Consider the following 72,089-nt stretch of genomic DNA (forward strand, 5'->3'; position numbering starts at 1 on the left):
TAAGAGATGAATCTCTACGACCGATAACAGAGAACCTATGAAATAGACCCCGTAGAAGGAGATCACTGCATTCAAATAGGCAATACTCTCCTCACATCCCTCTGACATTCACTGCACGCTGAGAGGAAAACCGGGCTCCAACTTGCTGCGGAGCGCATAACGTAGAATCTAGCACAAACTTACTTCACCACCTCCATAGGAGGCAAAGTTTGTAAAAACTGAATTGTGGGTGTGGTGAGGGGTGTATTTATAGGCATTTTGAGGTTTGGGAAACTTTGCCCCTCCTGGTAGGAATGTATATCCCATACGTCACTAGCTCATGGACTCTTGCTAATTACATGAAAGAAAAATGATTTTTTTCCCCTCAATTTTAGTAGATTATAGGATATGATGAAATTAATGGTATATTTAGAAAGTCCATTTAATGGCGAGAAAAACGTTATATAATGTGTGTGGGTACAGTAAATGAGTAAGAGGAAAATTACAGCTAAACAAACACCGCAGAAATGTAAAAATAGCCCTGGTCCTTAAGGGAAAGAAATTGAAAAATGGCCTTGTCCTTTAGGGGTTAAGGAACAGAAGCATCTCTGCATGTTCAGCTATAAGTCTGTTTCTGCTATCAGTAAGGACGTTTGACGCTAAGCTGAACCGTCTCACTTTTCACACTACTGCATGGGTCAGAAAGATATTTTTGGGCCATTAAATCTCAGTTAACTGCCCAGTACTTCAGGGGTTTGTCTGAATGAGGTACAGTGATCTCTCCCAGACGGAGCAAACCTGCTGTGCTTCAAAATGAGAAAAAAATTGCAGTAGGCGATACAGGAATTTAAGGGTAAGAGAAGCATCTCTTTCCACCTTTGCCTTTTAGTGATCTTTAGGTTAAACCAGAACTACGACTACAACCCACAGTACATATCTCCAGTAACAAATAGGACAAAAATATTTCAGATCTATTACATTAACAAAAAGATCTTTATTTTTAATCAAACCAGCATTATCTAAACGACAAGTGGAAACAAAAACAGATCACAGCTTTTGTCAGAGTTTGCTAGAAATTAAAATGTACAAACACAGAAGCTTCAATTCAGGCAAAGAGGGTTCTGTATTTTCAGGTGTATTCTAGAAAACTTCACTGGAACAATGGAACTAAAAATGTTCAATTACCAAACAATGAAAAAAAAATATAAGTCAAGAGACATGATATTTTATGGGGGGGGGGGGGGAGACTAAAAACTATTAAAAATGGGATTAACATTGCTTTGATAACATTTTAATCATATTAAACGGTCACTGATGACCATAGGAAATATTTATGACTTTAATGGTTCAGCTGCTGCTTCTGCATCTTCAGCGCCAGTGTCCATATCAGCAGTCACATCAGTTTCCCGATTCTCAAAGGGATTTTCACCCTAAGGGAGTAAAACAAAGGGTTAATGTACTCAATATAGTGGTGTAAAGATACTCTATGACTTGAAAATAAAGCTTGCAGCTACTTCCATTGTTTAAAGGGACTCAAGTCAAAATTAAACTTCATGATTCAGATACAGCATGTTATTTTAAACAACTTTCCAATTTACTTCCATTAACAAAATGTGCAGTCTTTTAATATTTACACTTTGAGTCACCAGCTCCTACTGAGCATGTGCAAGAATTCACAGCATATATGTATATGCATTTGTGATAGGCTGATGGTTGTCACATGGTACAGGGGGAGTGGAAATAGACATAACTTTGCAATTTAGTTTTAAAAAAAAATCTACTACTCAAAGTTCAGACTAAGTGCTATTGCATTGTCTTATGCATTTGTTGATTATGCAAATATATTGTATTAACTGGTCCTTTAAGAAATCTAAAAATAGGAGTGGAAACAAAATGACTGCCCCTTTAAATAAAGGTGGACACTGAATTTATACTATGATTGTGCTTTGCAAATAGTGGGTGGAGTTCAGCTGATGGACCTTTTTTACTGCGGTTTATTTTCCTTTGTGGATACCAAAGTAGGTAGACTCAGGAATGCTCTGCAGAGACCTAGTCAGTGATTCCTCTTATCAAAGGCTCACCAAATGTGTTTAGTAAGGTCCCAGTAATGTATTGCTGCTGCCAAACCAACTTTTCAACAAAGGATACAAAGTGAAGGAAGCAAATTGGAAAGTTGCTGCATGTTTTGTTTGAATCATGAAAGTTTAACTTTAAAAAAAAAAAATATACCACATCAGGATAAAAACCCCAAGCAAGATTGATAAGACCATTAATACATTAGAATTTAACAAACAAGCAAATAAAAATGCAATAGCTTAAAGGGCCATTACACACATTTTTTGTTGCATAAATGTTTTGTAGATGATTTATAAAGCCCATAAAGTTACTTTTTTTTACAAAAACAAAATTTATGCTTACCTGATAAATTTCTCTTGTGGTGTATCCAGTCCACGGATCATCCATTACTTGTGGGATACTCTCCTTCCCAACAGGAAGCTGCAAGAGGATCACCCACAGCAGAGCTGTCTATATAGCTCCTCCTCTAACTGCCACCCCCAGTCATTCGACCGAAGACAAGCAAGAGAAAGGAGAAACTATAGGGTGCAGTGGTGACTAGTTTAAAAATAAAAAACACCTGCCTTAAAATGACAGGGCGGGCAGTGGACTGGATACACCACAAGAATAAATTTATCAGGTAAGCATAAATTGTGTTCTCTTGTAAGGTGTATCCAGTCCACGGATCATCCATTACTTGTGGGATACCAATACCAAAGCTATAGGACACAGATGAAGGGAGGGACAAGGCAGGCGCTTAAACGGAAGGCACCACTGCCTATAAGACCTTTCTCCCAAAAATAGCCTCCGAAGAAGCAAAAGTATCAAATTTGTAGAATTTAGAAAAAGTATGAAGCGAAGACCAAGTCGCCGCCTTACAAATCTGTTCAACAGAAGCCTCATTCTTAAAAGCCCATGTGGAAGCTACCGCTCTAGTAGAATGAGCTGTAATTCTTTTAGGAGGCTGCTGGCCAGCAGTCTCATAAGCTAAGTGGATTATACTTAGCCAAAAAGATAGAGAAGTTGCAGAAGCCTTTTGGCCTCTGTCCAGAGTAGACAACAATGCAGATGTTTGACGAAAATCTTTAGTAGCTTGTAAATAAAATTTTAAAGCGCGAACCACGTCAAGATTGTGTAATAGACGTTCCTTCTTTAAAGGATTAGGACATAGTGAAGGCATAACAATCTCCTGATTGATATTTTTATTAGATACCACCTTAGGCAGAAAACCAGGTTTGGTACGTAACACTACCTTATCTGCATGGAAAATGAGATAAGGGGAATCGCATTGTAAAGCAGAACTCCGAAACTCTGAGCCTTTTCAAGAACTTTCCAAGATAAGAGCTTAATATCTATGGAATGCAACAGTTCAAACGGAACCCCTTCAAGAACTAAATTTAAACTCCATGGCGGAGCAAAAGGTTTAAACACAGGATTGATTCTAACCAGAGCCTGATAGAATGCCTGAACATCTGGAACCTCAGCCAGACGTTTGTGCAAAATAGACAGAGCAGAAATCTGTCCCTTTAAGGAACTGATAAACCCTTCTCCAATCCTTCTTGGATAAAAAATATCCTAGGAATCCTGACTTTACTCCAAGTAACCATTGGATTCACACCAATGAAGATATTTATACCATATCTTATGATAGATTTTCCTGGTGACAGGCTTTCGTGCCTGTATTAAGGTATCAATGACCGACTGAGAAACCAAGCTTTGATAAAATCAAGTGTTCAATCTCCAAGCAGTCAGACGCAGAGAAATTAGATTTGGATGGTTGAAAGGACCCTGAAGTATAAGGTCCTGTCTCAGCGGCAGAGTCCATGATGGAAAGGACGACATGTCCACCACATCTGCATACCAAGTCCTGCGAGGCCACGCAGGTGCTATCAAAATCACCGAAGCTATCTCCTGTTTGATCTTGGCAATCAGACGAGGGAGCAGAGGAAACGGTGGAAACACATAAGCCAGGTTGAAGGGCCAAGGCGCTGCTAGAGCATCTATCAGCGCTGCCTTGGGATCCCTGGACCTGAACCTGTAACAAGGAGCTTGGCGTTCTGGCGAGACGCCATGAGATCCAGTTCTGGTTTGCCCCAAAGTTGAATCAACTGCAAATACCTCCGGATGGAGCTCCCACTCCCCCGGATGAAAAGTCTGTCGACTTAGAAAATACGCCTCCCAGTTCTCTACACCTGGGATATGGATAGCTGATAGGTGGCAAGAGTGAGTCTCTGCCCAGCGAATTATCTTTGAGACTTCTAACATCGCTAGGGAACTTCTTGTTCCCCCTTGATGGTTGATGTAAGCCACAGTCGTGATGTTGTCCGACTGAAATCTGATGTACCACAGAGTTGATAACTGAGGCCAAGCCTGAAGAGCATTGAATATCGCTCTTCCAGAATATTTATTGGAAGGAGTGTCTCCTCCTGAGTCCACGATCCCTGAGCCTTCAGGGAGTTCCAGACTGCACCCCAATCTCCGCCCATAGAATTATCTTTGAAACCTCCAACATTGCTAGGGAAACTCCTTGTTCCCCCTTGATGGTTGATGTAAGCTACAGTCGTGATGTTGTCCGACTGAAATCTGATGAACCTCAATGCTGCTAGCTGAGGCCAAGCCTGAAGAGCATTGAATATCGCTCTTAGTTCCAGAATGTTTATCGGAAGGAGAGGCTCCTCCTGAGTCCACGAGCCTTCAGGGATTTCCAGACTGCACCCCAGAAGGTTGGCATCTGTTACTATTGTCCAATCTGGCCTGTGGAAGGTCATACCTTTGGACAGATGGACCCGAAATAGCCACCAGAGAAGAGAATCCCTGGTCTCTTGATCCAGATTTAGTAGAGGGGACAAATCTGTAATCCACATTCCACTGACATGCAGAGTTGTAGCGGTCTGAGATGTAGGCAGGCAAACGGCACTGTCCATTGTCGCTACCATTAAGCCAATTACTTCCATACACTGAGCCACTACACAATGTAAGAATGCCTCTTTATCTGGTTTGCAGATAATTGTGAGAGGTGAAATCTTCCTTTTGGGGAAGAAGCTTTGAATTCCAGAAGGTATCCCTGAGACACAATTTCCAATGCCCAGGGATCCTGGACATCTCTTGCTCAAGCCTGGGCGAAGAGAGAAAGTCTGCCCCCTACCAGATCGGGGGCTGATCTTTCATGCTGTCTTAAGAGGCAGCAGCAGGCTTCTTGGCCTGCTTTCCTTTGTTAAAAGCCTGGTTAGGTCTCCAGACTGGCTTGGACTGGGCAAAATTTCCCTCTTGTTTGGAAGTTGATGCTGCGCCAGTCTTGAAGTTTTTAAAGGCACAAAAATTAGTCTGTTTGGTCCTTAATTTGTTGAAGAGCGTGACCTTTTCCTCCAGTAATCAGAAATGATCTCCTTCAGTCCGGGCCCGAATAGGGTCTGCCCCTTGAAGGGAATGTTGAGAAGCTTAGACTTTGAAGTAATGTCAGCAGACCAGGATTTAAGCCATGACGCCCTACGCGCTTGGATAGCAAAACCTGAGTTCTTAGCAGTTAGTTTGGTTAAATGAACAACGGCATCAGAAACAAATGAATTGGCTAGCTTAAGAGCTTTAAGCTTGTCAAGTATATCATCCAATGGGGTTTCTACCTCTTCCAGAGACTCAAACCAGAAGGCCGCAGCAGCAGCGACAGGGGCAATGCATGCAAGCAGTGAACAAGTGCTTGGCAAGCACGAAACATGTCTGCTGCATGAGGAGCGCAGCTTTCCTCCCTTTTGATTTGATGTGTATCATTTTAATGTGAGTCTTGGTCAGTTTGTGCTGTGCTTTAGCTGGACTGTACTTTGCCTTTTGATGTTTTTAAGTGCATGAATAATAAAGTTGGAACTTTTTATCTTAAACCGGCATTGGAACTCTTGTATTCTGGATTACCCATTTGTCAGGCGAATAGGACGGATACGCCGCTGTTCCCTTACTGGTTCATGTGACTCAGACATCATCCCCACTCTCCTGTGTGCCGAATACCAGACGTACTACTCTTATGCGATGAGGGCAATAAAGAGCGCACTGCTTGCGTGTTTGTGCAATGCATGCAAGAGGCTGGAGAATAAAACCCAGTTGAATAAACATTCTTATGGTAACCCTATAACTTTTTATCCATTGGATCTAGGAAAGCACAACTGTCCTCGACTGATAGTTGTACGCTTAGCTAGGGTAGAGACTGCTCCGTCCACCTTAGGGACCGTTTGCCGTAAGTCCCGTGTAGTGGCATCTATGGGAAGCATCTTTTTAAAAAAAGGAGGGGGAAGAGAACGGTACACCTGGTCTATCCCATTCCTTAGTAATTTCTGAAAACCTCTTAGGTATTCAGAATCAGCGTAAAGAGGCACTGCATAGTATTTATCCAATCTACACAATGGATAAATGGTGTCAGTGTCATTCAGAGCAGCTAAAACCTCAGAGCAACACGCGGTGTTCAAGCTTAAATTTAAATGTAGACATATCAGAATCAGGTTGAATTCTTTCCCGAGTCAGAAAAATCACCCACAGATAGAAGCTCTCCTTCCTCAGCTTCTGCATATTGTGAGGTGATATCAGACATAGCTACTAAAGCGTCAGTGCTCTGTATTTTTTCTAGCCCCAGAGCTGTCTCGCTTTCCTTGTAACCCTGGTAGTTTAGACAATACCGCTGTAAGGGTATTATTCATAACTGCTGCCTTGTCTTGTAAGGTAAACGCTATGGGCGCTCTACATGTACTTGGCGCCTCTTGAGCGGGAGTCATAGGTTATGACACGTGGGGAGAGTTCATTTGGTACACATTCTAAGAGGGGGTTCCACAATGGCTTCTAAACATAATGAACAAGGAGTTTCCTCTATATCAGACATTTAACAGACTAGTAATGAGACCAGCAATCTTTGAAAACACTTTAATGTAAAAAAGCAGAATATAAAAAAACTGTACTGTGCCTTTGAGAAAAAAAAAACAAAGAAAAACTGCAAAACAGTGTATTTGCACCCACTTGCAAATTGATGATTAACCCCACAGGCTCAAAAACAGTCAAAAAATGGCAAAACCGTCATAAGTCACAGGCAAACTGCCACAGCTCTACTGTGGCTCCTACCTTCCCATAAAACTAGGTCCAATATGTCAGGGGACTCCTTCAGGGAAGCTGGATGTCTGAGTTGAAAAGTTACTGCGCAATTAGAGTGCGAAAATAGGCCCCTCCCACCATGCACTGAGAGTCAGAGGGCCTAAAAAACTACTCCTAGGAGTCAAATAACAGCCATGTGGAAAGACTAGGCCCCAAATAAAGATTCATCACCCTTAGTAAAAAACGTTCCTTATAATACATGTAAACGTTTCACATACTAAGTTATTAGAGCAATTAACATGAAAATAACCCTTTACTGCAAGCATGATGCCAGTCATTATTAAATCACTGCAATCAGTCTTACCTCAAATATATCAGGCACTGTCAGCATTTTCTAGACTTATTATCTATGTAGAAAAAAATATACTGAACATACCTCAAGGCAGTTTATTCTGCAAGCCGTTCTCCCAGCTGAAGTTTTTCCCATACTCTTCAGTTATGTGTGAGAACAGCAGTGGATCTTAGTTACAACCTGCTAAGATCATCAAAAACCTCAGGCAAAACACTTCTAATTTCAGCCTGAGGTAAAAAAAAAACAGTACAACTCCGGTACCATTTAAAAATAAACTTTTGATTTAAGATAAACTACACTAAGTCACCACATCTCTCTATGCGACTTCCCTTGTCGAGAGCTGCAAGAGAATGACTGGAGGTGGCAGTCAGGGAGGAGCTATATAGACAGCTCTGCTGTGGGTGATACTCTTGCAGCTTTCTGTTGGGAAGGAGAATATCCCACAAGTAATGGATGATCCGTGCACTGGATACACCTTACAAGAGAAATGTATAATTTTGCTTATTTTTAAATAACATTGCTCTGATTTTCAGACTCCTAACCAAGTCCCAAAGTTTTATTTGAATACCGTCAGCTACCTTCTCCAGCTTGCTCCTGTTGTGTATGCAAAAGGGGGAGGGGGAGTGTCTTATTTACCACTTGCAGTGGGCTTTCCAACTACCTTTTCAACAGAGCTAAAATGAAAGCTTCCAAGTACGTTTTTAAACCATTTTATACTGGATTTTTATATCAGTATCTGTGCATCTTATTCTTTATAGTAGTGCCTATTACATGCAGTTATATGAAAATGAGTGTATACTGTCCCTTTAATAAAATTTTAAAATGTGAGTAATCTGCTTGTTTAAAAATCAATTTGCTGCCCCCACCTGTATTATGTGACAGCCATTAGCCAGTCAGACATGTAGGAGTTGGAACCTCAGGAAGAGTTCACGTAATGAGATTATACATCAAAATGTGTACAAATTTGAGTCTTAAAAAAGCGTGCTCTAAATAATGTAAGTTTAACCCCTAATGAGCACAATGTATACCATGTACATCACTGGCTGTTAAAGGTTTTCTAGAGGCACTATACCAACCATATATGGGAGGTGGCTTAGCCCTGCCCAATGTGGAATGGTATAATTTAGCAACGTTACTATGTTTTCCAATAGACTGGCATTTTCAGTCATTTAAACTTTGATAGATATCTAGAGGAAGAGATTTGTTACCCACATTCTATGGGGTTTATAGTACACGCACCAAACATTTTAGGTAAGACAATTGTTAACCATCCCCTTTTCAAAGACATTTTATGTGTGGAGAAAAACCATGAGGCTAATTGGCCAATCAGCTACTACTTCTAAATGGCTGCCCATTCAAGGCAACTGTTTTTTCCACTAGGCAATTCAACTAACATATTTAGCTCCCGGTCACCTTTTAAAGCTCTCTATTGCAGAGTTTTTTTTATTTTAAGGCTAAGAGTCTGTATAACTTTTTGGAATTTCAAAAAGTCTTGCCTACAGTACAGAATAAGTGCAAGTTTTATTTTTTGCAAGTAAAAAACTATGTGCACAAATTACTCCATCTATTTCCTCAGATCTGTTTAGAACATCCCTTAATGGATCATATTAAACCGGAAAAATTCATTTTAACTTCCATACTTAATCTTAGAAAACTTTTGTTTATTAATTGGATTAAACCTCAAGTCCCCTCGGTCAAGGAAGCAAAAAATGCTCTAATCGATACTGCATTAGTGGCGGCTCATGACTATAGGTTAGAGAAAAAAAAAAAAAAAGGACAACTCGTATATAAAAATCTGGAGGGACTTTGTTCTAAGCCAAGATAAAACCTTTATTAATTGTATAGAAAAATCCTTAACATTCAATTATAAAAAGGTTGCCGTGTGTGGGCGGTGTGGGAGATAGAGGTAAATATACACAATTCTAAGGGGGGGGGGGGGGGGGGGGGGGGGAAAAACTCCTTTACCTTTTTTCCCCCTCTTTCGTCGTGTTATATTCTCCTTGCCACTATCTTGTTAAATAGACTATAGAAACCTCTTTGGCTCACTTGTTATGAATAACAGTCATTGATGTAATCTTTGGATACATATGGGTATCCTATTTTGAATCTAATTTTTTTAATAAAATAAAAAAAAAGAAACGCATCACTGGCCGTTGAGGGTTTTCTTTTTTAAGGGGTTATTTTGAGCTTTAGTGTCCCTATGAAAGGCAGGTAAAACATGAATGTACAAACAGTTTCCTAAACCAAGTCTTCAGGAGCCTTACTCAAGCCAGATATTCATTATCTTAACTAGAGCACAGGTGAAACTATCAACTCACTCATCAGCTAATGTCACTTGCGCTCTAGTTAAGATATACATGAATATCTGGGCTGAGTAAGGCGTCTGAGGACTGGGTTAGGATAAAAAAATGTTTTAATGGTCACACCAACCAGCTGATTTTACCGACCTGGCTGGAATTTTAGCCAATATTAAATGGACACAACCCAAAAATGTATTTTGTGATTCAGAGAGCATGCAATTTTAAGCAACTTTCTAATTTACTCCTATTAATTTTTCATTGTTTTATTGCTCTATTTGAAAGGTATCTAAGCTAAGGTGCCAGACAATTTTTTGGTTTAGACCCTGGGCAATGCTCGTTTATTGGTGGGTAAATTTATCCACCAATCAGCAAGAACCACCCAGGCTCTTCACCAAAAATGGGCCAGCATCTAAACTTAAGATTCTTGCTTTTCAAATAGATACAGAGAAAAAAAAAAGAAAATTTGTGTTCAGTGTCCCCCCTTTAAAGGGACAGTCTACAGCAGAATTTTTATTGTTTTAAAATATAGATAATCTCTTTACTACCCATTCCCCAGTTTTGCATAACCAACAGTTATAATATACTTTTAACCTCTGTGATTATCTTGTATCTAAGCCTCTGCAAACTACCCCTTTTTTCAGTTCTTTTGACAGACTTGCAGTCTAGCCAATCAGTGCCTGCTCCCAGATTACTGCACGAGCACAGTGTTATCTATATGAAATATGAACACCCTCTAGTGGTAAAAAATGTTAAAATGCAATATGAAAGAGGTGGGCTTCAAGGTCTAAGAAATTAGCATATGAACCTCCTAGGTTAAGCTTTCAATACCAAGAGAACAAAGCCAAATTGGTGATAAAAGTAAATTGGAAAATTGTTTAAAATTACATGCTTTATCTGAATCATGAAAGTTTTTTTGGCCTAGACTGTCCCTTTAAGCTAAAATTAGCTGATATTTTTCAACTTTTATATAAAAAAAAAAAACGCAAGTCATTCATAGTCTCAATTTGTGCTGACATGGCATTAAACCTGAAAGCAAGATCTCCTTACCTTCAAGAACATTTCATATCGTGCCTTCACAACTGGATTGCTCAAGATACTAGTAGCCGTCGAAATGCTTGATCGCTTTATTTGTTCCCTGTAGGTCTGTAAAAGAAAGTTTACATTTAGATGTGTAGGTGCTTCATAGAAATGATTTTAAAAAAAAATTATGTTTATCAGGATCATAAATATAACATTTCACATTTGTTAGAATTAGATTTAAAAATAATGTGTGCTTCTAATATCAAATTATCTTTGTTTTCTTGTCCTTTGTTGAAATGCTGAAAAGGTCAGGAGTGTGCGCGTATCTGCAACAATGTTATACATTAGCAAGAGCACTAGAGATGGCAGTACCATTTCCTGTTACGTACTAATTTAGACATGTGCATGCTACCTATCTTCAACAAAACATAAGCAAATTTGATAAAATTAAATTGGAAATTTTGGGTTTCAGGTCCCTTTAATCAAATGCAAAGATAAGCACTGCTGTGATGGATATTAAAGTTCAGTTTACATACAGGTTAGGAACAGTTATATGGTCTTACCGCTTTGTTCTTTAAATGTTGAGAAGATTTCAGATGCAACTGTACAGAAATACGTAAACCAGGAACATAAATATTGCAGGCATTGCAGTGCACCATCTCAACTCTGAGCATGTGATCCTCATTCGTAATACCTAAAAAGTAAAGAATGGGGACTATGAGTTTAACCAAGGAACTTTGATGCAAATAAAGGGCAAGAGCTAATAGAGCTAGAGCTATATTACCCTGTGCTAAATATTAAAGTTTGTTCTTGCATATCAATACAAATGAGGGACTTGCCCAGCAGCCAGAGCAGCATAAAATACTGCAGTATAAATTGTGCATACACATCCATTTCAGACTCTTGCTTGCAAAAGGTTAAACTGCTGCTTTAATACACTAACTTTCTCCCATGTCCTTTCAAAACAGTATATGGTTAGTATGAGACTCGTGCATTTGAACAAAAAATCCTGCCCAGCACTAGGTTTACATACCTTCCATCACATCTTTTTCCACTTGGTTTGCAGAGTCACTCGGAGAAGAAGCTTTGCGAGCTGCTATTTTCTTGTACTTATTTACAATACTCTCCTTATAAAAAACGATAGTATGTTCTATGTTAGTCAGTTGCCTGTTAAACCATCTGATACACACCAAAGTTTGGGATAAATATAGCTATGGATTGTTTGGACAGCACACTGAAAGAAAAATCCTACTTACATGAAGAAAGTCAACAGCAGTCTGGTCAATCTTTGTTTGCTTCTGAATATGATTTAGCATTTCCTTGTGGAAATCACTATTTAAATGTTCTTCTGTGCCTTTCTCATCAAAAGATCGAAATTTGCAAAACGAACATGTGAATGCCATCCTAAAGAGATTTTGAATTACAAACATGGTCTTGCACAAAAACATTAATATGCCAGAAGTTCCTTTGGACTACTTTGGAATCTTATTGATCAGGTCATGACCAGAGCCTCTTTCTTGTTTTAGTGATCCTAGGACAATTTAGGAATTTCCTTTACATATCAAAGTATTAGTTAGAAATTCCAACAGTAAAATATAAAGGTATCTGTACAACAGATGAGTAATATATTTTACTACTTAGATAAAAAGTCTCACTAACCGATTAGTCCCAATTGAGGTTAAACAAAGCATTGCACTACAATGTTCTCAACAGAACATCTTGCCAGCTGGTGGCATTAAGTAGAAGGGTGGAAACAGTGCAATACATCGAGTTCTGTTATTTATGAAAGAAAAGCCATCCAAAGCAAGTTACATTTCTGGCAACATTTGTTTTACAAATAATTAAATCAACTTGTTAAATTGTGTAATTAGTTGATTATAGCTTAATATTTGCTTAAAGTGATGGCAGATCCTAGAGATTCAAAAAGCTAGGATTTACCATCACAAAAAAAGGCCACCTTCATATATCAGTTTAAAAATCCAGGGCCAGATTTCTTCTTGTGAAACGGCAACACTAAGATCTGGATTTGCACAACGAAGTGTGTTGCAATTAAGTAATAACCAAATGCTGCTGGCTTACATTTCTTGGCAACATTTGTTGAACATAATTATTAAATCAACTTGTTTAATCGCGTTAGTGGATTATAGCTTAATATTGGCTTAAAGTGATGGTAAATCCTAGAGATTCCAAAATCTAGGATTTACCATCACTAAAAATAAAGGCCACCTTCATTCATCAGTTTAAAAATCTGGGGCCAGATTTCTTCTTGTGAAAGTGCAACACTAAGATCTGGATTTGCACAACAAAGTGTGTTGCAATTTCACAAATAACCAAATGCTGCTGGCTGCCACCATATTCAGCATAAGTTTGCCTCTGGATACTGAATTCACATGCCTAATAAACCTACCAGTTAAGTAACAAGTACCAATAAGTAACAAATACGTTGGCAATTTGACCCACTATATTTCAATTATATAAACCTAATATAGTTCAATGTTAATATTCAAGTACACTGCAAGCAACTAGCAAAAAAACAATCCTTTTAAGTCATAAGAATAAGGCATTCTTACCAGTATCCATCTCCATATTTCTCAATTAACTTCTCCCTCCTGCGCTTCTGCTGCTCTTTCCGTGCTTCATTGCGGCGTTCTTCCTCGGCAGCATCTTTCACTAGATCATAAAAATAAGTATTGATATACTGAAGTAAAGCTCTCGTTTGAAAATAAACTGGGCTCGGCAAACCCAGGGAGCCACTGGCTCCTAGAATTTTACCTCTGCCTCCTAACTTATCCTCCACACATCTATATACAAATTCCGCTGTCTCCTAAAAGTATGCCTGGCCCCTATATTTTGCCAGCTACTTCAACAACAAAATAGACTCCAGAACTGAAATCAGCTAACATACTACCGGTCTCCCACCCCAACAAAAGCTCACAATCATCCAAAACCTACAGCCATAAATTTAGCTCTTTTGCCCCTGTTGAGGATTAAGTTTCTGCCCTTATACTATCCTCACCTCACTACCTGTCCCCTTGACCCCATTCCCTCACTACTTACCTCCCTCTCTCCATGAGTAGCCCTAACTTATCCTCCATACATATATACAAATTCCACTGTCTCCTAAAAGTATGTCTGGCCCCTACATTTTAAACAGATTTGTCGCCCACTATGTTGAAAGGACAGTTAACATCTATTTGAAGAATCCAATTCAGACTTGACAAAGCTAGCAACTCATTAGCAAAACATTAATTGTTTTGCAATTAGACAACGTGCTGTGGTCCTATTTGGAAGTACAAAAAGCAGTCACAAGCCTAATTTGTAAACCCACAATTTTCAGACACAGAAAGAGGCGAGTACATTGCAGAGGTTTTGTATAAAAAATGAAAGCAAATTTAGGTTTTCAAGCAGCTGTAGGATATTTTCATTAGAGGGCCTAAAGTATGACAGGTATTAGGTGCCTTTGCTTGATTCGTCTTAGACCAATGGGTTTCAAACCTGTCCTCATGCCTCCCTAACAGACCAGATTTGCCGGATTGCCTTAAAAAAAAAAAACTTTAGATAACCTCAAAATCAGGCCTTAGGAATGGTTTGAAAACTGGGGTCCTTGATTAGGCACTATTTGTTAGGATTCAAACTTACAGTAACAGTCTGATATTCATCAATAGTATACGTCAAGTTGCATGTATAAATAATTGCAAAATGCAAGTGTTGGCGTTTAGAGATTACTTCTGGGTATTGATGACCTAATTTGCAGGATTTTCAGTGCTAAACAAAATTTGTTTACCTGAAATTTCGACAGCGATTCCACAGATAATCATCAATTACTGTTGGGATTATAACTGCTGGCCAGCAGGAGGCGGCAAAGAGCACCACAGCAAAGCTGTTAAGTATCACTTCCCGTCCCACAAAACGAGAAAAGGAAAGACAAGGTGCAGAGAATTAGATATAAAAAATAAGTCTAAAAACAGGGAGGGCCGTGGACTTTCCGTGTCAAGAAATAAATTAGGTAAACTTTTTCTTTAAGACACGGTGAGTCCATGGATCAATTACAGTTGGGAATACCCAAGCTAGAGGACACATAAGGGAGGGACAAGACAGGTAATCTAAACAGAAGGCACTACCGCTTGAACCTTTCTCCCAAAAGAAGTCTCAGCCTAATCCATCTGCCACTATAACTCCACCCTTAGATTGGTCCTTGATAACCTGGCCCCACCTACCATAGTTCAGAAAACACTCCCTCAGCCCTGGCATACTCCTGACAGTACCTCCGCAGATGTTCCCGTACTGCTGAGCGACACTGGAGGAAATCTCGGAGTGCTGACTTTCTTCACTGTAAGTTCATCTTGAACTCTTACTATTCTGCTTTTAATCAATATAAGCAACATTACTTCTCTACTTTCTGTTCTCCACATTCAATACTCTTCTCCGCCCACTCCAAGATTTTGCCAGCTACTTCAACAGCAAAATAGATTCCAGAACTGAAATCAGCTCATACTACCGGTCTTCCACCCCCTCAAAATCTCACAATCATCCAAAACAGCCATAAATTTAGCTTTTTTGCCCCTGTTGAGGATTAAGTTTCTGCCCTTATACTATCCTCACCACCTGTCCCCTTGACCCCATCCCCTCACTACTTACCTCCCTCTCCATGAGTAGCCCTTGGATTTGCACCAAGATATTTACGCCATATCTTATGGAAAATCTTTCAAGTAACCAGCTTACATGCCTGAATCAAGGTATCAATGACTGAATCAGAGAACCCTCGCTTAGATAAAAATCAAGGGTTCAATCTCCAAGCAGTCAGTTGTAGAGAAATTCGATTGATGGAAGGGTCCCTGAATGAGAAGGTCCTGCCTCAATGGAAGCTTCCACGATGGCAGAGAGGACATGTCCACAAGAACGGCATACCAAGTCCTGCAAGGCCACGCGGGACCTTAGCGTTCTGACGAGATGCCATAAGACCCAGCTCTGGTCTGCCCCATCTGATAATCAGAGTGGCAAAGACCTACGGATAGAGTTCCCATTCCCACGGATGAAACGACTGTCTGCTCAAAAAATTTGCTTCCCAATTGTCCACTCCTGGGATGTAGATTGCTGACAGATAAGAGTGAGCCTCCGCCCACCAAATTATCATGGATACTTCTGTCATCGCTAAGTAACTCCATGTTCCTCCCCTATGATTGATGTAAGCCACAGTCGGGATTTTGTCCGAGTCGACACAACCAAAGCCTTCAGGGAATTCCAGACTGCACCACTAGTAGACTGGCGTCCGTTGTCACTATCACCCATGAGGGTCTGCGGAAGTACGTCCCTTTGGACAGATGAACCAGCAACAACCACTAAAGGAGAGTCTCATGTCTCCTGATCCAGCTCTATCAGGAGACAAATTTGCATAATCTCCATTCCACTGCCTGAGCATGCCCAGTTGTAGTGGTCTGAGATGAAAACGAGCAAACGGAATGTCCATTGCCGCCACCATCAATCCAATTACCTCCATGCACTGAGGCACTGATGGCCGAGGATTGGACTGAAGGTCTCGGCCTGTATTCAGAATCTGACTTCAGTCAAGAAAATTCTCATGATATAGAATCTATTAGAGTTCCCAGGATAGGAACCCTCGTCTGTGGAACTAATGAACTCTTTTCTAGATTCACCTTCCTCCCGTGAGTCCTTAGAAAGGACAGAACCAGGTCTGTATGAGATTGTCAGTTGATAAGACGCCTGGATCAGAATATCGTCCAGATAAGGCGCCACTGCAATGCCCCGCAGTCTGAGAACCGCCAGCAAAGCCCTTAGAACCTTTGTGAAGATCCTGGGAGCTGTGGCCAGCCCCAAAGAAAGAGCCACAAACTGAAAATGTTTTTCCAGGAAGGCAAACTTTAGAAACTGGTGATCTGTGGATAGGAATATGAAGATATGCATTCTTTAAGTCCACAGTAGTCATATTGACCCTCCTGGATCAATGGAAGAATTGTCTGAATAGTCTCCATCTTGAAGGATGGAACTCTGAGAAACTTGTTTAGACTCTTGAGATCTAAAATGGGACAGAATGTTCCCTCTAGGGCTGCAACAACTAATCGGTAAGATTGATCATAAAAATAGTTGTCAAAGAATCTCATTATCAATTAGGTGGTCAGCGATTGGTTGGTTAATTGCACAGCACCAGCTGCTTCAATCCGATGAACTCCTGCACATGGTATTGGGCAAACATTTTTATTTATTTATTTTTTTCTATCCGATTAATTGGATGATTGTCCGATTAATCGGATAGAAAAAAGATTAAAAAAATGAATTCAATTTTTTTGCACACTCTTAGTTGCAGTAGATCAGATTTAAGCAGCTGGTGCTGTGCAACTGACCAACTAATCGCTGACCACCTAATTGATAATGTTGTTAACTATTTATGATCAAACTTACGGATTAGTTGTTACCGATTAGTTGTTGCAGCCCTAGTTCCCCCCTTTTTGGGAACCATGAAAAGATTTGAATTACTTCCATAGTGGAGAGGTCTTTTACACAACGTAAGAACGCCTCTTATGTTGTCTACACAATTGTGAAAGAAACCTCCCCTAGTTTTTTTAACTCCAGTTGATACCCTTGGGACACGATTTCCAGTGTCCAGGGATCCTGAACGTCTCTTATCCAAGCCTGGATGAAGAGAAAATCTGCCCCCTACTAAAGCCGGTTCCGGATCAGGGGCCGCCCCTTCATGCTGTTTTGGGAGCAGCAGGCTTCTTGGGTTTACTCTTGTTCCAAGCCTGGTTAGGACTCCAGGTGGACTTTGCTTGTGCAAAATTCCCTTCCTGTTTAGCGGAAGAGGGGACCCCCCTTGAAATTTCAAAAGGAACGAAAATTCTGTTTACCCCTTTGTTTAGCTGCTTTATCCTGAGGTAGGAGATGACCCTTACCTCCCGTAATGTCAGAAATTATTTCTATCAAGTTAGGCCCGAACAGGGTCTTTCCTTTGAAAGGAATAGCCAAAAGCTTTGATTTAGAGGACACATCTGCAGACCAAGATTTTAACTATAAAGCTCTATGCGCTAAAATGGCAAATTCTGCATTCTTACCCGCCATCTTGGCGATCTGAAAGACGGCATCCGTAATAAATTAGCTAAGGGCCTTAATTCTATCTAGGACTTCCTCTAAAGGAGTCCGTCTTGAGAGACTAAGGCGTCAAACCAAAAGGCAGCCGCAGTTGTAACTGGTACAATACAAGCCGTCGGTTGCAATAGAAAACCCTAATGAATAAATAGCTTTTTTAGAAGACCCTCCAACTTTATCCATAGCAGGGCCTATGAATACCCAAAAACTCCCCTCGCCCACCGGGCAAGTAAATGACAAAACTTACCAGCCCGCAAGAAACTTTAGTCGCCTGTGCGTATCTGCATGTAGTGTATATATATATATATATATATATATATATATATATATATATATATATCTTATGTAAAATGGCAATGTAAATAGTGTTATTGTAATCCCACAAAGCATTGCAGACAGAGGTCCTAATTTGAATGCCCTGCAAGCTGTTTAATATTTGTGACTTAAAAGGCTTTAACTTTAGAAAATATTTTTCTATCACTAGGTAGAAAAAAAACAGATATCTTTGTAATACTGTATGTACGTCTTGACTTTCCCCCCTAAGGGGGGGTTATGATTGACTAAGTATATTTAATGCTGCCACCCTTCACCCTATAGCGCTGTGAGCAGTACTGGGTTTAGCTGGACAATGAACAGTGACATAACGAGCATTTTAAAAATACTTTATTTCCCCCCCTTTCTGCCCAGCTGCCTTTTAACTACTAGCGTGACTGTCAGTGCTGTGCTAGCAGATTTGACTGGGTGCATGGAGAATGGTATGTTCTCTACTAATTGGTAGTCAGTTTTTGGAGCATTAATAGCATCCAGAAACATTGTGCACTGCTCTGTATTGTTATGGTAGGCAGCTTGCTCGTGTACATTGTGCTGAAGTACTGCAGAGGACCCTGGAGTACATCAGCATAATATACGTGAGCAAGCTGCCTACCATAACTATATAAATGCTTTAAGCCATACTTTCATACACAGAAAAAAAACTCACCGCTCTAGCCAGGATGTCTTCCCACGCAGACAACTTTAGGGGTGGGAAGTAGCAACTGACAAGGAAGAGACCAAGAGCCATGAAGATAAGGGGAGGTCTGAATGCATTTAACAGAACCTCCCCTTTCTACCCTCCTTTCCCGTGTGCGCTTACGTGAAAGGCAATTTGACATTTTTTATTGCTTCTTTTATCCTGATTAAAATGTCAGAAATTTAGGTCGCAATTAGCGACCGGACTATTCAAATGTCCTGCATAGGATCTTTGAAAGCACAAGATGTCCTCAATAGGAATAGTTGTATGCTTAGCCAGGGTAGATATAGCTCCCTCCACCTTAGGGACTGTTTGCCAAGAATTCCAAACAGTGTCAGCTATAGGATACATTTTCTTAAAATTAGGCGAATGTGAGAACGGGATACCTGGTCTTTCCCATTCCCACGTAACAATTACCGAAATTCACTAAGAGGTTCCTTATTCTGATGTGTTTCCGGTTCCTAAGTATCTGTCCATCTTACACAATGTCTCTAATGGTACCACAATACAGTCAGTCATCCAGAGTCGCTAAAACCTCTGGAAGTAACAGGCGGAGGTGATCAAGTTTAGATCTGAAGGACATGACGTCCAAGTCTGTCTGAGGTAACACTCCCTGAGTCAGAATGTTCCCCCTCAGACAGAAGCTCCCTACCCCCCAAATCAGAACCCTGGGAGGGCACATCGGAGATAGGCATCAAAGCATCAGAAGTCGCAGGAATCAAAGCGGCTTATGTCCTGCCGTGTTTGCCCTGTAACACTGGCAACTCTGATAAAACTACTGTTAGAGTGGATGCCATATCCTGCAGAGTAAAAGTGGACGCAGATGAACATGGTGTCGCTTGAGTGGGCGTTAAGGACTGACACTTGGGGAGAAAGTTGGCATACCCCAAGTCTCATCAGTCTGAGAAACATCCTGAGCTATATCTTTATTAAAGAATCTGCTCTCTACATTGTAATGCCCTCAGTGCATGATGGGCAAAAAGCGGGGGTTCGACATTGGCATTTAAACACATGGAACAAGTACTGGCATTTAGATCATCCATTGTGAAAGCAAAAAGTTATTATCTAATGCACTTTTTATAGAAAAAAAAATTATGTTGTCTAGTACACTGTTATAAGATTTTAATATTTGCGGCTTTGGAGACAAAAGTTTTAGAACGTATCCCAGAAGCAGTCAACTAATTTGGGGCAGTAATTTACACTTTTAAAAATAGCACCTCGCCACAGCACCTACCTGCTCCCTGTGACCCAACAAATGAGTCTAACAGTAGAGTGTCTATACCGCCTGTTCTACCCACGCGGTCCAGACAGACACCGGATTCACTTACTCCTGACTCCAAGAAAAGCACTGTGTGGCTTGTCTCGGCATGCGAACGAGTGCCCCGCCCATCGTGGGCATAACCAACGAAACTCCCGGGTGGCTCTGTATATGTAAAAAACGGAGTCACCGGGACAAATGCGATCTACCACACATTTAATAAGTGATCCGCAACACATGTATGACACTGGCAGCCAGTCCACCAATAACACCCGGTCTGATAAACGACTCTAGCCCTGAGTAAACCGGAATACACTAGTGAAAATCCCCAGTGTCAGCCCAATCCTGAAGGGGTTAATCTTGTTAAAAAAAAAAAGAAGACCCCGATGTACCCCCATAAAACGGCCCAATATTTAAGTGAGCCCTCTAGAACCGTGTAGTAAAGCACACGGACATAGTTAAGATAAGCAGTTTACGGAGGTAAATGACAGTGTTCTGAGTCACTAGGTGTCACAGAAAGTAATAGACTGCACATATCTCCATGCTGAGTAACAGCTTGACTTATCCCACAATGCTAGAGGTCCTCCAAGAATCTGTGGGAACAAAACTGGGTCTTAAATAAAATTTGCTAAGACAATATTCCACAGGGCAGCACAGTCTGGGAGTCACAGAAACGATCATATTTGAATCTGTACAGCTCCCCTTGAGTAAAATAGTACACCGGTATCATTTAAAAATAAACTCTTGAAGAATCTAAACACCTGACTTTACCTCTTCCTATCACTAACACAGGCAAAGGGAATGACTAGTGTGGGAGGGAGGAGCTATATATACACAGCTCTGCTGTGGTGCTCTTTGCCTCCTCCTGCTGACCAGGAGGCATAATCCCATAAGGATGAAATCTGTGGACTCGTCATATCTTGTAAAAGAAATAGGCACTTACCTGAAATTAGATCTGCCCAGCAGCAGGACAGCTCACTTGGTATGAGAGGGCATCCTCCCCCACATGGACCTGTGCAGAAAAAAAAAAAAGTTTGAAATACTGAATAATCCTACCCAGGCTTTCAGGATAGGGCAGCAACTGTTTGGGAGGCACAGTGAGGTTTATACCCCACAAGTTCCCAATTGCTTAAAAATCTTGAAATTTCTTTCAGACAACTAAACTTTACCACCTCATTGCAACGTAGGCAAAGAGAACGACTGGGGTTTGAGGGAAGGGAGGTGATAGAGCTTTGCTGTGGTGCTCTTTGGCTTCTGCTGGCCAGGAGTGATATTCCCAACAGTAATTGATGATTATTCGTGAACTCAACATGTCTTAAAGAAATTAGCCAGGCAGAAGATTAGCCAGGCACACTTGCAAAACTACTAAACTTTTCTTGGGTCAGTATTGTGGTTTGCTCTTAAAGTGAAGGTAGACTTTTATGAATCAGTGAAACTTTAGGCACTAAAAAGAAATTTTAAAATTAATTTGTTACATATTTTCATAATACTGCATGGTGAGGCTGTAGAATCCATATTCTTTAGACTGCCACTGCATACAGGACACTATTAGCAGACGATTCATTTTGAATCCAGATACTTTAATTTACCATGGTTTCATATATGCTGTTGTGAGAAAATGGATGCTACATTGACTGAATTGAGACATTCCAGTTAGGCAACCAGACTCAGAAAGCTCAATTATGGTCCTAAATTGGTTAACCAGATAAAGTTAAACTTAATTAAGCAATAGGTAGCAAGCATGAAATCCCAGGCTGTATGAAATGCTTGACACCATGTTCGGGAAGCCCTCTAAAATTTAGAAATTTAATATTGAGTTGTTGCTGGTTGACCGATTTCACAGCAACACACAAATATGATTTAGTCATTACTACATTTTATGCCACTATTCCAACCCCAAAACTTAGTGATGGTAAAGTTCTGTTAATTACTATCAAGAGTTGCATTAATTGATAAAAATAAAGTTTCATTTATGGTTTTTAATAAATGTGGGTTTCAATCAAGTTATAAACTTTACAGGGAGTGCAGAATTATTAGGCAAATGAGTATTTTGACCACATCATCCTCTTTATGCATGTTGTCTTACTCCAAGCTGTATAGGCTCGAAAGCCTACTACCAATTAAGCATATGTGATGTGCATCTCTGTAATGAGAAGGGGTGTGGTCTAATGACACACACCCTATATCAGGTGTGCATAATTATTAGGCAACTTCCTTTCCTTTGGCAAAATGGGTCAAAAGAAGGACTTGACAGGCTCAGAAAAGTCAAAAATAGTGAGATATCTTGCAGAGGGATGCAGCACTCTTAAAATTGCAAAGCTTCTGAAGCATGATCATCGAACAATCAAGCGTTTCATTCAAAATAGTCAACAGGGTCGCAAGAAGCGTGTGGAAAAACCAAGGCGCAAAATAACTGCCCATGAACTGAGAAAAGTCAAGCGTGCAGCTGCCAAGATGCCACTTGCCACCAGTTTGGCCATATTTCAGAGCTGCAACATCACTGGAGTGCCCAAAAGCACAAGGTGTGCAATACTCAGAGACATGGCCAAGGTAAGAAAGGCTGAAAGACGACCACCACTGAACAAGACACAAGCTGAAACGTCAAGACTGGGCCAAGAAATCTCAAGACTGATTTTTCTAAGGTTTTATGGACTGATGAAATGAGTGAGTCTTGATGGGCCAGATGGATGGGCCCGTGGCTGGATTGGTAAAGGGCAGAGAGCTCCAGTCCGACTCAGACGCCAGCAAGGTGGAGGTGGAGTACTGGTTTGGGCTGGTATCATCAAAGATGAGCTTGTGGGGCCTTTTCGGGTTGAGGATGGAGTCAAGCTCAACTCCCAGTCCTACTGCCAGTTTCTGGAAGACACCTTCTTCAAGCAGTGGTACAGGAAGAAGTCTGCATCCTTCAAGAAAAACATGATTTTCATGCAGGACAATGCTCCATCACACGCGTCCAAGTACTCCACAGCGTGGCTGGCAAGAAAGGGTATAAAAGAAGAAAATCTAATGACATGGCCTCCTTGTTCACCTGATCTGAACCCCATTGAGAACCTGTGGTCCATCATCAAATGTGAGATTTACAAGGAGGGAAAACAGTACACCTCTCTGAACAGTGTCTGGGAGGCTGTGGTTGCTGCTGCACGCAATGTTGATGGTGAAAAGATCAAAACACTGACAGAATCCATGGATGGCAGGCTTTTGAGTGTCCTTGCAAAGAAAGGTGGCTATATTGGTCACGGATTTGTTTTTGAATGTCAGAAATGTATATTTGTGAATGTTGAGATGTTATATTGGTTTCACTGGTAAAAATAAATAATTGAAATGGGTATATATTTGTTTTTTGTTAAGTTGCCTAATTATGCACAGTAATAGTCACCTGCACACACAGATATCCCCCTAAAATAGCTATAACAAAAAACTACTTCCAAAACTATTCAGCTTTGATATTAATGAGTTTGGGTTCATTGAGAACATGGTTGTTCAATAATAAAATTAATCCTCAAAAATACAACTTGCCTAATAATTCTGCACTCCCTGTATGAAGGCAATTTCTAAACCTCATATACTCAACCAGTTATATATATTTTTTTCTACCTTTTGATCAAGTTTTTGACTAAACCAACTGAAATTTAGGCTCTTAGGCGGCCGTCACTCAGCGTCATCGGCCCCATCAAGCAACTGCGCATGTGCTATTTAATCTCATTCATTTAGTCGCATGGTAAATGGTGCGCGTGCCCGTGTAACGCATACGTACTAATTATAGGTAGGAATCCCTTACGATTTCATCGGCATCTTGTAAAAGATAGACAAGCGCTTCACTTTACTTTTTATACTGGCCATTATAAGCATTGCATTATAAGTAATTGTTAAATGTATATTATTTCCACGCATGCGCAAAAACTTCTCAGGAGCGAGCAGATAGCTGTGACGTAGGAGCGGGTGGGACCACTCTGTAGTGTAAGTAGATATCGGAGCAGGGAGTGTCAGATGGGAGGAGCGAGGAGTGGTAAGGGAAAAAGTTTTAAACATTACGATTTATTATTGTCAATAATTTACAAGCTTTGAAAACAGCCACTAAGCTTACAAAGTGACAGCCAAACTAGTTTGTGTACCTAAACTGATAAAATGTACCATCACTTTAATAGGTAAATATGGGAAGGTTACATAATGAAAGTTAAATATAATTAGTAAAATTATTTTAGTTCTAAAATGTTTTACTATAAAATGCAAGAAAGTATTTCATTACCTTGAGGAGAATTTTTTTTGGTAGTTTGTTTTGGTCCAGATTTTACCACCTTTTGTTTCTTTACAGGATTTCCAGCAGGCTTGGAAGGCTGCACGTTCTTCCTCTTGGCACCTCTTGCCGCTCCAGATTTCATAGCATATCCTCCCCTTTGCTGTAATTAGAGCAAAATATGATAACGGTGATATGGCTTACTTTTATCTAATCCCTAAATAAACCAATATTTGGGAAAAGAAAAATTGTCAATATAAAACTTCAACAAATATTGCTGAACTTGTGTGAAATACTATTAAAGTCAAAGTAAATACTAGCGCTTTACAATTTTTGGCTAAGAGGTGACATTTTCACCTCTTAGCCAATAGCCATGCGGTAAACACGGCTCCCATGGGCATAAAGACTGATTTACCGCACGGCTATTGGCTAAGGTGAAAACATCACCTTTTAGTCTAAACTTTTTTAGCCGTAGGCTGCAGTAGGAGCTAAGAGCGGCGATCGATTCAAATAAAGTAGCTTTCTACATGAAGTATCTTATACTTCATGAATGAAAGTCCCCTTTGTTTCAATAGTAAATCCTAGGATTTACTTTCACTTTAAGAAATGAGATTTTAGCTTGATGCCAATATGGACCAGTAATAAAGGCACTTTGCCTTCTACAGTGACTCTAGCCTCATGCTACAGTTTAATGTACCAGGGCACCATCACATTGGTAGATTCTAAATTGCACTCACCTGTCAAGATAATGACCTTGAATTATTCCATCAGTACAGAATAAAAGCTTACAGGAGAATTTACTCTTACCTATTAAAGGATCATAGAGTGACAATACAAAAGCAAATTTCAAATGATTACTTTTCCTGCCAAATTTCAGTTAGTTAAATTATCCTTCACCTAAGTCATGTAGCAGAAATCAGCCAACCACAAAATGCATATAGACCAAATTCTCACATGCTCAGGAGCTGGTGAATCAGAAAGTATGCGTATAAAAAGTGAACCTTTTGATAATTGAAGAGAATTGGAAAGTAATTTTTAACTACATGCTCTTTTTAATTTTGAATCGAGTGTTCATTTTAGTGGGGACAATGAAAATTGTTTCTACTTAAAAAACAAAGTGTTAAAAGGAAATTTATGCTTACCTCAAATTTATTTATTTTAAGATATGACTAGTCCACGGATTTCATCCTTATGGGATTACGCCTCCTTGTCAGCAGGAAGTGGCAAAGAGCACCACAGCAGAGCTGTATATATAGCTCCTCCCTTCCCTCCCACTTCAGTCATTCGACCGAAGTTAAGAGAAAGGAAAAGCAAAGGTGCAGAGGTGACTGAAGTTTAACAAATATAAAGACCTGTCTTAGAAAATGACAGGGTGGGCCGTGGACTTGTCATATCGTAAAATAAATTTCAGGTAAGCATAAATTTCCTTTTCTATTACAAGATAAGACGAGTCCACAGATTTCATCCTTACTTATGGGATACAATACCAAAGCTATAGGACACTGATGAAAGGGAGGGACAAGACAGGAACATAAACGGAAGGCACCACTGCTTGAAGAACCTCTCCCAAAACCAGCCTCAGACGAGGCAAAAGTATCAAATTTGGAAAAAGTGTGAAGAGACTACCAAGTTGCAGCCTTGCAAATCTGTTCAACAGAAGCATCATTTTTAACTGCCCATGAGGAAGCCACAGCCCTAGTAGAATGAGCCGTAATTCTTTCAGGAGGCTGCTGTCCAGCAGTCTCATATGCAAAACGAATGATACTCTTCAGCCCAAAAAAAAAAAACAACGAAGGAACAATAATATCCTAATAAATATTTTAGTTAGAAACAACCTTAGAAAGAAAGCCAGGTTTAGTACGTAACACTACCTTATCGGAATGAAAAATAAGGTAAGGAGAATCACATTGTGAAGCCAAAAGCTCAGAAACTCTGCGAGCAGAAGAAATAGCAACTAAAAACAAAACTTTCCAAGATAACTTAATATCTATGGAATGCATAGGTTCAAACGGAAACCCTTGAAGAACATTAACTAAATTCAAACTCAGAGGAGCAATAGGTCTAAACACAGGCCTGATCCTAGTCAGAGCCTGACAAAATGATTGCACATCCGGAATAACTGCCATACGTTTGTGTAACAAAATAGATAAAGCAGAAATCTGTCCCTTTAAGGAACTTGCTGATAACCCCTTCTCCAATCCTTCTTGGAGAAAGGACAAAATCCTAATCTTACTCCATGAGTAACCTTGGATTCACACCAATAAAGATATTTATGCCATATATTATGGTAAATCTTTGTAGTAACCAGCTTACGTTCCCGAATCAAGGTATCAATGACCGAATCAGAGAACCCTCGCTTAGATAAAATCAAGGGTTCAATCTCCAATCAGTCAGTTGTAGAGAAACTAGATTCGGATGATGGAAGGGTCCCTGAATGAGAAGGTCCTGCCTCAATGGAAGCTTCCATGGTGGCAGGGATGACATGTCTACCAGATCAGGATTCCAAGTCCTGCGAGGCCATGCAGGAGCGATGAGAATCACTGAAGCCCTCTCCTGTTTGATTCGAGCAATCACCTGGGGAAGGAGAGCAAACGGTGGAAACACATAAATTAGGTTGAAAGACCAAGGCACTGCCAATGCATCCATCAGTTTGGCCTGAGGATCCCTGACCAGGATCCGTATCACAGGAGCTTGGCATTCTGACAAGATGCCATAAGATCCATCCTGCCCCATCTGAGAATCAGGGTGGCAAAGACCTCCGCCGTCTGTCCAAAAAAAAAAAATGCTTTCCAGTTGTCCACTTCTGGGATGTAGATTGTGACGGATAACTTGTTCCTCCCTGATGATTGATGTAAGCCACAGTCATGATATTGTGCTACTGAAATCTGATTTGGCCAAAGCCAAATGAGGCCAAGCCTTTAGCTCATTGAATATTGCCCTCAATTCCAGAATATTTATTGGAAGTAGACACTTTGACCGAGTCCACACACCCTGAGCCTTCAGGGAATTCCAGACTGCACCCCATCCTAGTAGACTGGCATCCGTCGTCATCACCCATGAGGGTCTGCGGAAGCACGTCCCTTTGCACAGATGATCCTGCGACAATCAAAAGGAGAGTCTCTTGTCTCCTGATCCAGATGTATCTGAGGAGACAAATTTGCATAATCTCCATTCCACTGTCTGAGCATGCTCAGCTGTAGAGGTCTCAGATGAAAACGAGCAAACGGAATGATGTCCATTGCCGCCACCATCAATCCAGTTACCTCCATGCACTGAGCCACTGATGGCCGAGGATTGGACTGAAGGGATTGGCATGCATTCAGAATCTTTAGCTTTCTGATGTCCGTCAAGATTTTCATGGATAGAGGCTATTAGAGTTCCCAGGGAAAGGAACCCTTGTCTGGAATTAACTCTTTTCTAGATTCATCTTCCACCCGTGAATCCTTAGAAAGGATAGAACCATGTCAGTATGAGACTTTGTCAGCTGATATGACGCCTGGATCAGAATATCGTCCAGATACGGTGCCACTGCAATGGCCCGCAGCCCGAGAACCGCCAGCAGAGACCCTAGAACTTTTGTGAAGATCCTGGGTGCTGAGGCAAGCCCAAAAGGGCCACGAACTGAAAAGGTTTGTCCAGAAAGGCAAACCTCAGGAACTGGTGATCTGTGGATAGGAATATGAAGATATGCATCCTTTAAGTCCACAGTAGTCATATTGACCCGCCTGGATCAATGGAAGAATTGTCCGAATAGTCTCCATCTTGAAGAATGGAACTGAGAAACTTGTTTAGACTCTTGATATCTAAAATGGGTCGGAACGTTCCTCTTTTTTGGGAGGCACAAAAAGATTGGAGTAAAACCCCTGCCCCTGTATTGGAACGGGACAAATTACTCCCATAGTGGAGAGGTCTTTTACACAACGTAAGAACGCCTCTCTTTATCTGGTCTACAGACAATCTTGAAAGAAACCTTCCCCTTCGGAGAGAATTTTTGAACTCCAGCTGATACCCTTGGGACACTATTTCTAGTGTCCAGTGATCCTGAAAGTCTTATCCAAGCCTTGATAAAGAGAAAGTCTGCCCGCTACTAGATCTGGTCCCAGATCGGGGGCTGCCCCTTCATGCTGTCTTGGAAGCAGCAGCGGGCTTCTTGGTTTGTTTAGCCTTGTTCCAAGACTGGTTGGGTCTCCAGGTGAGCTTGGTTTGAGGATAATTCCCTTCCTGTTTAGCAGAAGAGGAAGGGGGGGGGCGCCTTTGAAATTACAAAAGAAACAAAAAATTACTTTGTCGTCCCCTTAGCTTAGATGTCTTATCTTGAGGGAGGAGGTGACCCTTACCTCCCATAATCTCAGAAATTATTTCTTTCAAGTCAGGCCCGAACAGGGTCTTTCCTTGAAAGGAATAGCCAAAAGCTTGGATTTAGAGGATACATCCGCAGATCAAGATTTCAACCATAGGGCCAATTGGTGACCTGAAAGGCAGCATCCGTAATAAAAGAATTTGCCAGCTTAAGGGCCTTAATTCCATCTAGTATTTCCTCCAAGGAAGTCTCAGTCCTAGGAGACTCTTCTAGAGCTTCAAACCAAAAAGCAGCCGCAGTCATGGCTATTACAATGCAGGCCACTGGATGCAATAAAAACCCTTTATGAACAGAGTTTTAAGACCCTCCAACTTCTTATCCATGGGGTCTTTGAAAGCACAACTGTCCTCGATAGGAATAGTCATACGCTTTGCCAGGGTAGAAATAGCTCCCTCCACCTTAGGGACAGTCTGCCAAGAGTCCCGGACAGTGTCAGCTATAGGGTACATTTTCTTAAAATTAGGGGAAGGAGAGAACGGGATACCCGGTCTTCCCATTCCCTTGCAACAATTTCAGAAATTCTCTTAGGAACTGGAAAAACATCGGCATAAGGGACCTCTAAGTATTTGTCCATCTTACACAATTTCTCTGGTGGGACCACAATAGAGTCAGTCATCAAAACCTCTCACAGTAACAGACTGAGGTGTTCAAGTTTAAATCTGAAAGACATGACATCCGAATCTGTCTGGGGCATCGCACTTCCTGAGTCAGACAGTTCCCCCTCAGACAGGGTCTCCCTACCCCCCAATTCAGAGCCCTGGGAGGGTACATCAGAGATAGCTATCAAAGCATCAGAAGTCGCAGGGACCACATGGGTCTCTGACCTGATTGCCTTGTAACACTGGCAACTTAAATAAAACTTCTGTAAGAGTGGATGACATAACTGCAGCCATATCCTGCAGAGTGAATCAAGTGGACGCAGTTGAGGAACACGGCGTCGCTTGAGTGGGCGTTAAAGATTGTGACGCTTGGGGAGCACCAACATCTTCTCCATGGACCACTGGTTGACGACCGCTGCTCTATAGGAATAGTTGTATGCTTAGCCAGAGTAGAAATAGCTCCCTCCACCTTAGGGATAGTTTGCCAAGAATCCCGCACGGTGTCAGCTATAGGGTACATTTTCTTAAACATAGGGGAAGGGGAGAACAGGATAACCGGTCTCATTCCTGTGCAATAATTTCTGAAATTCTCTTAGGAACAGGAATGGAGTCGGAATAAGAAGGGACCTCTAAGTATGTCCATCTTACTCAATTTCTCTGGTGGAACCACAATAGAGTCACATTTGTTCAGAGTCAGCAAAACCTCTTGCAGTAAAAGACTGAGGTGTTCAAGCTTAAATCTAAAGGAAATTACGTCCGAATCTGTCGGGGGCAATGCACTTCCTTAGTCAGACAGGGCCTCCCCCTACCCTCCAATTCAGAGCCCTTGGAGGGTACATCGGAGATAGCCATAAATGCATCAGTCACAGGGACCACATGAGCCTTTGTCCCGCTTAGTTTGCCTTGAAAAATTGGCAACTTTGATAAAACTTCTGTAAGAGTAGATGACATAACTGCAGCCATAACCTGCAGAGTGAATGAAGTGGACGCAGTTGAGGAACACGGCGTCGTTTGGGTGGGCGTTAAAGGTTGTGACGATTGGGGAGAAAGTTGCGGCATATCCAGATTCTCATCCTTAGCCATACTTGCATTAAAGAAAATTTGTTCTTTACATTGCAAAGCCCTCAGTATGAGGGACAAAAATAGGGGGTTCCACATTGGCATCTAAACACATACTAGAGGTACGTTCCTGAAGTTCAGCCATGATAAACTAACAATATTGGTCGGTTTCTCTAAAATTCCAAATAAATTTAAAAACGCAAATACTTTGGAAAAAGTTGCTGGGAAAGAAAAAAAAAAAAAAAAAGGGTGTACCGTCTCTAAATATTAAAGCCGCCTATGCGTTTGTTGCCCCGCAGTAAGCTGCATTGATTTGAAAACACTAAGATTTATAAAAACATACTGTAAGTATTACAGATTTAAACAATTTAGGTCTAAATTAGCGCTGTGGCGCTTACCTGTCCAAAAACGAAACACTGAATAGTTGGACGGCGCTCCTAAAGTCGCTTGTGAAGTATGCAAACAGGCGACTTAGGCCACACTAGAGCCTAGATACATGCTGCTCCAAGACAGGATCCGGATAGAAATTTTGCATCTGAGCGTGCGAAATTCAAGCCCCGCCACTCGTGGGAGCAACTAAAGTTCCCGGTTACAACAAGTACCGCATGGTAAACAAACATGTCTGACCAATGTGCCCCTTCACATAAACACACACTGGTCTAGTAATGTAAAAAATAAATACTTTGCTGCGCATGCCACATTAAAATGCTCACTGCGCACTAACAGATTGACCTCAGTGTCAAGCCCATAGTAAAAACATAGCCCCTGGTTAACCCTTTATTAGGCTACTGAACATCCAAACAGCCCTGAGGAAAAAAAAAAAAAAAAAATAGTACACACTGGCACCATTTAAAAATAAACTGTTGATTGAAGAATCTAAACTAACACCTCACTTTACCTCTTCCCATCACCAACACAGGCAAAGAGAATGACTGGGGTGGGAGGGAAGGGAGGAGCTATATATACAGCTCTGGTGCTCTTTGCCTCCTGCTGACCAGGAGGCGATATGCCATTAGGATGAAATACGTGGACTCATCATATTGGAAAAGAAAAATATCTATACAGGTGAAACTTTATATCCAAACTGCTTGGAACTTGAAGTTTTGGATAACTGGAATATCTGAATCTGCAAAATGGGACGGAACCAAAATGTGAATGTATTCATTTAGGCAATATTTACGTCAATACAGTTTAGCCAAGCAACCTAAAGGCAGCTTTACATTAATACTTTTCTATACATAGTACCATTATAAAGCTAGTACAGTACTTTAATCATAAAGGTAATAGTCTTTAAAATAAGCCTATTTGCATTTAATACAAAATATCACAGGCAGAGAAGATTGTGACTTACAAGCAAGGAAAATAATTTTAACATTTAATTATAAATAAATAAGTGTATTGCAGAATTTGGGGGATTTGTATCTCTTAAACCTATCTTGTGGGGCATTCATTGCTCATACAGAGCAGTTTTTCACTACTTAATATGTCTGTCTATTGCATTTTAAGGCTAAACTTATTATAATCTCATGTTTGAGTTTATTTTTGACCTGTCTGTACCTTAAGTCTTTCCATTTTAACAAACAACTTTTCAATACACTTCCTTTGTTTAAATTTAGATAATCTTTATTTGCACAGTTTGACACCAACTCCTACTGAGCATGCGAGACCCACAGGATATACATAAGCATGTTGTGATTGGCCGACGACTGTCACATGATGAATCAGGAACGAAAACAATTTACATTTGACAAAAAAAAAATTTTTAATACTCATTTGAAACAAACTAAATTGTTTTTGCATTGTTTTGGGCATTTACTGATGCTTTTCTATCGTGTTTAGGGGTCCTTGACGTTATAGGTTTAAGCTGAAGTTCAGCTATTTTGTGAATTTGTTAGGACTGTATCCACCAATAAATTATAGTATAAAGTTTAGATGAAAGATTAACACTGAAAAAGTAAATATTTTAGCTGATTAAGTCTGAAAGGCAAATCAGAGGTAGTTTTGTAAAAAATGACTGAACTGTTTAGGAATTGGAGCATGAGGAAACTGCCACTGCTGAGGGTCAAGTAATCAAAGCTAGAATCAGTTAAATATTTTATAGATGACTGGACTTGACAGATGTTAAGTTTTGCATAGTTTAAACTTAGAACTATGATTAGCATTTTCTAAAAAAGGGAAACTTGTTCAGAATAAAAAAGGAATGTAAAATAAACCCAATAAAGGTGCAATGAATTTAAAAAAATCATACTACACTAAGTGTTAGAAAATACCAAGATCAATTTCATACAATTGACACTTATTTCCAACCCTCAACCTTTAAAAATTAGTCATCTCACACTTGCAAGGACGTGATTGTGAAGGAAAATTATATATCCTTTAGCGCAGTGTCGCCCTTCTTTCATAATAAGAATTTCCATTACGCAAACAAGTTTTTAGCTTTTTAAACCAAGGGTAAACTATGGCTTACAAAAATGTTTAAAATGGCATATTACTGTCCCTGCTGTAGTAGAAACTAATAAAGTACTGGTCTTGTAATGGACAAAGTGACTTATCAAAAGAAAATCGGAAAGATTCTGTACTTACTCCTCTGCCACGACCTCTGCCTCGTGATGGTCCTCCAAAAGCAGCAAAGCTGCCGCCAAATGCACTGCCATGAAAACCAGGCATTCCTCTCCCCAGAGAGCCTACAGCTGCAAGGCTATCCCGGTAGTTTTCATAGCGATCACCAAAACTATCTCCGAAGCTGTTGCGTTTGAGATCACTATTACCATAGCCAGATCTGTACAGATCTTGCCCAACCAGAGAAGACCTCAAGTCAAAAGACTCATAAGGTTCAAACCTGGAAAATTTGCTGTGAGGAGAAAAATAATGTGTATGAGCATAATGCAAAGGCATAGTATAAGCATTAGTTGACATTTATCAACTTTAAAGTGTTTGCAATTTGTAAAATATTTTTCTTGACTGCTTACATAAGCAAACAAAATAGTTGAAGGCATAACAACCAGTCTGAAACAATATTGTGCTTCAAGTATGCAAACACTTCTGTCAGCCAGAATGGCACTGAACAAGTTCATTAGGAGGAAAAGATCTACTGGGTTACCAAGATTCACTTCTAGTATCTTAATGATACATTATAGAATTCCCAACGGCTTTATCTGGATCAATCCAATTATAATATAACATACCACATGAATTGAAGATTGTGATATGCAATTAAAAAAAAAAAAAAGGGACATTAAAGATTTGAAGCTGTATAAAAATAGCATCACAAACCAGAAACATTTTGCAACATACTGTGCAGCTTTTCTTAAGGTATTTTTATGCTTTTGAGTGCCATTTTCCCCATAGCTTCAACACCCTTTGCTGACCAATCAAGGATACAAATGGACACTGTATTTGTAGTCTTGACCATGTACAGTAAATTAGTGCATAACGGAGCACTCATAAGCTTGTGTTCATACAGAAAGCAATTTCTTCACTAAGGTTTTCGTTGATTCTGCATTTATAAACATCAATACAAAATTACCTTGCGTTTAACAACCAGTTTAATGTCCCTTTAAAGAAAAAAATTACATGTCTGGGAGACCTGTATGCACATTTTGTACTTTGTGAACTTCAGCATTAAAAGCCAATTACCACCAAGTGCATTTGTGGACAACAGGAAAATTCAGTTTCATGCTGATGGTTCAAAAGCATCAAGCGGTTTATGTAGCTAATAGAAGTCATATATTAACCCCTTAATGACCGGACCATTTTTCAATTTTCTTACCCTTAATGACAATGGCTATTTTTACATTTCTGCAGTGTTTGTGTTTAGCTGTAATTTTCCTCTTACTCATTTACTGTACCCATACATATTATATACCGTTTTTCTCGCCATTAAATGGACTTTCTAAGGATACCATTATTTTCATCATATCTTATAATTTCCTATAAAAAAAAATATAAAATATGAGGAAAAAATTGAAAAAAAAACACACTTTTTCTAACTTTGACCCCCAAAATCTGTTACACATCTACAATCACCAAAAAACACCTATGCTAAATAGTTTCTAAATTTTGTCCTGAGTTTAGAAATACCCAATGTTTACATGTTCTTTACTTTTTTTGCAAGTTATAGGGCCATAAATACAAGTAGCACTTTGCTATTTCCAAACAACTTTTTTTCAAAATTAGCGCTAGTTACATTGGAACCCTGATATCTGTCAGGAATACCTGAATATCCCTTGACATGTATATATTTTTTTTAGAAGACAACCCAAAGTATTGATCTAGGCCCATTTTGGTATATTTCATGCCACCATTTCACCGCCAAATGTCATCAAATAAAAAAAAAGTTCACTTTTTCACAAATTTTGTCACAAACTTTAGGTTTCCCACTGAAATTATTTACAAACAGCTTCTGCAATTAAGGCACAAATGGTTGTAAATGCTTCTTTGGGATCCCCTTTGTTCAGAAATAGCAGACTTATATGGCTTTGTGGTTGCTTTTTGGTAAGTAGAAGGCCGCTAAATGCTGCTGCGCACCACACGTAAATTATACCCAGCAGTTAAGGGGTTAAATTAGGTAGCTTGTAGGGAGCTTGCAGGGTTAATTTTAGCTTTAGGGTAGAGATCAGCCTCCCACCTGACACATCCCACCCCCTGATCCCTCCCAAACAGTTCTCTTCCCTCCCCCACCCCACAATTGTCCCCGCCATCTTAAGTACTGGCAGAAAGTCTGCCAGTACTAAATAAAAGGAGTTTTTATTTTTTTTTAATAAAAAAAAATAAAATCTTTTAGCTGTGATGGACTCCTGCCTTAGCCCCAACCTCCATGATCCCCCCCCCCCAGCAATCTAACCCTCTCCCCTACCTAATTGCCGCCATCTTGGGTACTGGCAGCTGTCTGCCAGTACCCAATTTGCCCCCCAAAAAAGTGTTTTTAATTATTATTTTTTATTACTAATTTATTTTTTTCTGTAGTGTAGCAGCCCCCCACAATACCCCCTCCCCCTCCCAGATCCTCATATATATATTTCCCCCCCTCTTCCCACTCATTGGTGTCAGTGTGGGTAGGTGATCGCGGGCGTGCGCGCGCACCCGCGCGCCCCCGCACGCTCCCGGCACCCGGCGTGCACATTGCACTAACAGGAGCCGGATGCCGGGTAGCGATGGGCCGCCCACCCGCCTCCCAGTTGCGCTCCCACCCACCAACGAACCGGCCGCATCGCTACCGGTGCAGAGAGGGCCACAGAGTGGCTCTCTCTGCATCGGATGCTTTCTAAGGGTATTGCAGGATGCCTCAATATCGAGGCATCACTGCAATACCCTGAGAGCTGCTGGAAGCGATTGCGATCGCTTCCAGCACTCTCTTAGACAAGTGACGTACCAGGTACGTCCATTGTCACTAACTGCAAGTTTTTGCAGGACGTACCTGGTACGTCACTTGTCATTAAGGGGTTAATCATATTTAGGTTTATGAAAAAGGTTATTAAGAGTTAAAATGACTGATAAAGCAAAAAAGGAAATTTATGCTTACCTGATAAATGTATTTTTTTAAGATATGACAAGTCCACGGATTTCATCCTTACTTATGGGATTACGCCTCCTGGTCAGCAGGCGGCGGCAAAGAGCACCACAGCAGATATATATATATCTCCAGTTAGGAAGAGAAAGGAAAAGCCATGGTGCAGAGGTGACTGAAGTTTAACAAAAATAAAGACAGGGTGGGCTGTGGACTCGTCATATCATAAAAGAAATAAATTTATCAGGCAAGCTTTAATTTCCTTTTCTTTTACAAGATGTGAAGAGTCCACGGATTTCATCCTTACTTATGGGATACAATACCAAAGCAATAGGACACGGATTAAAGGGAGGGACAAGACAGGAACCTAAACGGAAGGCACCACTGCTTGAAGAACCTTTCTCCCAAAAACAGCCTCAGATGAGGCAAAATACCAGATTTGGAAAAAGTGAAGAGACGACCAAGTTGCAGCCTTGCAAATCTGTTCAACAGAAGCATCATTTTTAAATGCCCATGAGGAAGCCACAGCCCTAGTAGAATGAGCCGTAATTCTTTCAGGAGGCTGCTGTCCAGCAGTCTCATATGCCAAACTGATGATTCTCTTTAGCCAAAAAGAAAGGTAGCCGTAGCTTTCTGGCCCCTACGTTTTCCAGAAAAAAACAAATAATGAAGATGCTTGACTAAAATCTTTAGTCACCTGCAAGTAAAACTTCAGGGCACGGACCACGTCCAAGTTATATAAATACGCTCCTTAGGATTAGGAAACAAGGAACAACAATTTCCTGATTAATATTCTTATTAGAAACAACCTTAGGAAGGAAACCAGGTTTTTTACGCAAGACCACCTTATCAGAACGGAAAATAAGGAGAATCACATTGTAAAGCTGAAAGCTCAAACTCTGCGAGCAGAAGAAACAGCAACCAAAAATAAAAAAACTTTGCATGCAATTTTAAGCAACTTTCTAATTTACTCCTATTATCAATTGTTCTTTGTTCTCTTGTTATCATTTGAAAAAGGCATCTAAGCTTTTTTGGTTTCAGTACTCTGGACAGCACTTTTTATTGGTGGATGGATTTATCCACCAATCAGCAAGGACAACCCAGGTTGTTCACCAAAAATGGGCCGGCATCTAAACTTACATTCTTGCTTTTCAAATAAAGATATCAAGAGAATGAAGAAAATTTGATAATAGGAGTAAATTAGAAAGTTGCTTAAAATGTCATGCTCAATCTGAATCACGAAAGAAATTTTGGGTACAGTGTCCCTTTAATATCTATGGAATGCATAGGTTCAAACGGAACCCCTTAAAGAACATTAACTAAATTCAAACTCCAAAGAGAAGCAATTGGTCTAAACACAGGCCTGATTCTAATCAGAGAATGACAAAAAGATTGAACATCTGCCAGACGCTTTAAAGCAAAATAGACATCTGTCCCTTTAAGGAACTTGCTGACAACCCTTTCTCCAATCCTTTGAGAAAAGATAAAATCCGGGAAATCCTAACCCTACTCCATGAGTAGCCCTTGGATTCGCACCAATAAAGATATTTACGCCATATCTTAAAGGGACACTGAACCCATTTTTTCTGATTCAGATAGAGCATGCAATTTTAAGCAACTTTCTAATTTACTCCTATCATGTTTCCATCGTTCTCTTGCTATCTTTATTTGAAAGGCACCTAAGCTTTTTTGAGGTTCAGAACTCTGGATAGCACTTTTATTGGTGGATGAATTTATCCACCAATCATCATGGAAAACCTAGGTTGTTCACCAAAAATGGGCCGGCATTTAAACTTAGATTCTTGCATTTCAAATAGATACCAAGAGAATGAAGAAAATTTAATAGGAGTTAATTAGGAAGTTGCTTAAAATGTCATGCTCTATCTAAATCTAAATTTGGGTTCAGTGTCCCTTTAAGGTAAACTTTTCTAGTAACAGACTTACATGTCTGAATCAAGGTATCTATGACCGAATCAGAGAACCCTCGTTTAGATAAAATCAAGCGTTCAATCTCCAAGCAGTCAGCTGCAAAGAAACTAGATTCAGATGATGGAAGGGTCCCTGAATGAGAAGGTCCTGTCTCAATGGAAGCTTCCACAGTGGCAGAGATGACATGTGAATCAGATTGGCATACCAAGTCCTGCAAGGCCACGCAGGAGCGATGAGTATCACTGAAGCCCTCTCCTTTTTGACTCGAGCAATCACCCGGGGAAGGAGAGCAAATGGAGGAACACATAAGCTAGGTTGAACGACCAAAGCACTGCCAAGGCATCTATCAGTTCGGCCCGAGAACCCCTGGACCTGGATCCGTATCTCGGGAGCTTGGCATTCTGACGAGATGCCATGACATACAGCACCGGTCTGCCTCATCTGAGACCTCCAGGTGGAGATCCCACTCCCACAGATGAAACGTCTGTTCAAAAAATCTGCCTCCCAGTTGTCCACTCCTGGGATGTAGATTTCCGACAGATAATGAGTGAGTCTCCACCCACCAAATTATCTTGGATACTTTTGTCATCGCTAAGGAACTCCTTGCCCACAGTCGCAATGTTGTCCAACTGACATCGGATGAATTTGGCTGAAGCCAACCCTGAAGATAATTCCTATTGATTGGAAGTAGAGACTATGACCGAGTCCACACACCCCGAGTCAGGGAATTCCAGACTGCATCCTAATAGACAGGCGTCCGTTGTCACCATCACCCATGAGGGTCTGCAGAAGCATGTCCCTTTGGACAGATTATCCAGAGACAATCACCAAAGAGTCTTGTCTCCTGATCCAGATCTATCTGAGGAGACAAATTTGCATAACCACCATTCCACTGTCTGAGCATACTCAGTTGTAGAGGTCTGAGATAAAAAACGAGCAAACTGAATGATATACATTGCCGCCACCATCAATCCAATTACCTCCATGCACTGAGCCACTGATGGCCGAGGATTGGACTGAAGGGCTCGGCATGTATTTAAAATCTTTAACTTTCTGACCTCTGTCAAAAAGATTATCATGGATACAGAGTCTATTAGAGTTCCCAGGAAAGGAACCCTTGTCTGAGGAATTAAACTTTTCTAGATTCACCTTCCACACACGCAAGTCCTTAGAAAGGACCGGACTATGTCGGTATGAGACTGTCAGTTGACACCTGGATCAGAACATAGTCCAGATAAGGCGCCACTTCAATGCCTCGTGGTCTGAGAACCACTAGCAGAGACCCTAGAACCTTCGTGAAGATCCCGATTACTGTGGCCAGCCCGAAAAGGGCCACGAACTGAAAAGGTTTGTCCAGGAAGGCAAACCTTAGGAACTGGTGATGATCTTTGTGGATAGGAATATAAAGATAAGCATCCTTTAAGTCCACTGTAGTCCTATATTGACCCTCCTGGATCAATGGAAGAATTTTCCGAATAGCCTCCATCTTGAAGGATGGAACTCTGAGAAACTTTTTTAGGCTCTTGATCTAAAATGGGTCGGAACGTTCCCTCTATTTTGGGAACCACAGAAAGATTTGAGTAAAACCCCTGCCCTTGTTCCAGTTTCAGAACAGGACAAAGTACTCCCATAGTGGTCTTTAACACAACGTAAGAACGCCTCTATCTGGTCTACAGACAACCGTGAAAGAAACCTTCCCCTTGGGAAGGAACTCTTGAACTCCAACCGATACCCTTAAAACACAATTTCTATTGTCCAGGGATCCTTAACATCTCATCCAAGCCTGGACAAGGAGAGAAACTCTGCCACCTACTAGATCTGGTCCCGGATTGGGGGCAGCCCCTTCATGCTGTCTTGGTAAAAGTAGCATCAGGCTTCTTGGGTTGTTTACCCTTGTTCCAAGCCTGGTTGGGTCTCCAGGTGGGCTTGGCTGGAATATTCCTTGAACTCGGAAAATTAACTCAATGCTTAGTGCGTTTGTTCCTTCAGTTATAATTTATTGAAAATAATGCACTCAGAATAGGAAAGAAACTTATCCTTGTGAAAGTTTGTACCATCCCATGCAAAGGATGATTAAAAACAAACAAAAACAGCCACAATGTTTATAAATCAGTCTAACTAACACTGTTTGCTTGACCTCACTGGGAATCAAACCTGCAGCCTTCAAGTTGCTACAGATCTCAGCCACGGTGCATTAGCATGCTGAGCTATTTCCTCTATATTAACAAAAAAAAAATTTTTTTTTATAAAGGAACATGTTATCTCTTGGAGACAAACCAGTAACAGATATTGCTACAACAAGACATTGTTATGTATATGAAAAACCCAGGTTTGCTAATAAAAAGGACCCCACCAAAAAAACGGATCTGACACTTATAGGCTGAAACAGGACATTCTGTTATGTGATACGGTCTCCTTAAAAGTCAAGAGAAAAATATTTTAAATGTCTTGCAACTGCATTGACAAGGAAACTACAGGCATCTCAGATGAGTTTGCCGAGATGAGCCCTCACTGCATTTACAGGTTATAATGCCAACGACATTGTGGAGCAAACTGACTCAATACAAAGAAATGTGTATAAGGAGTCTTGTAACGTGATGACCATCCCACGTCAGATGCTGTCAACGGTATTGGGGCTTTGTTAAAAAAAAAAATATATATCACAAAGCGCAAATAATCTGCCCCATCTTGTGCGCTGCTTTTCTTTTACTTTGTGTAACAAGTATACAGCACCCCGAGCAGGGGAAGAAAAAGGTGCGCCATTGTTAACCGCCCATCGTGGGCGTGATCAATATCATTAAAAATATTACGCCATAGTTACTCGTAACAGAGCGATATGAGCCCTTAAAACAATATGCCCTGTGAACGGACAGAATATAATAAACTCCTGGTCGGCTTGAGTATAAAACACCGCTGGGAGAACATGCCCCATGTTTGATTAAAAACAAGGTCATAACGTAAGACACATTTAGGACAAGCATTCACTGTGCAACAGGCACAATACAGCAAACTCCCGGTCGGCTTTGTCTTAGCGCCGGGAGAACATGTCCCATGTTGAAATAAAATGACACCAAACCCAAATAGTCGCTGCAATCAGACAAAATATAGCAAACTCCCAGTCGGTTTGTTTACAGACGCTGCTGTATAAATAACCGCAGGGAGAACATGCCCCATATTTGCTTACAATACAAATTAACAAGTAGCTGCCATGCAAGAGGGTTGTCAAATAAAATATATATGCTGCCTGTATACTCTCCTAAGCTAAACAAGAGGATGCATACCTGCAAAGAGCCCATATAATATGCAAAGAGCTGCTCAATCATAACATGAGATGCCACATCCTGAGGCCTTCTGTCTGTTTTCTAATCCCAGAAACAAAAATGGCACTTACCTCACAAGCTGCTGAAAGGCATAGGCAGCACTCAGGCGTGTGAAATCAAACTGCTCACATGGACCTGAAGGATACAATAAAAATACTGAGCAAAAGACTCAGATTTTTTTCCCTCCAGCAACAGTATATGGGAGGCACAGTGAGAATTATGTCCCACAAGTTCCCATTGCTTTGAAGCCACCAAATGCTTCTCTTTTTGCACTGAGACTGATTTGGTCTAGGCTAAACCCCAGAACAAAGTAGCACACTTTGCCACCACTTTAAAAAATAATAAACACTTGATTGAAGAATCTAACACCTCACTCTGCCTCTATCACTAACACAGGCAAAGAGAATGACTGGAGTGGGAGGTAAAGGAGGAGCTAAATATAGAGCTCTGCTGTGGTGCTCTTTGCCTCCTCCTGCTGACCAGGAGGCGTAATCACATAAGGATGAAATCCACAGACTCGTCATATCTTGTAAAAGAAAAATAAGTGTTTAAAAGGTTGTATGCATACAAGTTTAAGGGACAAATGTCATTTTGAAATGGCCCATAAAATAAAACAATACATATATGAAAGGGACAAAGGGGAAGAGCCGTGATTGAAGGATGACCTATCCATTATTTCTGACATCAGAAATGGCTTGCGTTGACTAGAAGCTGGAGTCAAGTTTAAAAAGGTAAGTATTTTTTCACAACACGAGTAAAGTGTAAATTTTGATAAATTTAAGAGATTTTTTAAAAACCAGGCACTTTAGCATCAAAATTTACATTCAGTTTAAGAACCAGCCCATCTACTGGTTAAGACACTGGGGTATGCTTGCTTATTGGTTTGCTAAATGTAGCCACCAATAAAGCAAGGGCTATCCAGGGTGCTGAACATAAAAAGGCTTCAAAGTTTTAAATTCCTGCTTTTTAAATGAAGATAGAAAGTGAAAAAAATGGGTTTAGTATCCTTTAAAGTACATATTATATTTGGTCTATTCCAACTTGTTTTATGTCCCTTTAAGTAAACAGGGCCTGTTTTTATGTTCATTTTTCTTTGTGCATGGTTTCTTATTAGCTATACAGTGCTTGAAATTTAGACCGCTGTGGACATGAATCACATCTGCTTATGAGAAATAAATGTGATACAAATTAAACCTTTGCTGTATATGTTCAAAAGTAAACAGAAGACATGCTCTTAATGTTAAAACGTCATACAAAAGATAAAGGAACACTAAACCCAAATTTTCTCTTTCACAATTCAAATAGAGAAAGCAAAACGTAGTCATTATGAAGGTAAACTTTGGTGAATTAAAGCCTTTTTTTGGAAAAAGATATTATAAACAGGGGCACTTTCATTCATCAAAGTTTACAAAGCAGCAGTTTAAAAAAAAAAAAAAATACTACCTTTTCTCTTTTCACTGCTACAGCAGTTTCCCCCACCTAGAGATCCTCTATTCACACGTCAGCAATGACTAATACGGCTTCCTCCAATCACAGCGTAAGGCAATGATTACCCTGGGGAGAAAGCTGTGATTGGAGGAAGCCGGATTAGTCATTGCCGGCGTGTGACTAGAGGATCTCTAGGTGGGGGAAGCTGCTGTAGCAGTGAAAAAAAAAATTTTTTTACCAAATCGGCTGCTTTGTAAACTGATGAATGAAAGTGCCCCTGTTATAAATAGTATTTTTAAAAACGGGCTCGCATTCACCAAAGTTTACCATCACTTTAAAGCTGCTATGTACTGTGGAGCAAATATGCTGTTACAACATGCAAAAAGCTTGTCCCTTTAACTTCAAAGGCACACTGCCCCTAAAGGTATGACAAGCAGAAAGAAAAAACTATGTTCAATGATAGTGTTTGAAACCTTAGGTATGGTCTCAATTAGGGTTGCACCAATACCATTTTTTAAGACCGAGTACAAGTACCGATACTTTTTTTTCAAATACTTACTTTTTTATGTCATGACAGTTTACCTAGCACATTAGAGTAATGATTTAAGATCAGTTCTTTATAATTATGAACTGTATCTCAAGACATTTTGAAATAGTAAAACAGTTTTATGTGTTTGTGGTCAGAAAGTTTACAGAACATGTTTATAAATAAAAATATTACAACATCTTAATAAATAAAAGATGCAGCAGCTATGGCTGGAAAGCTACAATTTAAAGGGCGGATTACTGGATGCAATTTGGTTGTAGGGTGCCTATATAACTCATCAATCTAACATTTGTACTTAATACATAATATAATCCTGAAAATATTGAGGAAGGAGTATCCCAGTAATCCTCTGAGAAAAATTGGTCATTTGCATTCTACTGACTCAACAGAAAATAGGGTAGGTCTTCATATTTTTCCAGGGCTGCTTTTTATTCCCAGTCCAGCCCTGGCTAAAGTTGTTCCTCAGAGTACAGTATGTTTTGAGCATAATTGTGCAAGAGGAGAACTATTAGTATAACAGGCAATCTAGCAATTAGAATATTTTTTCAAAAGTTAGTGGAAAGTTCTTATTAAAGGGACAGTCAACACCAGAATGTTTGTTGTTTAAAAAGATAGAAAATCCCTTTATTACCCATTCCACAGTTTATTGCAAAACCAACACTGTTTTAATACACTTTTTACTTCTGTGACTAACTTGTATCTAAGCATCTTCTGACTGCCCCTAATAACATGACTTAGTTATTTTGCATATAGTTGCATTTTAGCTAATTAGTGCAGTGTCTGCCACTAGCGTGATCACAATGCTATCTATATGGCCTACATGAGCTTGCTCTCCCCATGCTGTGAAAAGTAAATGAAATCAAGGCGGCCTTCAAGGCTTAGAAATCATATGTGCCTCCCTAGGTTTGCTTTCAACTAGAATACCAAGAGAACAAAGCAAAATTGTTGATAAAAGTAAATTGGAAAGTTGTTTAAATTACATGCCCTATTTGAAAAATGAAAGTATTTGGACTTGACTGTCCCTTTAAGGAACAGAAGCATCTCTGCATGTTCAGCTATAAGTCTGCTTCTGCTAACAAAGACGATTGACGCTAAGCTGAACAGTCTCACTTTTCACACTACTGCATGGGTTAGAAAGATATTTTTGGGCCATTAAATCTGTTTATTAACTGCCCAATACTTCAGGGATTTGCCTGAATGATGGCTCTGATGTACAATAATACAAACAGCAATTTGTATTGGCAGAACAATTTTTAGTTAAGTCTCCACTCCAGCTTACAATGAAATGGGAACATGCAGTTTGAAAAATGCCACAAGATGGCGTATGGGTAGGAATTGGAGGTATCCGTTTAAGTATCGGTGCATTTGCACAAGTACAAGTGTGCATGCAAATACTTGGTATCGGTATAACCCTAGTCTCAATGATAACTATGCCAAAAACGTCAGTAGTTGACCTATTTTCTGCAAAAAGGCAGATATGGCAAGTGAGATTGAGAAGGTTGAAATACAAATTAATAATGAGGAAAATCAGATGGCAGCAAGCCAAACACTTAAATGGTACACATCTAACAGTCTGGTCACTGATCGGTGAAACAAAAAGCATAGAAAACTCAAGGAATTTTTTTTTGTATCAAACCTTTAGTGATTATATTTCAAATTGAGACTGATTTTACAAAACATGCAAATTTGGTAGTTTGCATATTCCTTGATACTATAGTAAAGGGTAAGGGGGAAAGTTAAACTTCCCACATTTAGAAACATTCATTGGCTCCATGGCACTAGATGTTTGTCTAGCCGTGAACGAAACGTATAGGCGAACTCAACCCTGAGCCATACCACATCAAAAAATAAGGGGTAACAATTTAGATGATTGTCAACCCCTAATAAAGCAGGTTCCTCTATAGTCTGCATTACCTTTCCCTTGCGTAGGATGGGCCACCGAAGAAGTCTAGTTCTCTTGAAGCATTTTTATAATCTAAAATAGCTGAAAAGAGAAGAAAGTTAAATTAATTATAAAAGTATTTTTTTTTTATCTTGTATAAAAAAATGGGCAAACTGCATTAATCTTCAAAGCAACCAATCTAAACGTGTTACAGAAGTAGACTACCGAGTTCACCTCGCTATTTTGCTTTCCTAATCTCCATTGTCCATTCAGATTAATTGCAGGAAAGCAGGCAAAATAAAGTAATGCAAAATTACATATAAAGATAATATTTAGGATTACAATCTCTAAAAGTGTTTAAGACCCGTTTAAAACGGAGCTAGAATTCCTATTCACTCGATGCAGAAGACAGGGAACTGATCTCAGGCCTACAACCGCAGAGAACCTCGTCGGCCGTGTGTGTGTTCTCAGGCCTACAACCGCAGAGAACCTCGTCGGCCGTGTGTTCGTTCTCAGGCCTACAACCGCAGAGAACCTCGTCGGCCGTGTGTGTGTGTTCGTTCTCAGGCCTACAACCGTGGAGAACCTCGTCGGCCATGTGTGCGTGTGTGTTCTCAGGCCTACAACCGCGGAGAACCTCGTCGGCCATGTGTGTGTTCTCAGGCCTACAACCGCAGAGAACCTCGTCGGCCGTGTGTGTGTGTGTTCTCAGGCCTACAACCGCAGAGAACCTCGTCGGCCGTGTGTGTGTGTTCTCAGGCCTACAACCGCAGAGAACCTCGTCGGCCGTGTGTGTGTGTGTTCTCAGGCCTACAACCGCAGAGAACCTCGTCGGCCGTGTGTGTGTTCTCAGGGCTACAACCGCAGAGAACCTCGTCGGCCGTGTGTGTGTTCTCAGGCCTACAACCGCAGAGAACCTCGTCGGCCATGTGTGTGTTCTCAGGCCTACAACCGCAGAGAACCTCGTCGGCCATGTGTGTGTTCTCAGGCCTACAACCGCAGAGAACCTCGTCGGCCATGTGTGTGTTCACAGGCCTACAACCGCAGAGAACCTCGTCGGCCGTGTGTGTTCTCAGGCCTACAACCGCAGAGAACCTCGTCGGCCATGTGTGTGTTCTCAGGCCTACAACCGCAGAGAACCTCGTCGGCCATGTGTGTGTTCTCAGGCCTACAACCGCAGAGAACCTCGTCGGCCGTGTGTGTTCTCAGGCCTACAACCGCAGAGAACCTCGTCGGCCATGTGTGTGTTCTCAGGCCTACAACCGCAGAGAACCTCGTCGGCCGTGTGTGTGTTCTCAGGCCTACAACCGCAGAGAACCTCATCGGCCCCTATTACACGATTATATGATGTTGTGGGGGGGGGGGGGAGTGTGTAATATATATATGTAGAGTTTTAAAAAGCCAGAGTAGCATGCCTGACAATTGCCTCAGGCCTTGTGCTTTGTCTGGTCATGGCCTCGCTAGATTTGTACGACCATATTTCATAACACTCAAAACTACCTCACATTTGAACATATATATAAAATATATAGTAAAATAAAGTTATTGTAAGAATAAATTGTACCGTCATTTAAGCGAGCACGGGCTTCAGCAGCGCGCATTCGGGACAGAGATGACGCCATTACTGCAACTCAGGGCCTGGTTTTCACCTCACAAATTGTACACAGCAGAGAGTGGAGTCGACCGGAGCCTTCCAAAAACCGTACAGAGGCGGTAGTCTAGAGTAGAGTAGTAGACGAAAGAGACCTACGGTATAACGGTCAGCCGCACTCACTACCTCACCAGGGAGGAAGCTACTGACACACAGCCCGCGAACTTAAGGACAAAAAGGCGCGAGCTGTAGCGCGTCAAGTTAAATGAACTCGTACGCGATTGGCTGGCTAGGCTTATCTTTGTCACGTGATATAAGAGGGTTGCGTATTATAACGTTAAGGACATGCCCCTTGTGTCACGTGACGGGGAACCGCCTAGACGGCGTCGGCTAATACATACCTGTTACAGCCAGGCTACAATTGCTAACAGTGGTTTATAAAACTTTCATATAACCAGGATTGTTATATTTCGAATAGTTTCAGGAATAGATTTTAACAATGAGTTAGTTATAACAAATATATATAATACTAGTTATCTACATTAAAGCTAAAATTAACCATAAAAGCTCCCTAATTAATCCCTTCAGTGCTGGGCATAATACACGTGTGGTGCGCAGAGGGTTTCCATCTCCGCCATCTTTTCCTGGACACTTAGAGTTACACATGCTGCAGGGTGCAGGGAGGAACATGAATAGTGCTGTCCAGGGTCACTATTTTTGTGCTGTCCAGCAGCATGTTTCCCTCTGCACACCCTGCAGCATGTGTGACTCATAAAGTGTCCATGAAAACATGGCTGAGGTGGCAACCCTAGGTGCGCAGCAGCAAATAGCGGCCTTCTAATTACCAAAAAGCAATCCAAAGCCATATATGTCTGCTATTTCTGAACAAATGGGATCACAGAGAAGCATTTACAACCATTTCTGCCATAATTGCACAAGCTGTTTGTAAATAATTTCAGTGAGAAACCTAAAGTTTGTGAAAAAGTGAACACTTTTTTTATTTTATCGCATTTGGCGGGGAAATGGTGGCATGAAATATACCAAAATGGGCCTAGATCAATACTTTGGGTTGTCTACTAAAAAACAATATATACATATCAAGGGATATTCAAGGATTCCTGACAGATATCAGTGTTACAATGTAACTATTGCTAATTTTGAAGAAGAAAAAAATGGTTTGGAAATAGCAAAGTGCTACTTGTACTTATTGCCCTATAACTTGCAAAAAAAGCAAAGAACATGTAAACATTGGGTAATTCTAAACTCAGGACAAAATTTAGAAACTATTTAGCATGATTGTGTTTTGGTGGTTGTAGATGTGTAACAGATTTTGGGGGTCAAAGTTCGAAAAAGTGTGTTTTTTTATTTTTTTCATCATATTTTATAAATGTTTATACAGTAAATTATAAGATATGATGAAAATAATGGTATATTTAGAAAGTCTAATGGCGAGAAAAACGGTATATAATATGTGTACGTCGTCAGGGGTTTCAAGCGGTGGAAGCGATCCTGATCGCTTCCAGCTACTTTCATGTTATTGCAGTGATGCCTCTTTATATGATTTTATAGAAGACAAATAGGGCTTTCTTTTGATATCAAATATTTATATATATTAAGTATAATTTATAATTGTTAACTACATGATTTTTAACCTTCATATCTGAGAATAATTTTCACCTCTTAGCCAACAGCCGTGCAGTAAATCTGGCTCCCATGGGCGCCAAACCGGCTTTACCGCACGGCTATTGGCTAAGAGGTGAAAACATCACCTCTTAGCAAAAAAAATAAATTCTTGGCCGTGGGCTGCCATAGCAGCTAAGAACGGCGACCGGTTGAAACCAATAAAGGCACTTTCTGCATGAAGTATCTTATACTTCATGAATGAAAGTGCCCTTTATTTGTTTCAACAGTCAACCCTAGCGTTTCAAAAACGCTATGGTTGACATTCACTTTAAGTGAAAAAAACCTATGTTTACTGTACTGTCGCTTTATCGTTTCAGTTAGGTCAGTGGGATGTTTTTCTTAATGTGATGTGAACTTGGATTAGCCGACAGATACTGGTTGGCAAATAAATTTGTTTGCGTAGCTATGTTCTCAGACATGTTGCCAGTTAGATTATTTATGTATATGAATTAGCTGGTATTGTGCTTTTAACCCTTTTCGTGACCGGGTTATAAAGTCTACATTGGAACAATGTTCCGAAGTAGACAATTTGAAATCACGCGATCGCAAGATTTCAATGATGGGATCAGGTCTGGGGGGCGTCCCTATGACGCTAGGAACGCCCTACAGACCGCAATCAAATCCTGCAAGCGCAGTAGGCTTCAGGACAGCCGTTGGCTATGACGTTGTATTCCATCATAACGGCTTTAAAGCCCAGCGCCGTTGTGACGGAATACAACGGCATAACGGCGGTAAAAGGTTAAACCACAGCCTTTTGAAATGGGTTGAGCTTGCTGGTAATATCAGATCTTGTTATATCACTATTATGTACACACACCTGCTTCCTTATCTTATATATGGTTGTAAAACAAAGCTTAAAGGGACAGTGTACACCAATTTTTATATAACTGCACGTAATAGACAATACTATAAAAAGAATATGCAGATACTGATCTAAAAATCCAGTATACAGTATAAAACCTTTTATAAACTTACTTAGAAGCTCCCAGTTTAGCACAGCTGATGAGGTTAGGCTGGGTAACCTAGTGAAAGGGGTTGAGGAAGCTGGAAATCTGTAAAAATACAGATTACACAAACAACAGCAGCAGGAATCTGTAGACCTGGGTATAAATCTGATACGTTGGGGCTTAGATAGAAGACTGAAAATCAGCACAATGTTATAAAAAAATAAGCAAAACTCTACATTGTTATAAAAACACCACCAGATCGGCTGTATAATTGTATCATCTACAAACCATTTATGCAAAGAAAAATCTAGTGTACAATGTCCTTTTAATACTAACATAGAGAAAACTGGAATATTAACATTTTATTACTTAAAGGGATATGAAACCCGAAATTTTTCTTTCATGACTTAGAAAGAACATGCAAGTTTAAACAACTTTCCAATTTACTTCTATTAATTTGCTTTATTCTCTTGATATTCTTTGTTGAAAAGCTAATCTAGATAGACTCAGTAGCTGCTGATTGGTGGCTGCACATAGATGCCTCGTGTGATTGGCTCACCCATGTGAATTGCTATTTCTTCAACAAAGGATAGCTAAAGAATGAAGCAAATTTAGATAATTGAAGTAAATTGGAATGTTGTTTAAAATTGTATTCTTTATCTGAATCATTAAATATTTTTGGGGGGTTTCATGTCCCTTTAACTATTCTGCACCCCACTGGGAGTTTAATTTCTTCTGCTGGGTGTTTATATAGGGTTGTCAATAGCCTCAACTCCAGTATAGAAACTTTCAGTGTAGGTTGGGATTCCACAGGCTAAATCAGCTATTTAAAATCCTTAACCCCTTAATGACCACAGCACTTTTCCATTTTCTGTCCGTTTGGGACCAAGGCTATTTTTACATTTCTGCGGTGTTTGTGTTTAGCTGTAATTTTCCCCTTACTCATTTAATGTACCCACACATATTATATACCGTTTTTCTCGCCATTAAATGGACTTCCAAAATATACCATTATTTTCATCATATCTTATAATTTACTATAAAAATTTTTATAAAATATGAGGAAAAAATGGAAACAAACACACTTTTTCTAACTTTGACCCCCAAAATCTTTTATACATCTACAACCACCAAAAAAAAAAAAAGTCTGCCAGAACAGTCCCCCTTAGCCCCCAACCTCCCTGATCCCCCCCAAAAAGGCTCTCTAACCCCCCCCTCTGCCTTTTTGGGGGCCATCTTGGGTACTGGCAGCTGTCTGCCAGTACCCAGTTTACAATATATTTTCTCTTTTTTATTTTATTTTTTATGTTTTTCTGTAGTGTAGCTTCCCCACGACCAACCCCTACCCCCACCCCCTCCCAGATCCCTTAGATTACTTTTTTGGGGCATTTATTCCCCCTCTTCCTCCCACTTACATAGTGTAGTGTAAGCGGTTCCCACCCGCTCCCTCCCCGTGCACGCGCCCGCCTGCCGCCCCCCGTGCACGCGCGCGTGTCTGTGCGCGCCCCTGACTTTCCCGCCCCCGATCCAGCCCCCCTCTGTGTCTCAGAAACCATCGATGGCCGCCCACCCGCCTCCCACTGCAGCTCCCACCCACCAACGATTGCGGCCATCGATGTCCGGTGTAGAGAGGGCCACAGAGTGGCTCTCTCTGCACCGGAGGGGTACAAATTGTTATTGCAGGATGCCTCGATATTAAGGCATCCTGCAATAACCGGAAAGCAGCTGGAAGCGATGAGGATCGCTTCCAGCTGCTTTCCAAACCGAGGACGTACGCCAGGCGTTAACTGTTTTTTTTCTGAGGACGTATGGCTTACGTCCTCGGTCATTAAGGGGTTAAATAAGGGTAAACAATCTACTGGTACACAATTAAATACATTCCAGTAGGTAAAATACATCATTGTGAACAATTTAAAGGGGAGACAAATTTGAGGTAAACTGTCCCTTTAAATGTCACAACCAGCAAATCAGTTATTTCTGTCCCTAATATCTTTTACAATTCTATTAGCACTTTTATCTGGTCCAAAGGCTTTCCCACTAGGCATCTTTTAAAAACTTTTTCTACGTCTTCCTTTACAATTACTCTATTTAAATCTAATAAATCGTATGATACCCAGGAGATCTAATTTTTTTCCAAAAAGTTTTATTTTAGCCTCTTCATCTAATTTTTTGAGAAATATAGACTGCCTTATAAAATTCTAAAAAGGCTTCTGCTAATTCTGCAGTTTTTTTTTCTTTTAATTGAGATTTTTGCACAAACAAAAAAAAATATACACATCTTGTTATTACAAAGTCTACGTCTCCATCTTTCTGTGAGGACACAGTAGAAAGTCATAAAGGCTTCAAAAAGGAATAATCATCAGCCAATAGGATAACATCAAATAAACACTTGTGAGTATCATTTGTCATCTCATAAATATTAACACATCCTTATAGAGGAAAAAAACGTTAAAGGGACACTAAACCCAAAAAAATTTTATTTCATGACTCAGATAGAGCAGCAATTTTAAGCAACTTTCTGATGTACTCCTTTTATCAACTTTCCTTTGTTCTCCTGCTATCTTTATTTGAAAAGCAGGAATGCAAAGCTTAGGAGCTGGCCCATTTTTGGTTCAGAACCTGAGTAGCGCTTGCTGATTGGTGGTTAAATGTAGCCACCAATAAGCAAGGGCTATCCATGGTGCTGAACCTAAATTGGGCCGGCTCCTAAGCTTTTCATTCCTGATTTTCAAACAAAGATGGCAAGAAAACGAAGAAAAAAATATAATAGGTGTAAATTAGACATAAATAACCTCATTTTCTTCTTTTTCTTATTTCTTCAGTTTTCTTAAAAGAACATGGAACCCAAAATTGTTATTTCATTTTTCAGATAGAGAATACATGTCTCTAATTACTTCTATTATCAAATTGTCTTTGTTCTCATATTATTCTTTGCTGAAGAGATACCTAGGTAGGTAGTGTGCACATGCCTTAAAGTGGTGCCATAAAACATGTTGAGATCTGTGCATATCCTAAATGGGCTAATTAAAGGGACATTAAACCCCAAAAAATATTTCATGATTCAGATAAAGAATACAATTTTAAACAACATTCCAATTTACTTTTATTATCTAATTTGCTTAATTCTTTAGATATCCTTTGTTGAAGAAATAGTAATGCACATGGGTGAGACAATCATACAAGGCATATTTGTGCAGCCACCAATCAGCAGCTACTGAACCTATCTAGATATTCTTTTCGGCAAAGGATATCAAGAGAATGAAGCAAATTAGATAATTGAAGTAAATTAGAAAGTTGTTTAAAATTGCATGCTCTTTCTAAATCACAAATTAAAAAAAATTGAGTTTATGTCCCTTTAAGTAAAAATAGTTTGCTTAAAAAAATGTTTAAAAATTGCTGGCAACTATTTTAAAATTACTTTAAAAAATAAGCAAAATTACTTACATAGCCATGCTGTCTGGAGTAGTCTGATCCACCCGCACCCTTTTTTAGTGTTTAGCTTCAGAAACACAGGCATTGTATTTCAACTGAGTTTACAGCTGCTAATTTGCTTCTAGGCATGCTCCAGCAGGTCATGAGCGTGCACAAGTCACAGCCACATGCACAGTTTGATCCTGGGAGTTGAGAAACATCTTTTGCTTGCATTCACCCCTAGGGCCTAGGCTAACAGGCATAGGAGGTGATAATTCACAATCATAGCATAGTGCAGGGTGGAGTGCACAAGAAACTGCAAAACAATGTGCAGTCTGCAAAGATGTCATTTGTAAAGTAAGGCATTATAACAGCTATGCATTCTAATTTAATTGCTAATGAATCCCATTACATAGTTCTAATACATTTCTTATTCTTATTTTAGGAGACACACCCATATGAATATATATATATATATATAAAATATGAATACAAGGGAGTGTTTTGTTTTGGTCTTTGTGTCTTAAAAAGCAAGTATACACACACACACATATATATATATATATATATATATATATATATATATATATATATATATATATATATATATATATATATATATATATATATATATATAAATACTCAGCACTCCTAACAGGTTGCAATCAAATTATTTAATACTAATGAAAAAATCATACAATTTCAACAGTATAATACATTGGAAAACTAATGTCAAAAAGACATATAAAAAACATAATTTATGCTTACCTGATAAATTTATTTCTCTTGTGATGTATCAAGTCCACGGATTCATCCATACTTGTGGGATATTCTCCTTCCCTACAGGAAATGGCAAAGAGAGCACCCACAGCAGAGCTGTCTATATAGCTCCTCCCTTAGCTCCACCCCCCAGTCATTCGACCGAAGGCTAGGAAGAAAAAGGAGAAACTATAGGGTGCAGTGTTGACTGAAGTTTTTTAAATAAAAATATACTGCCTGTCTTAAATAAACAGGGCGGGCCGTGGACTCGATACATCACAAGAGAAAGAAATTTATCAGGTAAGCATAAATTATGTTTTCTCTTGTAAGATGTATCAAGTCCACTGATTCATCCATACTTGTGGGATACCAATACCAAAGCTTTAGGACACGGATGAAGGGAGGGACAAGAAAGGTACCTTAAACGGAAGGCAAAACTGCTTGTAGAACCTTTCTCCCAAAAATAGCCTCTGAAGAAGCAAAAGTATCGAATTTGTAAAATTTGGAAAAAGTATGAAGCGAAGACCAAGTCGCCGCCTTACAAATCTGTTCAACAGAAGCCTCATTTTTAAAAGCCCATGTGGAAGCCACTGCTCTAGTTGAATGAGCAGTAATTCTTTCAGGAGGCTGCTGGATAGCAGTCTCATAAGCCAAACGGATGATGCTTTTCAGCCAAAAGGAAAGAGAGGAAGCCGTAGCCTTTTGACCTTTCCGTTTACCAGAATAAACAACAAACAATGAAGATGTTTGACGGAAATCTTTAGTTGCTTGTAAGTAGAACTTTAAAGCACGAACCACATCAAGATTGTGCAACACACGTTCCTTCTTTGATGAAGGATTAGGACACAGTGAAGGAACAACAATCTCCTGATTGATATTCCTATTAGAAACCACCTTAGGAAGAAACCCAGGTTTGGTACGCAAAACCACCTTATCTGCATGGAAAACAAGGTAAGGTGAATCACACTGTAAAGCAGATAACTCAGAAACTCTTTGAGCCGAAGAGATAGCTACTAAAAACAAAACTTTCCAAGATAGAAGCTTAATATCTATGGAATGCATAGGTTCAAACGGAACCCCTTGAAGAACTTTAAGAACTAAGTTTAGGCTCCATGGCGGAGCAACAGGTTTAAATACAGGCTTGATCCTAACCAAGGCCTGACTAAACGCTTGAACGTCTGGGACATCTGCTAGACGTTTGTGTAAAAGAATAGACAAAGCAGATATCTGTCCTTTTAAGGAGCTAGCTGATAATCCCTTCTCCAATCCTTCTTGGAGAAAGGACAATATTCTAGGAATCCTAATCTTACTCCATCAGTAACCCTTGGATTCACACCAATAAAAATATTTGCACCAAATCTTATGATAGATCTTCCTGGTGACAGGCTTTCTAGCTTGAATCAGGGTATCAATGACCGACTCAGAGAAACCACGCTTTGATAGAATCAGGCGTTCAATCTCCAAGCAGTCAGACGCAGAGAAATTAGATTTGGATGCATGAATGGACCTTGGATTAAAAGGTCCTGCCTCATTGGCAGAGTCCACGGTGGAACCAATGACATGTCCACTAGGTCTGCATACCAAGTCCTGCGTGGCCACGCAGGTGCTATCAGAATCACTGAAGCTCTCTCCTGCTTGATTCTGGCAACCAGACGTGGGAGGAGAGGAAACGGTGGAAATACATAAGCCAGATTGAAGGACCAGGGCACTGCTAGAGCATCTATCAGTACCGCCTGGGGATCCCGGGACCTGGACCCGTAACAAGGAAGTTTAGCATTCTGACGGGACGCCATCAGATCCAATTCTGGTGTGCCCCATAGCTGAGTCAGCTGGGCAAATACCTCCGGATGGAGCTCCCACTCCCCCGGATGAAAAGTCTGATGACTTAGGAAATCCGCCTCCCAGTTCTCTACTCCTGGGATATGGATTGCTGAGAGATGGCAAGAGTGATCCTCCGCCCATCGGATTATTTTGGTTACCTCCATCATCGCTAGAGAACTCGGTGTTCCTCCTTGATGGATATAAGCTACAGTCGTGATGTTGTCCGACTGAAATCTGATGAATTTAGCCGCAGCAAGCTGAGGCCACGCCTGAAGCGCATTGAATATCGCTCTCAGTTCTAGAATGTTTATCGGGAGGAGAGTTTCCTCCTGAGACCATAAGCCCTGTGCTTTCAGGGAGTTCCAGACTGCACCCCAGCCTAACAGGCTGGCATCTGTCGTTACTATGAGCCACTCTGGCCTGCGGAAACACATTCCCTGAGACAGGTGGTCCTGAGACAACCACCAGAGAAGAGAATCTCTGGTCTCCTGGTCCAGATGCAGTTGAGGAGATAAATCTGCATAATCCCCCACTGTTTGAGCATGCATAGTTGCAGTGGTCTGAGGTGTAGGCGGGCAAAAGGAACTATGTCCATTGCTGCTACCATGAGTCCGATTACATCCATGCACTGAGCCACTGATGGCCGAGCAATGGAATGAAGAGCTCGGCAAGTGGTTAAGAGATTTTATTTATTTTTTTAATATATGTTTATTGAAAAAATCCATAAAGGGTACAGAAAGAAAAAAAAAACAAAGGGAATAGTCAATGGGGGGGTTTGCATCTCAAGTTCACATATTTGGGGGTTGCAAATATACATTTTGAGCTAGTAACATAATAACATAAAAATTTCCTTCTGGATTATACACCAGCCAGTTTCCAGTTTACCACAGGCTTACATAACAGAAAAATTAAATGACATCTCAATTCCCCAAACCCCTTCCTCGATAACACAGAGAGAGAGTTACTTCCTCCCTAAATGGATAAAGTTTTTGTTACATACTTTGCGAACAGCAAATCATGAAAAACAGGGGAAGAAAATAAAAAAATAAAAAAATATTTACAATATTCTTAGCCTTGTCTTGTTCTTAACTTAGTAGACCGGGGGTAATTCATTTCTAAGTATGGCATTCATTACATACTCTGTAGATCTAAGTGGGTAGATAATTTTCTTTTGCATCTCCACTGACTGTGAATATATAAATATTTCCCATTTTTTAAAGAATCTTTCAACATTGGTTTTATCTATCTCCAGTAAACATTGTTCTATAGTAATTAATTTAAAGATCTGATTATTTACTTCAGCTATAGCAGGCAGTTTTTTCGAGATCCATGTTTTCAATAATAAGAACCTGGCCACTCCAATAGCTAATTCAATAAAATCCTTATTGTTAATCTTTTTTCTTTTATCCGGCGGATCTCGATAGATTTTCATCTCTATTTTTAATATTTTTGCTAACCAGAAACTCATTTTGTTTCAGTATTGTCTAACTAATGTGCATTCCCAAAATTAGTGCACAATATCAGCCCCCCTGCTACCACATTTGACACATTTATCTTGCGTTTTACTATTCCATCTTGCCATGGCAGAAGGAGTAAGATATGTTTGATTTAGTATATTAATGTGTGCTTCTCTAAAATTGGTAGAGATGAAAATCTTATTAATTCTCATAATACTATTTTGTATATATTCTTCATTGCATTCTATTAGTCCATTCAGATGCCATTTCTTGGCAATCAGTTGCAGGTTTAAGTTGCCCTCCTGTCTTAATGACTCCTTATACCATTTTTTTATAGAGAAAATTTCTATCTTACATAGATCCAGAATATGAGTAAGTGAAGGCCAATCCCATTCGTTGTTTTGATTGTGTAATAATTTATTGACAACATCTCTTAATTGTAAATAAGCAAAGAAATCTTTGCTAGGGAGGTCAAATTCACCTCTTAGTTCTTCAAATGTTTTAATCTGTGCTATATCTGAAGTAAAGTTAATCATTTGACTAATACTTATTAAGCCCTTTCTTTTCCATCTATGGAATACTGCGGATTTTAATGCTTCTGGAAACGGAGGATAGCCAGTTATTGTTAAAAAGTTAGATACTATAAAATTAACTTTTAATTTCTTACAGTATTGTTGCCAAGCTTTTATAATGCCGAGATATGAACTGAAATTTTTAATCTTCTGTGGGATATCTTTAATTTGCGTGTGTAATAATGCTTTTAGTATATAAGGTTTCACAATCTCTTCTTCTAAAAATTTATCTGTAAAATATTCTATATCTAACAGCCATTCAGCTGCTATTTTAACCAAGCATGCTAGATTATAATTCCCAATATCTGGTAATGCATAGCCCCCATATACTTTTGAGTGTGATAGTATTTTTAATGAGATTTTTCTCCTTTTATCTCCCCAAAGAAATTATGTTATATTTTTATTAAACATTATGATATCTGCCTTCTTTAAAAGAAGAGATAGATTCTGTAGTTTATACAAAATCTTAGGGAAGATAATCATTTTAATTAGTCCAATCTTTCCCGATAAAGTTAATGGTAAATGTTTCCAGGCATTTAGCTGGATATATATTTTATGGAGAATTGGGATTAAGTTTAAATCATACCAGCATTTTGGGTTCTTACTTAGATTGATGCCTAGATACGTAATTTGATCAACAACTTTAAATGTGCTTTTATGTGAGTCCTTATACTTGTTGAGCCATAAGAGTTCTGATTTATTAACATTGACTTTATAACCTGAGAAAGAGCTATATAATTCTATTTTTTCCATTAATTTTGGGATATTATACTTACTATTTCTCAAAAAGATCAGTATATCATCCGCATATAATAAAAAATTTTCTTCTATATTTTTACATAAAACCCCTTGCAACACCTGGCAAATTTTAATCGCTAACGATTCAATCGATAAATTGAATAGAAAGGGAGATAAGGGGCAGCCTTGTCTGGTGCCTCTTTCCAATACAGGGAGTGCAGAATTATTAGGCAAGTTGTATTTTTGAGGATTCATTTTATTATTGAACAACAACCATGTTCTCAATGAACCCAAAAAACTCATTAATATCAAAGCTGAATAGTTTTGGAAGTAGTTTTTAGTTTGTTTCTAGTTATAGCTATTTTAGGGGGATATCTGTGTGTGCAGGTGACTATTACTGTGCATAATTATTAGGCAACTTAACAAAAAACAAATATATACCCATTTCAATTATTTATTTTTACCAGTGAAACCAATATAACATCTCAACATTCACAAATATACATTTCTGACATTCAAAAACAAAACAAAAACAAATCAGTGACCAATATAGCCACCTTTCTTTGCAAGGACACTCAAAAGCCTGCCATCCATGGATTCTGTCAGTGTTTTGATCTGTTCACCATCAACATTGCGTGCAGCAGCAACCACAGCCTCCCAGACACTGTTCAGAGAGGTGTACTGTTTTCCCTCCTTGTAAATCTCACATTTGATGATGGACCACAGGTTCTCAATGGGGTTCAGATCAGGTGAACAAGGAGGCCATTTCATTAGATTTTCTTCTTTTATACCCTTTCTTGCCAGCCACGCTGTGGAGTACTTGGACGCGTGTGATGGAGCATTGTCCTGCATGAAAATCATGTTTTTCTTGAAGGATGCAGACTTCTTCCTGTACCACTGCTTGAAGAAGGTGTCTTCCAGAAACTGGCAGTAGGACTGGGAGTTGAGCTTGACTCCATCCTCAACCCGAAAAGGCCCCACAAGCTCATCTTTGATGATACCAGCACAAACCAGTACTCCACCTCCACCTTGCTGGCGTCTGAGTCGGACTGGAGCTCTCTGCCTTTTACCAATTCAGCCACGGGCCCATCCATCTGGCCCATCAAGACTCACTCTCATTTCATCAGTCCATAAAACCTTAGAAAAATCAGTCTTGAGATATTTCTTGGCCCAGTCTTGACGTTTCAGCTTGTGTGTCTTGTTCAGTGGTGGTCGTCTTTCAGCCTTTCTTACCTTGGCCATGTCTCTGAGTATTGCACACCTTGTGCTTTTGGGCGCTCCAGTGATGTTGCAGCTCTGAAATATGGCCAAACTGGTGGCAAGTGGCATCTTGGCAGCTGCACGCTTGACTTTTCTCAGTTCATGGGCAGTTATTTTGCGCCTTGGTTTTTCCACACGCTTCTTGCGACCCTGTTGACTATTATGAATGAAACGCTTGATTGTTCGATGATCACGCTTCAGAAGCTTTGCAATTTTAAGAGTGCTGCATCCCTCTGCAAGATATCTCACTATTTTTGACTTTTCTGAGCCTGTCAAGTCCTTCTTTTGACCCATTTTGCCAAAGGAAAGGAAGTTGCCTAATAATTATGCACACCTGATATAGGGTGTTGATGTCATTAGACCACACCCCTTCTCATTACAGAGATGCACATCACCTAATATTCTTAATTGGTAGTAGGCTTTCGAGCCTATACAGCTTGGAGTAAGACAACATGCATAAAGAGGATGATGTGGTCAAAATACTCATTTGCCTAATAATTCTGCACTCCCTGTATTATTTCTGCAGATTTTATCCCATTCACAGAAATTGTAGAAACTGGATTATTATAGATGGTTTGAATAAAGTTCACAAATGGACCTGAGAAACCGAATTTTAACAGAGACGTAAAAAGATGATCCCATTGCACTGCATCAAAAGCTTTTTCAGCATATAAAGCTACTATAGCAGCATCCTGATTGGGTTTATGAAGTTCCACAGGTTGGTTCAATATGTCTTTAAAATATTGAATAATGATGCATGGTTTTCGGATATTTTACTACAGAGCTTCTACCATTCATGAAACCGACCTGGTTGGGATGTATATTACCCATGATATTTTTTAATCTATCTGCTACTATAGTAGCCAAAATCTTGTAATCTACATTAAGTAGAGAAATTGGCCTGTGTGAATCTACCCTCTCAGGATCCCTTCCTTTTTTAAAGATCATGATTGTAACAGCTCTAGTAAAATTCCTTGACATTGCACCATTCTCTATGTAGTAGTAGTTAAATAATCTAGTCAAATATGGTACGATTTCTTTATTTAATATTTTATAAAATAAAGAAATCATTAATCTCTGTGGGGTTGTGAAGGAGTGTGTCATCTACTCTTATTGCAGATATTATACTGTTTTTCTTTTCAGATTTCACTAACCTAGCTAAGTAGCTGCCTGTTTTATTCCCAAATTTCTTATATTTTGCCTTTTTTTAAGTTCCTCTCTTGTAGCTTCTCGTAGCAAAAATAGATCTCTCTCCTGTTTCACCTGGATATATATTTTAACCAATTGTTCTTTGATCCACACTGGAGATATCTATTGAACATATTAGTTAGTTGGTTAGTAAGTTGCTTTTCGCTCTCCTTTCTTTTTTTCCTAAATCTAGTCATAAAACTTACTATTTCTCCCCTTAATACAGCTTTTGCTGTTTCCCATAGAGTTTCCAATCTATCTTCATATTCTCTGTTTAGATTTAAGAAGATATGCCATTTTTCTTTTAACATAGCTACAAAGGATGAATGTTTTAACATATATTTGGGGAAATAAAAGGAGTTTCTTTTCTGGCTACTAGTTTTTATGTCGTCTAGAGGAAATTCTAGTGTGATGGGTGCGTGGTCAGAGATTGCAAAGACCTTTATATCAGTCTTAGATTCTATTTTAAGAATGGAATCAGCTACTCAAAAATAATCAATCCTAGAGAGTGATAATAGTGATTTAGATAGGCATGTAAATCTTTTAACATCTGGGTACTGGACTCGCCAAATATCGGATACTTTAAGTGTTTTTTTAAATGTGTGTAGAATTCTGATTCCTTAGTTATTCTATAGTCCTTCCCTCTACCTTTTGTGCTTTTCCTATCTATTGGAAATGTAGGCGTTAAGTTGAAGTCTCTGGCTATTATTATATTTGTCTCTACGTAGTTCAACAATAGTGCCTGAAGTTTCCCCCAAAAATCCATATCTAAATTATTTGGACCGTATACATTACATATCGTGTATATCTTCTTCCTAATTTCTATTTGCATTATAAGAAATCGGGCATTTTCATCTAGTTTGACCTCTAAAATTTTATAATCCAAATTTTTACTCAGCAGAATAGCAACTCCTTTTTTCCTTTCTGTACATGGTGGGACTAATATTTCTTTTACCCAGTTAATTTTCAATTTAGCTGCTTCTGCTGCAGATAATCTAACCTCTTGCAGGAGTGCAATATCAGTATTAAATTTCTTAAGGTATTTAATAATTATCTTTTTTTGATCGGTGAGACAATTCCCCCAACATTCTATGAAGTAAGATGGATTGACTGTTTTAACCCAGTAGCTATATTATTATTCTAAAAGATTTTATTAGTGGTCTAAGTTACTCCTATTACTAATTGGATCTATATATATAGAAAAGGCTAAGAAGGAAAAAAAAAAGAAAAGAAAAAAAAAAGAAAAGAAAAAAAAAGAAAAGAAAAAAAAAAGAAAAGAAAAAAAAAAAAAACAGCAGGGAAAAACAAAAGGGAATAAAAATCATTTAGCACCATCTGGATATATATCATCATAACTTTCATGATCTATTAGCAAGATACTGTGTAGCTTCTTCACTATTCTGGAAATATTTAAAACCTTCCTTATCCTCTATCTTTAATATAGAAGGATAGACTACAAACGCTTGAATTCCTTTTTGAATAAACTGTGAGCACGGGTGAGACATTACTTTCCTTTTATTGGAAGTTTCTAGAGAGAAATCCTGAAAGATGTGAATCTTCCTATCCTCCAGCATTAATGGTTCTGAAAGTTTCTTATAGTGTTTTAAGATTTCTAATTTATCTTTATAATTTAGAAATTTAGCTATTACAGGTCTGGAGAAAAACCTATTTGGGCGGCCTTCTGTCACCAATTGCTTGTTGAAACCTAATCTATGTGCTCTTTCAACTATAATTTCTGAGCCATCCCTTAGTATTCCTAGCTGTTTTGGAATCTCCTTTGTAATTAATGCTTCTAAATCTGATTTTGCAAATTTTTCTGATATGCCTATAAATCTTAAAGTGAAGGTCAAGTGTGGCATAGTCGCTCACAACGTTATACAGTAAATATAAAATGAGATAGATGTTCATTCATGAATTTTCATACTACTCGTCTAAAATTGAAATTTTCACCTTATAAATCGCCGCCGTTTTCATTCCATAGTCCGCCCGCCATCTTTCTAATAGTGATTGACAGTTTTTAACGCTGTTATAGCCAATCATAGTTTGCACCCCGGGGCGTTCAGCCCCCTTTTCCTCCCGTCACTCGTCACTACTGCGCATGCGTTCTATAGATGCTTTCGTCAAAAACATCATGCTCGTGCACAATAAGCATTTGGCTTCATGTATTGTGCCACGAGCTTGTTAGTGACGTAGTGAACATGTGGAACCGCTCGTTACGTCTCACTAGTCAAGAATAAGGAAGTGGTGGAGGGGAGGAGTCCCAAAAACAAACGGAGGTATTATATTTTTATTAATTATAAAAAAAATATTTTATTGAAAACTGAGTTAGCGACTTGAATAAATAGATGTTACACTTCACATTGATGCATTCCATTTGCATTAGACTTGACCTTCACTTTAAATTGTTCCTTCTCGCTCTGTCTTCTGCTATGTCAACTCTCTCTTGTAATTTTGTGATTTGCCCTGAGAGTGTCTCAATCATATTACCTTTAATGCTCAGTTGATCCTCTAGATCAGAGATTTGATTTTCTGCCTCTCCTAGCCTTTGATTAAATTGTTTAACTTCATTTGAAACTACTGAAAGTTCTAGTCTTAATGTATCAAACTGGGGCATCATTAGGGCTGATATCTGATTTATTAGCAATTGTGTATCTATGTTGACATGCGTTGCATTCAGGCTTTCTGAGCTCTCTTGTGTTTGTTCATTAGCATTTTTGTTCCTATTTCTCCCTCTATTTTTAGCTGCCATAGTTATTAATGATTTGTCTTTTAAATTATGGACAAATCTGTCCATTTATATTGATCTACTCCCTTTGAGTGAAAATTGGCTGTGTATGTGAGGGAAAGAAGTGAATGTTGTGTAGAAAACAAGTGGGACAGTGAAAAAGGAAAAGGGAGAGTCCCCCAAAAAGGGGAGCGAGTGAAGGCTATGTGAAGGTCAGCAGACAACCTCTGACCAGTGTGTCTGAAGAGGTGAATCACAGTGTCTATTAGTGATAAGTGATTTTACAGTTCCTCAAGAGGGGGGGGGAAGTGTACACACTATTGTAGTGAGGGAGAGAGCTTATCACTTTTAAACACCAAATATTTTTGCATTGTTTTGATAGAAAAGTAGGCGAATTTGCTAATAGCTAACCTTAACTCTTTGCAATCTGGGTCCTTGATTTCTTGTGGACAAATAACACAATCACATTACAATAGGTATTTGGCCTAAAAGTCTAGGCCTATGCAAATGTTAAAATACAATAGTTGTCAACCTCTATATAGCTTTTTTTTTTTTCCTTTTCCCTTTTTTCTCCTTTTTTTTTTTTTTATAGATTTACACTATCTTGAAATAGTACGAGAGATCGGCATAGAATATTAAATAGAAAGTAAGTAACCCATTCTGTAGCGCCTCTATAAAAGGATTTACATTAAAATAAACCCCTATGTGGAGACCAAGTAAATGGCGAGAATATATAAAAAAAAAAAATTGCGGTTCTTCTATCTGTTCAGATCAGGATTATCTTAAAGGCTAGGCCTACTAATGGGTAAACCGTAGTGGGTCAAAGCCACATCCTGTTTTTTTTTTTTTGTTTGTTTGTATGTAGCAGAATCACTTAAACAGGAATCAGCCTTTGGTTCAAAAATATATACTTAATTTAGAATAAGGTAACCCACATAGACTAATCAGCATCTTTACACCACTATAGTAAAAGGTTTTTAAGGCCCAAATCTATTCGTTTCGATCTATTAACAATCAACAGCTATGTATGAGACACTGTTCAAGGTATTATTCATAGAAATCAACATAAAAATATAATTTTATGCATAATATATATAAATATGAAAATAACTGGAGAATTTTACTGGAAAAAGCTTTTTAAGCTAGAAAACATTATTCCAGTATTGTGTACTCTATCTTAGCTGTTGCTTCAAAAGCTTATTTATCCAAAACCTTTAATGTAGCTTCCTGTATCGAACAGGCCTATAGACAATTTTTTTTTCTCTGGGTGCTAACAGGCCCACAAGAGGTTTTAATCCTATACAATTAAATCCTGGTGTTCCCAATCTTAGGGGCTGAGAAAATTTGAATGTCCAGATTGTAGGATTTCTTCTTCTTTAGTAAGGAGGATTTCAGCAATTATTGAAAGATTTATCCTTTTAACTTTCCTAGTATTGATTCTATGCAGAGCAAATTTCACAGTCTCCAATAAGAGCGTTCCTATAACAGTCCCACACACAGCTCTTATAAGCTTTTCCTGTATTCCTCGGTTCTTATTTTTGCTTTCCGTACTTAGCCAGTGTGCTAAATATTGTGTGGTTTTAAAGTTCCTTGCAGGGTGTAAATAAACCTCAGGAGGGTGGGGAGAGGAAGGTTACAGCCACTGAAAGATAAGTGTAAGCCGCTTCACTGGGACTTATGTAGACGCTGGATACTGTGCTGGAATATTGAAACATTAAGGCTCCAAGCATTGCTAACACAGTTCAAGTTAATAGAATAATCTCATATCGTGCCAGCAGCATAACATGACAGATATATACGAGAGTCTTTTAAGGAGGGGTTTGTTAGTTTGCTCTTATAAAGTGTGCAGCTTCACTGGGGACTTGTGAAAACACTCATACTTTCCATATACACTTTGTGCAATTTATGCCACCAGACTTCCATGCAACACTTAACCCTTGCAGTCTCCTTTTCCTTTGCTGCTAGAAAAAACATAATTTATGTAAGAACTTACCTGATAAATTCATTTCTTTCATATTAGCAAGAGTCCATGAGCTAGTGATGTATGGGATATACATTCCTACCAGGAGGGACAAAGTTTCCCAAACCTCAAAATGCCTATAAATACACCCCTCACCACACCCACAAATCAGTTTAACGCATAGCCAAGAAGTGGGGTGATAAGAAAAAAGTGCGAAAGCATAAAAAATAAGGAAATACCACAATACCCTGTTCTCTGATTACAGACAGAAGGGCACCGAGAACCTTTGTAAAAATTCTTGGAGCTGTTGCTAGGCCAAACGGCAAAGCCACAAACTGGTAATGCTTGTCTAGGAAAGAGAATCTCAGAAACTGATAGTGATCTGGATGAAACGGAATATGCAGATATGCATCCTGTAAATCTATTGTGGACATATAATGCCCTTGCTGAACAAAAGGCAGGATAGTCCTTATAGTTACCATTTTGAATGTTGGTATCCTTACATAACAATTCAATATTTTTAGATCCAGAACTGGTCAGAAGGAATTCTCCTTCTTTGGTACAATGAAGAGATTTGAATAAAACCCCAGCCCCTGTTCCAGAACTGGAACTGGCATAATTACTCCAGCCAACTCTAGATCTGAAACACATTTCAGAAATGCTTGAGCCTTCGCTGGATTTACTGGGACACGGGAAAGAAAAAATCTCTTTGCAGGAGGCCTTATCTTGAAGCCAATTCTGTACCCTTCTGACACAATGTTTTGAATCCAAAGATTGTGAATTGAATTGATCCAAATTTCTTTGAAAAATCGTAATCTGCCCCCTACCAGCTGAGCTGGAATGAGGGCCGCACCTTCATGTGGACTTGGGAGCTGGCTTTGATTTTCTGAAAGGCTTGGATTTATTCCAGACTGGAGATGGTTTCCAAACTGATACCGCTCCTGTGGGTGAAGGATCAGGCTTTTGTTCCTTATTGTGACGAAAGGAACGAAAACGATTATTAGACCTAAATTTACCTTTAGACCTTTTATCCTGTGGTAAAAAAGTTCCTTTCCCTCCAGTAACTGTTGAGATAATAGAATCCAACTGAGAACCAAATAATTGATTACCCTGGAAAGAAAGGGAAAGCAAAGTTGACTTAGAAGACATATCAGCATTCCAAGTTTTAAGCCATAAAGCTCTTCTAGCTAAAATAGCTAGAGACATATACCTGACATCAACTCTAATGATATCAAAGATGGCAATAAAAAAATCATAACCACCACAAAAAAGGGTGGGTCTCATGGACTCTTGCTAATATGAAAGAAATTAATTTATCAGGTAAGTTCTTACATAAATTATGTTTTCTTTCATGTAATTAGCAAGAGTCCATGAGCTAGTGACGTATGGGATAATGACTACCCAAGATGTGGATCTTCCACGCAAGAGTCACTAGAGAGGGAGGGATAAAATAAAGACAGCCAATTCCGCTGAAAATAATCCACACCCAAAATAAAGTTTAAATCTTATAATGAAAAAAACTGAAATTATAAACAGAAGAATCAAACTGAAACAGCTGCCTGAAGTACTTTTCTACCAAAAACTGCTTCAGAAGAAGAAAACACATCAAAATGGTAGAATTTAGTAAAAGTATGCAAAGAAGACCAAGTTGCTGCTTTGCAAATCTGATCAACCGAAGCTTCATTCCTAAACGCCCAGGAAGTAGAAACTGACCTAGTAGAATGAGCTGTAATCCTTTGAGGCGGAGTTTTACCCGACTCGACATAAGCATGATGAATTAAAGATTTCAACCAAGATGCCAAAGAAATGGCAGAGGCCTTCTGACCTTTCCTAGAACCGGAAAAGATAACAAATAGACTAGAAGTCTTTCGGAAATTCTTAGTAGCTTCAACATAATATTTCAAAGCTCTAACATCATCCAAAGAATGCAATGATTTCTCCTTAGACCAAACCCCTTGTGCTGTCAGAGACCCCCAAACAGCTCCCCAACCTGTCAGACTTGCATCTGTTGAAATTACAGTCCAGGTCGGAAGAACAAAATAAGCCCCCTGAACTAAACGATGGTGATCCGTCCACCACGTCAGAGAGTGTCGTACAATCGGTTTTAAAGATATTAATTGAGATTTCTTTGTGTAATCCCTGCACCACTGGTTCAGCATACAGAGCTGAAGAGGTCGCATGTGTAAACGAGCAAAGGGGATCGCGTCCGATGCAGCAGTCATAAGACCTAGAATTTCCATGCATAAGGCTCCACCTCCATAGGAGGCAAAGTTTGTAAAACTGATTTGTGGGTGTGGTGAGGGGTGTATTTATAGGCATTTTGAGGTTTGGGAAACTTTGCCCCTCCTGGTAGGAATGTATATCCCATACGTCACTAGCTCATGGACTCTTGCTAATTACATGAAAGAAACCATCCTTATCCTTGACAACTTTGTTATATACAAATTAGCATGTTCTCTAGCACTTCTTTTCCCACAGCCAGTAAGCAGAAAATGTCACCTCTTATTTATATTATTCACCCAGACTTTAAGCTTTACACTTTACAACCACAGAGTATATTCCAGAATCAGGAGAAGACAGGGTCGGCATTGGGGGGCAATGCCCCCCATATGGATTGCTGTGCCCCCCAGGGCAAAAGAAGTGATTTTTTAAATTTTTTAATTTTTTTTTACATTTTAAAAGTGATGGAACGTCCAGGGTCCCAAAAGTCGCATCAACCATTTGCAGCCACTGGACCCTGGAGATCCGCCACTGGAGGGCCCAGCTAATCTCTTTACTCTCCTCTATTTACAACCAGATAACAAATAAAGTTGCATTTCCCTGCTGATGCTCTCACAGTTAACCTAGGGCTTGCAATGCCCCTCCTCCTGCTAGCCCACTTACTACAGAGCTGAAGTGAGATCATGACATCATCTGACCTCTGCAGGAAGTGCTGGGAGAAGCTAATAGTCAGTGAGAGGGAAGGTAGAAGTAATTTTGTGAAAACACAGCCGTATAACTAATGTGTGTGTGTGAGAGTAGTATCCCTTCCCTATTGTGCTTTATATCCTGGCAGCCACAGATAAAGAGGCAAATTGGGAATTCCTTGGTTTCCCCACTGCAGGTCACACAAAACAAGTGTGCATTGTGCCTGCTTTATCTGCAGTGATCAGTGTAAAATGTGTGTCAGATTATAGGTGCTCAAATACACACACTTCAAATGTAGCTGTGGGACAATGAGTGAAATAGCCTTATGTTTATTATTTACATGTTTCAAAACATCTCCTATTTGTCCCCAAGGTTGTTTTATTATAAATATATATATATATATATATATATATATATATATATATATATATATATATATATATATATATATATATATATATATATAAAGAAGCTATGATATCCGCGCTGTTCTAATTCTACTTAGTGGCGTATAAAATGAATACACGAAAAAATAAATAAATAAAATAGAAAATCACAAATAAAATATGGAATAATTAATACCATAAAACATAAATTAAATATAAATATAAAAATAAATGTGCATAATAGCAACAGTCCACAAATCCAAATGGATATACAGTAAGGCAGCTGAAGAAAAGGTATGTGAAGACTCCCAGTGTGTCTCCACAGTAAAAAGGTGTATAAAACAAAAGAGTTTATATTCTGCGCCTTTCTTCTGTGGTACAAATAAAAATTATGGGGCAAATATCACCCCTATACCTAGGGACTTACTTCAAGCAACCTCAATCCGTATGAGTTAAGTAATCACCAGAATATAGATGTTTCTCCAGGATCAGTGTTGGTTGTCATCCGTAAGCTGAATCACTGGTATAAATAAAACAATGTATCCAATGTGCTGTAGATCAAGGTTGAGTGCAGAATCCTCGCCACACAGTATGATGTCTGGAAAACACTTTTACAGAAGGAATGTGCCTTTCTTTGTTAAAAGTTAGACAATATTCATTGCCTCCAAAAACAAGCTTTTACTGTGCAGTCATATTGGTGTGGGACAGATCTTTAGTTTGAGAATGCAGGTGAGACGTCTACTCCTTGTACTGAACCACAGGACTGACCAGACAGAACAAATTAGCTTGAACTCGAGTTCAAGCTAATTTGTTCTGTCTGGTAATTACCCCTACTGATAGCCAAACCAGTACTGAAACCGTTATCTGCTATATGTGGATGAGTCTTTCGGTAAGTATGTTTTCTTTTACAAGATTTGACGTCCACGGATTTCATCCTTATGGGATTACGCCTCTTGGTCAGCAGGAAGTGGCAAAGAGCACCACAGCAGAGCTGTATGTATGTATGTATGTATGTATATATAAACGTTTTTTCAACCCCTTTTTTCTACACATTCTTGTGTTCCTGTACTTAGCTAATAATATTGTGATATGTCTCTTTAAAAGGACACACTGCCACTGGGGTATTAGAAGTACTAATATACAGCAGGTGTATTATGTGGTAGGATGATGTGTTGATTTGCTAATTGACCTGATGCTAATTAACCATAATGATCTGGTTTCTTTGATGTCATTGTTGCATTGGTAAATGTATTTACTTTGAACTGGTTGCTTGGTTGCTATGGCAACCATTTTTGGCGTTTTTTTGCACTAGGGGGAGGGGTTTGTGTATGCTTAAATGTTTGTCTCACTTGTATGTTGTTGGTCTGATGAAGGGGAGCATTCCCCGAAACGTTACTGAATAAACTACTTGTTTTTTACTTAAGTCCAGAGAGTGCTGTTTCCTGTTTTGCTATATATATATATATGTATATATATATATATATATGTATATATATATATATATATATATATATGTATATATATATGTATATATATATATATATATATATATATAGCTCTTCCCACTCCAGTCATTCTCTTTGCCTGTGTTAGTGATAAGAATAGGTAAAGTGAGGTGTTAATTTAGATTCTTCAATCAAGAAGATTTTTATTTTAACATGGTGACAGTGAGTACTATTTTTCTCAGGGAGAAATCGTCAGTCACTTAATAACTAAGAGGAGTGGAGACATCTTATTTCTTTCATGTAATTAGCAAGAGTCCATGAGCTAGTGACGTATGGGATATACATTCCTACCAGGAGGGGCAAAGTTTCCCAAACCTCAAAATGCCTATAAATACACCCCTCACCACACCCACAATTCAGTTTTACAAACTTTGCCTCCGATGGAGGTGGTGAAGTAAGTTTGTGCTAGATTCTACGTTGATATGCGCTCCGCAGCAAGTTGGAGCCCGGTTTTCCTCTCAGCGTGCAGTGAATGTCAGAGGGATGTGAGGAGAGTATTGCCTATTTGAATGCAGTGATCTCCTTCTAAGGGGTCTATTTCATAGGTTCTCTGTTATCGGTCGTAGAGATTCATCTCTTACCTCCCTTTTCAGATCGACGATATACTCTTATATATACCATTACCTCTACTGATTCTCGTTTCAGTACTGGTTTGGCTATCTACTATATGTAGATGAGTGTCCTGGGGTAAGTAAGTCTTATTTTCTGTGACACTCCTAGCTATGGTTGGGCACTTTGTTTATAAAGTTCTAAATATATGTATTCAAACATTTATTTGCCTTGACTCAGAATGTTCAACTTTCCTTATTTTCAGACAGTCAGTTTCATATTTGGGATAATGCATTTTAATTTAACATTTTTTCTTACCTTAAAATTTGACTTTTTCCCTGTGGGCTGTTAGGCTCGCGGGGGCTGAAAATGCTTCATTTTATTGCGTCATTCTTGGTGCGGACTTTCTTGGTGCAAAAATTCTATTTCCGTTTCCGGCGTCATACGTGTCGCCGGAAGTTGCGTCATTTTTTGACGTTATTTTGCGCCAAAAATGTCGGCGTTCCGGATGTGGCGTCATTTTTGGCGCCAAAAAGCATTTAGGCGCCAAATAATGTGGACGTCTTATTTGGCGCGAAAAAATATGGGCGTCACTTTTGTCTCCACATTATTTAAGTCTCATTTTTTATTGCTTCTGGTTGTTAGAAGCTTGTTCTTTGGCATTTTTTCCCATTCCTGAAACTGTCATTTAAGGAATTTGATCAATTTTGCTTTATATATATGTTGTTTTTTCTCTTACATATTGCAAGATGTCTCACGTTGCATCTGAGTCAGAAGATACTACAGGAAAATCGCTGTCAAGTGCTGAATCTACCAAAGCTAAGTGTATCTGCTGTAAACTTTTGGTAGCTATTCCTCCAGCTGTTGTTTGTATTGATTGTCATGACAAACTTGTTAAAGCAGATAATATTTCCTTTAGTAAAGTACCATTGCCTGTTGCAGTTCCTTCAACATCTAAGGTGCAGAATGTTCCTGATAATATAAGAGATTTTGTTTCTGAATCCATAAAGAAGGCTATGTCTGTTATTTCTCCTTCTAGTAAACGTAAAAAATCTTTTAAAACTTCTCTCCCTACAGATGAATTTTTAACTGAACATCATCATTCTGATTCTGATGATTCCTCTGGTTCAGAGGATTCTGTCTCAGAGGTTGATGCTGATAAATCTTCATATTTATTTAAAATGGAATTTATTCGTTCTTTACTTAAAGAAGTCCTAATTGCTTTAGAAATAGAGGATTCTGGTCCTCTTGATACTAAATCTAAACGTTTAAATAAGGTTTTTAAAACTCCTGTAGTTATTCCAGAAGTTTTTTCCTGTCCCTGATGCTATTTCTGCAGTAATTTCCAAAGAATGGGATAATTTGGGTAATTCATTTACTCCTTCTAAACGTTTTAAGCAATTATATCCTGTGCCGTCTGACAGATTAGAATTTTGGGACAAGATCCCTAAAGTTGATGGGGCTATTTCTACCCTTGCTAAACGTACTACTATTCCTACGTCAGATGGTACTTCGTTTAAGGATCCTCTAGATAGGAAAATTGAGTCCTTTCTAAGAAAAGCTTATCTGTGTTCAGGTAATCTTCTTAGACCTGCTATATCTTTGGCTGATGTTGCTGCAGCTTCAAC

The 72,089-nt window shown here is 39.4% G+C and overlaps 1 protein-coding gene across 1 annotated transcript; it reads right to left on the reverse strand.

The window, feature by feature from the left end:
* Positions 1–953: 953 nt before the first annotated feature.
* Positions 954–46,844, reverse strand: LOC128641394 (DBIRD complex subunit ZNF326). Its single transcript, XM_053694020.1, has 10 exons — positions 46,567–46,844; positions 45,035–45,104; positions 32,974–33,241; positions 24,385–24,535; positions 13,341–13,440; positions 12,027–12,174; positions 11,804–11,897; positions 11,334–11,464; positions 10,798–10,893; positions 954–1,409 (listed from the first exon to the last, which is right to left on the reverse strand). Exons 1-10 carry the CDS (start codon positions 46,622–46,624, stop codon positions 1,311–1,313), a joined length of 1,215 nt encoding a protein of 404 aa, XP_053549995.1. The 5' UTR covers positions 46,625–46,844; the 3' UTR covers positions 954–1,310.
* Positions 46,845–72,089: the final 25,245 nt, after the last annotated feature.

This window comes from Bombina bombina, chromosome 10 (assembly GCF_027579735.1).
Source record: "Bombina bombina isolate aBomBom1 chromosome 10, aBomBom1.pri, whole genome shotgun sequence".
NCBI classification, from domain to species: Eukaryota; Metazoa; Chordata; class Amphibia; order Anura; family Bombinatoridae; genus Bombina; species Bombina bombina.

Bases quoted from the DNA above. Each gene is read 5' to 3' on its own strand.
- LOC128641394 (XM_053694020.1), bottom strand. From the start codon at position 46,624: ATGGCGTCATCTCTGTCCCGAATGCGCGCTGCTGAAGCCCGTGCTCGC. The intron at 13,441-24,384 runs GTAATGAAATAC...TTTATGATCTAG, and splicing joins CAAAAAAAATTCTCCTCAAG to TGAAAGATGCTGCCGAGGAA. The intron at 1,410-10,797 runs GTAAGGAGATCT...TTACTCCCTTAG, and splicing joins GATATGAAATGTTCTTGAAG to GGTGAAAATCCCTTTGAGAA.